Below are 64,513 nucleotides of genomic sequence, written 5' to 3'. Positions count from 1 at the left end.
TGTATAAAAAATACAGTCTACAGTTATAGACTTTGTTAACAAATTTTGTACATGTGGTTCAGTGGAGAACAGGCCAAAAGTATATGACCAAAGTTAATAAATTTGCGAGATTATCGTTCTTTGGAGAGGACTGTTAAAAACAATAGGAGGGAATCCCTTAATAATATTATTGTTAAATACAATGAGCAAAGGAATGTTCAGACTTCTAAAAGAACACTTCAGTGCCATCTAAGCCAACATGAGATGGACAATAAATAATTGGAAGCGAGTGATTTTCTCAGATAAAAGCAATATAGTTATTGGACAAGACTACAGGGTTTTTATATGTAATCTAATGATCATGCTTCAATAATACTCTATAATTAATATTAAAGATTTTTCTTAAGAATATATCAACACCTACCACTTCTCTCTTCAGTTCTTCCAGCTTTACTTTTGTCAATGAGATATCCTGTAAGAAAGATCAGTAAAGCTAAAGTCTATTGTTAATGCCTCGATCCAGACAATTTATTCTCTAAGTAGACCACACAATTATTAGAATAGTTGAACTAGCTTCAAACTTAATAATTCATGGAAAACAAGATAAGTAAAACTAAATCTAGGGAGAAGATCTATATAGGTAATGCTTGTTATCTGATCCCATTGTCTTTTGTCAAGAAAGTACCGGTATGTTTGAAATTGTAAAACTAAATTTGTTTCTTAATGCCTCCAGACAAGCTTCAAACTAAATGGAAAACAAGATTTGTGAAGCGATTATAAGCTTAAGTTTTGTCTTTGAGAACACTGAACAAAAATTTGTCACTTGTAATTTAATATTATTGTTAACTTGTAATTAGTTCCTCTTAGCAATATTAAAGTGAATAGTCAGGTAAAGGAAGGCTAAAGTCGGTAAAAATGCTGTGAAGGTATCCAGTATAATTTCTTATAAAATAGAAAAATAAAATCTCCCTTCAAAATCACTCTCCATGCGAAAAAATCAATATAAATTATATGAATCCTAAAACAACCATTCCGGCTAGCTATGTCCATGTTTACATTTTCACGCAGCCTCACTTTCAAAGAGTTAGGCAAATTTCATCGTTTTGATTTGTAAGGACTTTTGGAAGGCCAATGAACGCATTTTGACTGGTTTTTTTTTGCTAAACTATTCACTTTAATGATACTTTACATACTGGGGGTAGGCTATGGTAAGTCTGTAACTTTCCCTTGAGTGGGGCCATCTGCTCCTTCAGCTTCTGTAGTTCCTAGAAATCACAAGGTAGAAATCTGTAATATATACTGCAGTTTGAAAATACAAAATATACATATCCGGTACTGTATATCAAATTGATATATTTTTTTTATCAGCAAAGTTTGAAAGAAAGAAATATAAGTTTGCCATGAAATTTTATGTTTAGGAATATTTTTGTTATAAAAGGAACTGAAATTTGTGGAGATATTTACCTCTGACTTTTGAACAAGTTCTCTATGATATATGGACGAATCAACTCCAGTACTGGATAAAACTTTCTGTACAAAAAAGAAATTTATATGTTCAAAACACAAATCACTTTTATTTCAAACAATTAAAAGTAAACACAGAAATGAGATTAAAAAAAAAAGAATGATAATTCTCCTCAAAATGTAATTTGTTAGATTTAAACAATAGATTTAACTCCTTAAGTATTCAGGATGTCATAACTAACAGACATACTCAAACAAGAATTACGCGTAATTATAAGTATTGACCGCATTGTTGATTTATAAATGGAATATTTAAAAACATCTGAAAGTAAAACAAAATCAAGAAAAAGAGAAATGCAGCATAAATGTGTCATACAACCAGCATCTGAATCCCACACCCTGAAATGAATCCTGCAACAATAAGGTCAGTTGAGGAGATAATGATGGCCTTCAGCTATATTCAAAGATTTGTTAGGATAAGACTTACGCTTTTTGAGAAAAAGAGCTAAGTATAGTTTAGCATCACTGCATCCTGCAACAATTAGGTGTGTTGAGGTGATAATGATGGCCTTTAGCTATGTTTAAAATTTGGTTAGAATTGGAATTATAGTTTATTTACAGTTTTTGAGAAACAGACGCAAAACTTTAAAGTCAAGTCTTATGAATAGTTTAGCATCCCTAAGTTTCACAGCGACTGAGCCTCTACATCCCACGGCCTCCGTAATGAATCCTGCAATAATTAGGTGTGTTGAGGTGATAAGCTATGTTTAAAGTTTGGTTAGGATTCAACTTAAACTTTTTGAGAAACAAAGCTTAACACAAAACTGTAAAGTGAAATGTTGACGACAACGCCGCCACTGGAAAAGTATCACCATAGTATCGCCTTCGCGATCTATCATCACAGGCGATACAAAAACATCTTTAAAAAGGTGCATTCATTCATGCAAAAAGAGATTTCTAAAATTCAGATTTTTTTCTTATAGAGGCCCAAGTTCCATCAGACCAAGCATGGGTTTGCTCTACAATTTTGCCGTGCACATTACTGAGAAAGCTAAAATATAGTTCACAGAAATTACCTGAAGTTGAGCAATTTTTTCTTTGTATTCCTTGGCTTTTTCTCGTGTGAACTTTGTTTCTTTGGCCTTGCCTTCCATCTCTGGATGCTGAGTCTTGGCTTGCTGTTGTAGCATCGTTAGACTTCTGCTCAGAGAAAGAAAAAGAGTCATCTAGAAGCTTAAGTTTCATACCAAATCAAGGTGGCATTCATCTCAATGAAATTAAAACAGAATATAGCCAAGTTGGGCCTCTTGTTACCAGACTCTTTTGCTCTCAGTGCACTATATGTGGTCAGTTTCATTCTAATGAGCACTTTCTTTCCCCATCAAATTGACCTTTTTTCTGTGCACCAAGATCCCTAGGGGTACGTAGGATTGCCTTCCTGTTTCGTTCTTAACAGTACCCAACCTTAGTAGTTCGTGGCATGGAATTCTACAGGATTATCTAATTCAATTATCAAAATCCAATCAAATAGTTCAATTAAAATTAAGATCATATTTAAGAAATGTACCTTTTAATGGTGTTATATTTCAACAGAGCATTTTTAGATTTATCCCTGAGATTCTGCAGAGTTGTCTGTTCTTGGTGATAACTCTCCTCTGCTTGGTACAGTTCGTCCTGCAGGGCTTGTAATGCTAACATGTAACTGAAATAATACATTACACATCCATTTCAGTATTTCAGATGTCAGAGCATGTTTTAAAAAATCTGTTTCTCATCTATGTCCCAGATACTTTAAAAGATACCACCTCATATAACATTTACAAAATTTGAAACTAAATCTTTTACCTCATGTATCAACAAAACCAATAACAAATTTTAAATGCCCACATTCCTACAAACAGAACATAAATATTTCAATTGTAATTACTTAATCATAAAATTCATATTCAACAAATTTAATAGAGATAAGTTAGTTAAACAAGCAGATGGCAGATGGTAATTTCCAATATCTAAAATTCAATATTATGCTCTAATTTTTTCTATCTTTTTTTCTGTATTTTTATAATAGGATTAAATTGGGAAAAAGTTGCACTTACAGGAATGGGGCCTATATTCAGCCTAAAAAGACCACAGATATAAAGAATAAAAGAAGAAATCAGTCACATATCCATGTACACTGCGAACTACTGGGTATGCGCCATACATTAACCAGATGTGCACTAATGGGACTAATTTATGTACCATGTGATACCCGAAAACGTTTGTGTGGGACTAGAATCTCAAGTGGTGATTGAGCGCATGTATTTGTAATCTTCCTTTTGAAACAGTGTATATCATCTTTTGATGTCATTCCATCACCAATAGAAACAATAATCCCGCAAAAATCTTACCGGTATCGCATGGTACGTGAATTAATCCCATTGGTCTACCTGGTCATGATCATCAGCAATCAACCTGATCCAGACCCAGTACAGAATACCTCAGTATTTCATGCTTTTATTCCCTTATTGACCATCCTCTTACTTGGTATCTGATACATCCTTGATCTGTAGTAGTAAGGCAACGTTAGCCAGACTTCTCAGACTCATTACACCCGACTGTGATAACACTGCCGATGTCAGGCCGACTCCTCTCAGCACCTGCTCTAACCTTCCAGCTGGAAACAGAAACAACAAAACCTCTACCCTGTATTACTATTAATGTACTACTCAAATCTGAAATGCTTTAAAATTTTAATAATCCAGTATTTAATAGTATAGAAAATTCAAAATTGAATATTAAAGTTATAAGTAGTGTAAATAGCTACATATGTAACTGAACACAACTTCCCCAAGTACAGGAATATATTTTACTTCTGGATTAAATATCTCATTATGGACAGTGGTATGTCATGCCTGAATAATTTCAACTCAAGCAAGAACTTTCTGACATATATGTTTTATCATCTAAGAGTATTAGAGAATTCAGATTCAATGGTTTAGCCGTACACCTTCCACCAGAGCTCAACACGATTTGCGCTCTACTAATAACAGAAGTCTTCTCAGAAGATCTTCCACCTCATAGATAGAAGAGCTTCCAGAAGCAGAAGAGCTACAAATCAAATGAACAGAAGTAGAAGAGGTTAATCGAGTTATAATTAGGATAAGTACTGACAGAGAGAAACAAAGGGAAGTAACTCTGATAGATCAGAATTGCCTACTGTTTTTTTCAAACTTGCCAAGTGTAGATTTGCCAATCTGGTGTCAAGATCGTATATTTGTGACTTGTGCTTTTATTGAATTATCCACTGGTAATAATTTCTAGATACAAAAAAAATGTAGGTGATGTTTGATTTTTCTTCAACAGGGCTAACTTTATTAATTCCTGTACATATTATTATTTAGACATAATTTTTGTGATATTTAGGCCATTTTGCCAGTACTCTTCCAAAATGCCCTTAAGTTTTTGAAGTCAGTCTGAAACACTGAATGTCACATGTACAATCACAGACTAGTACATGGTAAATCATACTTAAAGATGCTCCCCCGCTGACAAATAGTTTTATTTTACTATCAAAAACAGGAGCAGATGATTTAGTATTTTTCTTCAGTTACAAAAGTTACTTACTTTACACCATTACATTGAAAAAATTCAGCTTCAAATTTTACTTCAAGTTAAAGATATGAAAAATAACTATTTGCATCCCGAAAAAATTCCATGACACTATATCTTATACGGAATGAAGTACAGATTGCGCCTGCACCAAAGGCAAAATAATCTTTTTTAATTTTATTTTATTTTTGTGTTAATTAGACATATATATACACACGAATAAACACCAATTATTGTTCAAATGATGAATATCTGTCGGCGGTGGAGCACCTTTAAGTTCACAGATATTGTTTTGGTATCTTGAAACCCACATATAGGAAATTAAACCCTATTTTTCAAGAAATTATCAAGGTAACCTTCAGCATTGTACTCTGTGTTTTCTGACGTAAGTCTGCTATAATAAGTTGTTTATCCTCATCAATAGACCGATTCTTCCTCATCAAGTCATACAGCACACTAATTGTTGTTTTGTTCAGTTCGTATGACGGTACTGGTTCTCCTCCGAAAACATTCTCCAGCCAAACTTGAATCTATAAAAAAAAGTGTAAAAACAGACCAATGATTTATATGCTATTGTCAATCACATATCAATAAAACTAGTATTTAAAACTAGAAAACATTCCTGTCCAATCAAAGACATTCAAACCATCTTCCGAGGATTAATTATATTAGTATTATTTGTCACGAGTCAAAATTTTCACAATTTTAACTAAAGACATGAAAATTTCAGCTGGTTTAAATTTTCTATATTTCCATATACAGATACGTTTCAACCATGTCATATTTAGGGGATCAGAATTTTGCAATCATAGCAATGTCCTGCAAAAATACCATTATGCAAAAGTAACTAGCTACATGGTAATCTGGAACCAGAAACATATATACATAGAGATTGGCAACTCCGCCATTTTTATGATTGGCAGATGTACCTCTGTAAGTCCCTAGGGGTTTTTAGATAAACTCTTAAATAGTTAAAACAGCAGAATAACTTTGATTTGTTATAAAAGTTCAGTAATTTTCAGATGGTTTGAGTACGATTTTGGAAAGAAAAAATGATATTTTAACTTATATCTTAACAAAACAAAATGCACTTCCGGTTTTGAATGTCTGATTTTCAAAAAACCAGGTAAAATTGCTTATTTTCATGCTTTCAAAAATCATATTAAATAACATCAATTTATAAAACTGATCTCATTAAACCTTAATATAATGTTTAAACTTTGTATTGATACACAAATATCATGTTTAAAAGAATCAATACACTTAACAGTAGTTAGTCAAGGGAACATGCCTATAAACCGGAGGTCCCTCTGCCTGTCAACAAAGACAAAGAAGGAGTTTCCAATCTCTACGTATATATGTTTCTGCTAGAACCATGCAATTCCAATTACTGTTTTAAATGTTGAGAACAGAGAAAATACTTTCTAGTCGACTGCACCCACCAGTAATCGAATGTGGGTGCTGACACCATGTTTATCATAAACCCTAGATTCTGTGGAGAAGCCAAGGCTCCATCCATCAGGAGTTATGTACATATACAGTGGCTGTGCCTATACTTATACTTAACACTATAACAAAATTATTAATATATGTACAAGCCAGAGAAGCTACATGTTCCTTAGGGCGAATTTGTTTCTCTAAATTATCCATCAATTAAAACTACATGTGGGCCTAAACATTTTCTCTAAATTATCCATTAATTAAAACAAGGAGTATATATTATCCATTAATTAAAATTACATTTAAACATGTACAGTTTATAGTTTCAAACCCATTTTGAAAACTTTCCATTTGTTACACAAATCAGTTTTAAACTAAAACTCATTAACTGGTTTAATTTGCTGAACTCATTCAGCCCTGAAGACTTATTTAAGGCTCTTTGAAATCAAAGACTGTCTAGCTATACTGAATGTAGTACATTATGAAATTTCAGGGATGAATGAGTTACTAACCAATTCATGGCTTCAGTTTGAAGGTTTTTTGTATAGCTAAAAGGGACTTTGAGGTGCAACTCTGTTGGGCCTTCTCATGATTGGATAACCCTTAGAAGACATAGTGGAGTTGTAATTCAGATTGTAACTTTATACGATCTAGATTGGACCTAAAAGTAATTTTGAGTCGGGAGGGGGGTTATAATGACAAGTTATGTGGTTATAATAATCCACAGGATTTCAACGTCAATATTTTGTATCTGCTTTGTCTATAGCAAAGATCATAAGCTAAGCTATATGGGCGCGACTGAACGTCTACCGTAGGCCTAGGTCTAACAGGTATACTACTGTAGCACTTGGCATTTTTTGTATTGTATGAGGGCGAACTGACGTCACCTAGATAGTTGTGCTGTTTACGTTTGAATAATGGAATGCGTGCGTTCACCCTAAGCAATAATAATATCAAAAGGAGCACCTAGCATAGAATTGAACAAACACTATCGATATTCCAGATAATTTACCTCTTGATGTCGTTCGTTAACTTTACTGGAACGACTTGACATCTCTTGTTTTCAAGTTCGAGCTAGCCACCATTGAGATTCCCGCGGAAAAGTGTTTTCGGAACAAAAGAGATGTTCCGAAGGAAGGATGCCCTAAAAAAGAAGTCAAATTTTGTCCGGATTTGAAGTGGATTTAGTATCAAATTATTATCAACATTTTAATTTCACTAAATAAATCCTTGCTATATGATATAATAAAAAAGCTCATTAATGAATAAATTTTGATTAATTGGTTAATTAAAATATTGCTATAATATTTCAGTACAAGCTAAGGATTGTAGATCTAGATTATATACTATTTTTATAAAATAGATAATTTCTTTATGAATCAAATACGATTTAATACACAGATACATCGGTTTTTTTAATGTCGCCTTATCAAAATGTTGTGTAGATATTTTTTCAGGATTTTAAATAAGTTGATTTGGTCCTCTGTTTTCCCTTGGTGTTCTTAATGAGGGTTTGATATCTGTAAACGTTCCGATGGGGTACGTTTTAAAAGTTTTTTCAAGAGTTTCTAAAATGAAAACTTATTCAGTTAAAAGAAAAAACACCCGTCACGCAACTTTTAGTTGAAATAGCATGAACTCCATCTGATTTGAAATAGCATGAACTCCATCCTGATACTGCATGGGTTACTATATAACTGACGTTATATCCACCCCATCTCATGCATATATATATAATAGCCTCTGGAGTATCGAGGATGTCAGCTTCGCTAGCCAAGGGTATTCAATCCCATACTCTACTACTGTACCCTTGGCAAGCGAGTTGCGAGGATGTATGGACGCGGGGATTTATTTAGTAAACTTCAGGTCCTTTTACAAAATAGCAATTAAACCAAGTGTTTATTCTTTTGCAAGAATTTATAAGCGATACCCTATAAAGGCGTTTCACCAATGGACAGCATCGGTTTTCATACATTTTTTTTAAATTTTGTAACCATTATAAAAGAGTGTCAGAGAACACATCAACATCATGTATATGTTAACATACAGAGTGTATTGTAGGTAGCTGAGCTAAATGGGTAAAACCCCAGACGATCACGATAATAAGGTTATCAAAAGGGATGTAAATCACTACTATACTGGTATTTGTTTACACATTCATGATGTAATTTATGTTATAAAAACGCCCACAAAGGAACTTGATTTGGGCAGTGACTATATAGTTTCCGGTGAATTATATCATGTAAGTATACGTACGCGTATATGTTTATCTTGTCTTCATACACAAAGTAACTGATTTACATGTATACATTATATAGTGTCATCGATTGTTTGTTATCAGCTGTTACCCGAGTTATCGCGTGGTTGCCTCCCTTGGAACGTTATTTTGACGAGACACCAACTTGACAGTACAGGTATGCTATTTATGTTCTTTCTGCTTTGATCTTAATTACTAAACCAAATCACAATTTCTGAATTAAGGCTGTATATAAACCTCAATGCAACTTTAATGGTAGATGGCAACGTTAACATGGCCTCCTTGACTAATACCCACAGTATAGCTAGCAACGAGACAGAGACGAAATCGTCTAACAAACCGAAGCCAGGTAGAGACTAGGCCTATATTTTATTCTTGCAGTTGCAGGCAAATTGACAACCTTGAGCGACTTCAATCGGGTGTTGGTAATTACCATGTCTATAACGTATTATATATCTTGGTCCTACTGCTTCCCTGGTGTCATATTTCTCACGAAAATCATTGCATTTTCGCTGTAACTCGTTGCATCGTCTATCACCGAGTTACGTCCCCTAGAGACCATTCCTCAAGGCAACGTTGAACGATTTATTCCCCTTTGAACACAAATTGAACAAAATAGGCATACTTTATTTCAGTTTCCTGTATTAATTCAATTCAATTCAACTTTATTGCTCCTTATATCCATACGAAAGGAATCGATAGCAAAACATACATATACATAACACACAGTAGATCAAAACAACAACTTTAAAAACATTTATCAAGCCAGCTTTCCTCAGTTCAAATGACTTTCTAACAAAGAGTCCTAAATCCTGTAGAAGTTTTAATCAACATATATATGTATATATTTCTGTTAAAACACTAGAGTGGTATCAAATTTTCAAAATCTTTTAGATGTTACATCTTTATGACTATTAAAGAAATTGTTCTCACTGTTGAGTTAACGGAACACTAAAAATGAAGTGGGTTTCATCCTCAATTTCATTACAAAATTTGCATAACCGCAAAAAAGCTTGGCCTTCAGGACACTAGATCAGATATGACATTGCACTAAAATCATTTTCATTGGTATACTGCCAAGATTTGGTTATCGGGACGACTTCTATGAAAGAAAATGACAGGTTATACTACATATGCGAGTAACACAATTACACATTCATTTACCGTTAAGTTAGCAGCCAGAATTTTAATCAAAAATAAATATTTTCAGTCTTCGACACATCAAGCTTTTCGAAGCAGTGTGTGCTTATGTTTTTTTTTTTTTTTTTTGTTGAAAATGAATTTTAATACACTATAAAACAGCACTCCCGGCTTGTGTTGAAGATATCACTGTTTTCAAATGTGGTGGTATTATGCCTAGTTAATAATGCCTCACAGACCTTCAATGTTCTTTGGTGCAAAAAAACTTTTTTAAATGGTTGTTTTTGGTTGCACTGCATCAACAGCTACACACTGTCACTGTAGTAATCAGCATATATCTACTTATGATATTGAAGATGATGTCGAAAATTGTGCATGTCTGTACGCCGTGTTTGTTTGTTTTATTGATTAATCCATCTTATTACCAGTCAAGATTATGTAAGTACGGCCTCTCATATATGCGTTGTGACGCGTGTATGACGTGCGTGCTATTGGAGACTGCAGTATATTCGTGTTGTGTCTTCTTGTATAGTGAAACTCTTTGCCCTTCTTGCCCTTTCATTGTGCTGTATCACTCATGCTGCCGAAGACCCATGCAACATAATCCACCCGGTCACATTATACTAACAACTGGTGAACCAGTCGTCTCACTCCCTGAATGCTGAGCGCGGGAGGCTTAGATAAGCGCCAAAGACATTGGTCATTTAATCTTAAAATATGCAAAACAGTCGTTTCACATCTTTGATTTAAATGTGAACGCTAAGCGTTCCTTACACAGATACGAGGCCAGTCAGGAGAGAAGTTAGTAAGAAGAGAAAATTAATATCCCTAATTTAGTCGCCCTTTTCAGTCATGAATATTACAGATATAAAAGGATTATTTAGGAGAGTCACTTATAAGGAATTTAGTACGAGAAAGGACGTGAGTGTAACTGTTGGGTCAGGTACTTTTATTTTCTTATTGCTACTGTGACAAGCCTGTTAAAATTAGTAAATCTAAAGATCCGATGAACTCCTTTTTTTCGATACGAGACTTTATTATATTACGGTTTGATCTTTTTCGTTGTCGTCGGCGGCATGGCATGGTGCTTCGGTGAGAAAGCACTCTAAAATAAAAAAAGAGAGTTCCACTATTACAAAGAAACAAAACGTGTATGTGTCACAGTCTCTCGTGACATATAGACATTCACCCACGCAACACATTCCATGCACATGGAGCATGTGCAGTGGGAAGCGTAAAATAAAGGTCTTACACAGTATCTGTCACCTATTCATGTCACGATAATTGGAAAATATAAATGAAAAATTTGATTTTCCATTTTCGATATTTCACAGCATTTTATAGTAGTCACAATGAGCCAATCTTACCTAGTAAACGTGGACTGGTTGAATGAAAGAATCACCAAGGGAGACCTGGACAAGGTGGTCATCTTGGACGTTTCCTGGTCAAGCAGTAAAGACATGAAAGAACACTACAACACGTAAGTAGTTCTTCTTCACTCCATGTATAGTTGTCATCAGCCCACCAAGTCCATCACGTGGACTATCACCCATCCTTCCATCTCTTGCTAGTTTTCCTTACTAAATGCTTCGATCCGTGGAGTTTGTATGCCACTAACTGTTGATACTGAAAAATATCTCAATCCGAGTTGTATTACGTCTCCATGTGTAAGATTAATATGATCTTTTCCCTAGTAACCACGGGAGTATGGGAGAAAATATACCCACTCATTTCTTTATTAAAATTCAAGCATGGATGCTACAATTAAGTCTATTACACGATGTCATTATCCAATTTCATCAACAACTCTAAAGAATCCTGTATTAACTTGAAATTGTCCATATGGAAAGACATTACATAAGTTAAGGGGGAAAAATAAGGTAAGAAAGGTTCCTTACCTTCTTTAAGTCTTTTCTTCTCCCGTCCTAAACATACAGCAGACGCTCCCTTTTTGCTTTTCAGGGAACATGTTCCCGGGGCGTCATACCTCAGTGTAATGGAAGGGAAACACACGGACATGTTTCCCCGTAACATCCCGGATGTGGAAGCCTTTCAGGAAAGCGTCAGAGCTGCTGGAGTGGACAGTGACACTCACGTCATCATATACAGCGACTCGGACGCATGTGGATTCTTCCTCTCGGGTCGTGCTTGGTGGACATTTAAGGTGCTATACACAGTCCGTGTCTATTGTTGTTATGAATAGTCCCACTCTTGATTATTGTATCTAGTCTTCTAGAGGAGATGTCGTTCTTTTTCTTTGGGCTATACTTTTGAGTGGCGCATGACATCTGCAAAGCACTGGAGCATAGAAAGATGTCGTAATTGTTTCAATGTTAACTTGTGTACATTTAATTATTGATTATTGAAGATCAAAGAAGCAATCGAACAATTAGACATTATGCCGATATGTTTTATTTTTCAGCTTTTCGGCCATAAAGACGTGTCCATCCTGAACGGTGGTTGGCAGAAATGGAAGTCTTCAGGCTACCCTGTATCTACTGAAATACCTACCCCGAAGGTAGGTTAGCGGAAATGGAAGTTAATATTCCACCGTAGAACACTCTGTTGTGAAATAATTTCATTAATAAGTCTGCAGCCATTCTGATTTAATAAATGTGAGTACATATGTAAAGCAAAGGTAGGTTTTGAAAAATGGAATTCTGCAGCTCATGCTGTGTCTAGTTAGAAGGATTTCTCTTGTCAAATACATGTCTTATTCAGTGACACCAATGAAGGTTGTACCAGAAATAAAAGTAAGTCAACCTTGTCTTAGTTGATATGTAAGACTCCATATGGCATTGCATCTAGTGTAAAAACATGTGTCTTAGAGATACAACCTTTTAAACAACCCTATATGAGATTATATTTGGGTTTATTATTTTGTTTGGCTGCCTGACAAGAATATTGAAGTGAACATCAAAATCAGTCGGTTTATTACCGAAGCATCGCCCTGTGAAGCGCTCGGTTTTTACATGTACTTCAACTGTTAGTCAGTTAATAATACTTTCTTCATTCATTGTCTCACATTACATTGCCTTTTCATACTTTATATTGATAATCGTTATGGGTACACTTTAAGTAATTACACATAGGGTAGGTTGATAGAAACAGAAATCTATGTACTTCATTTTGCCCAGTGACCTTACTTCCCCGAAAGAAAAGTCTGCAGCCATGAATCTGATGTGGAATTGCAAGTAAGGTTTCAGTCTTTGTTGACAAAATACCATAGATAGTAGTGCTTACAAAACTAAAGAATAAAAGCACAACTGTAATGTATATTTTATACGTTTTCAATGTCAACTTTAACTAATCTGTGTGTAAAACCGTTGACTATGTTTGTAATGGAGTGAAAAGGGGAAATAAAATGTGTGTGAGGAAATGCATTACTGAGAACATGAGTTTATCACATTGCTTTATTTTCAGAAAGGAGACTTCACCTGTAAATCTGATGATAATATACGACTGACCTTTGACACGATGGTCAATAATTTGACATCATCAGACCGTCAAGTGTGTGACAGTAGACCGTCCTCTAAATACTCCGGGCCAGGTATGTGTTCCTGTTAACCACATGTAGGTGACCATATCTGCAGTGCCCTGTGGCTTCCTATGTACGGTGTTACCATAACCTTCCATGACCACTATGCTGTCCAGAGGTCAGGGAAGCCCTGTCAAATGATATTCATTTGAGGTTTCTGACGACAACTACGGCCACTATGTAATCATATGTGTATATACCTGACACATCTTAGCGTCTGATTAGTCTTTCTTGATTTAATACCCATAAAGCTTGTTTTCCAATTTAAAGATAACATTGAATAATTCAGTCGTTAAATCTTATTTTCCAATTTTAAAATTTCAACTTTTCATTAATGACCAGCTTCATGTTGCAGAATTATCACATAATAGAGTGATTTTGCTGCATCATTGATTAAACAGGCCCCAGGATCATGAAACACTGTTAGACTTAAGTTAGCCAATCAAAAAAATCACATTTTGTAACATCATCTGTGATTGGCTAATAGGTATAAACTTAGCTGTTTTCGAATTCAGACCATTTCATGATCTTGGGCCATGGTCTTAAGTAATACTGTTCATTATTAGCTGTAACTAGCATAATACAATACATTGTAGAATGGTTGACTAGTGTTTGTCGTAGGGGTACTCGCCATCATCAAAATCGTGTGAATGTTATGTTTATTTTTGATATTAATTAAACTTTATTTCAGTAATAAATTGGAATATCATTGCTCTTAATTTTCGTTTATTTATTCTATGTGAACCAGAACAAATCTACTTGTGTTATAACATTCAGTTCTGACTCTTAATAATGTTCACAAAAGTCTCAGTAAAATTATGCTTTCATTTACTACATATACACATGTACCTATAAGAATGGATATTACAGAAAAATCATTTGAAATACCTCTATCATATTTAGAATTCGTTCTTCAGCAAAAATCAGTTCTCATTATTAACTGCTTCGCGCGTGTTTTGTGTTAAGAACCATCTATTCGGTCAGATCCTTCAATATGTAACAAAGATATAAAAACAACAAAAAAAGAAACAACGAAACCGCTAACTAGGATGGAAGTCATTATATGAAGCTATCTCCCGGTAGTTTGATCTCTTAACGCTGAGTATGACGAAGGTATTATTATTAAGGTATTATATCACATTTACTTATTTAACAATTTTTATTGTTCAGACATTCTTAACGATCATAAAGTATTGCAATCAATGTTTGTAAGAAATGATTTTATTTGAAATTTATTTTTTGCAGAAAGCGCTGGGCACATAAAAGGAGCAAAGAATCTACCGATGTCTGCCTTACTTAATACTCAAAATGGGACACTGAAAGATTTAGACGGTCTTAAAAAAGGTATTCACGTGGTGTTATGACGACTTCAAGTTATAATTTCATTTTAATACCATGCTTTAGGCGTTGATGAATCAAGGATACTTGTAATATGCTACTTATTGGGAAACAAGATTTGAAAAATGGGGAATTAAGGTCAACGTTAAATTGGTTCTTAATCCAGTACACGTTAAATTGGTTCTTAATATTACCTGTAACCTATCGTCGAGGTCTTTTTATCGGTTTTCAACGCTCTGTTTCATCACAGTATTCGTTTCCGGGTTCCGATGGGTTTAGGTACATAGAGTAGCTAGCTATATAGGCTACCATACTGTCATGAGATCTATGAAACACTAGCTATATTTCTTCTAGATAGATTATTATCATAGACAAAAATTATACAAACTCATAGATGTTGACTAATTATAAATGAATCAGCATTGCATTGATAGCCAATGTGAATTAGCACTAAATTCATGACATTTTTGTAAAGTGTTGAAGGTGCTCTTTGAATGTTTGTTTTAATTGTCTGCAGAATTTAGCACGGCTGGCGTAGACCTGTCTAAACCCATAGCCTGTTATTGTAACAGTGGCATGTCATCGTGTACTTTGGCCTTCACAGCAGCTCTTTGTGGTAATGACAATGTTTCTGTTTACCACGTAAGTATTTATACATGTGGTATTTATCGAGTGCTTTGACATTCAGACTGACTCTTTGTGGCAATAACAATATTTCGGTTTACTATATATGCAAGTATTTATACATGTTTTATTTATCGAGTACTTTGACCTTCAGACTGACTCATTTTGACAATGACAGTGATTTGGTATTAATCGAGTACTTGGACCTTATCCATTACCTTTTCAGTATCTATAACCGTGATATTCATTCAAGTACTGCAATATGAACTAGCCAATGTCGCCTCACAATCTCTAGACATTTAGTGACTAACATGTATGTACACTATTGACATGAATTGCAGTATATTTTTAATTTTTCTTTGTGTCCATTAAGTATACTTATGGTTTCTGGTTCTAATAGAGGCTTCATATATTTTTTTGTCTTCACGAACGATAACACTATCGAGATAAGAGATTCTGTCATATTGTCCAGATTCATAATGGTGTTCTTGATGGATAGGCAGCTTCTCAAATTCGATGTCGGTGTTCATTTTCCCTTTCATATACATGTACTTGTAATCCATCTATCTAATCTCCAATTAAAGTCAAAGTACTATGTTGGTAATGTGAAACATCTTACTGTTCTGTGTAAGAAAACCGATAGATGTCCACATTCTATTTATGCAATCGCAGCACCTCGGATATGGTGCAGTTTTCTTTTTATGCTGTATGAAAAGAGTCTATTGGTAACTGAACTCGACAACAGAAACTTTTTTACCGAATCTCGTCAGGACCAAGCATCACTAATATCAGCTATTAGATATTACGTACAATGTAGCTTTGAGTTGGAATGAATGAATTTTGGTTGATAAATTGGTGACATAGGTTGTCATTAGAAGCAGAAAACATGGCTATCATTTCACTGTGATTTCCATTCGCGTGTTATTGATTTCTGATTTGAATTGGCTTGGTGCAGACGGAAAATCACTCAGTTAAGTCAAATGAAGTTCTGCAGGATGAACATTGACAGACGAATTCAGTGCCGCTTCCGTCAGCTGCTCAAAACACTTATGTGTCGGTTGTACTCTATACAGACAAAGAAGAGTAGAGTTTCTAAGATTTCACTAAACCAACTCCATTTCACTATTGAATTTGCATGATCAATGAGAATGGAGTTGGATGAATGATTTAACACCCATTCCCTATGATTTAACACTTATTCCCTATAATATCACTATCGAATCCTGGTTCAATATTCAATGTACGTATTCATATAATGTGATGAAGAATTTACACAAAAATATCTACTTCACAGTACCATTCGGAATAATACAGGAATACAAATAATTGCTGCATGTATTTCAAACATGGATGCAACAATAGGGCTTACTGAAGAAAGCTACATTAATTCTGATCATATAGAACATTTTTCAATGCGTAAGGGGTTAGAATTGGATTCTACAAAGGGGTTTAAAATGAAAGAAATCCTGGATTACAGAGAAGAAAGAGAATACGAGCGCTTCAACGTCTGCTTCATCCGCCATTGACGCATTTGTCATTTAGACTGTACGGCTGTACGAATGTTGTGGTATTGGTTGACCGCGGTCGAGTTTCATTGTGAGCTGGTAGACAGACGTAGCACTGCTCTGTTAACTCGAGATATTCTCTATACTACAACACACAGACACAGACATCTACACACTCCCCTACAGCACACGAAGTGTTAAATGTGGTAATAGCCGCTTTCTGTTTCCGAAGACAGTGTTGGGGAGAAAGCTAATGGGAGAAATCTTATACAAGCGTCTATTGCTTTTGATACGCCGTACCAATAATACCAGTTGAAAAGAGTCTTCTACAATAACCTCTGTCATTATACTTGATTATTCTGTTTATTAAATACAATAAAGCCTACCTTAGCGACAATCTCTGTGTAAAAAAACCATCTGCTTAACAGAAGGGGGGGGGGGAAAATGGGTGTAAAAAAACATCTGCTTAACAGAACAACTTTGTTGGAGTCAAAATTTCCAATTATAATGCAAGTTGACCTACATTTACTGGACTACAAGACTCATTTCTTTGTCCCATGGGTTCTTTCTAGACAGGTTGACTTATCATGTGGATGATTATTAAAATAAACTTGGAAATTCGTTGGATTATTTATCTCATTCATGCCTAGTGCTTCCCTTGAATTATTTCTTCTTGTTTTAATATTATAGTTTATCAACAAATTAGCTAGGCTTCACATGTTCTGAATAGCATTGCGATTTTTGATACATGCTTATATCGTTAGTCATACAATTCAAATATGTTATTTAACTAAAATCTGTTATTTAAAGATGCTCCACCGACAACAGAGCATAATTGATACTCATCATTCGAACAATAATTGGTGTTTAATCGTGTATACGTATGTCTAATTGACACAAAAATGATATAAAATATAAAATAATTAATATTCCTTTTGGTGCATGCGCAATAAGTACTTCATAATTGGATATAGTGTCACGGATTTTTTTTCGGGATGCAATCAAAGTAAAATTGAAGCTCAAACTTTTTAATGGTGGTAATAGTGTAAAGTAGGTAACTTTTGTAATTGAAGAAAAATACTAAATCTTCTGCTCCTGTTTTTGATAGTGAAAAAATAACATTTGTCAGCGGTGGAGCATCTTTAACTAAAATCTGTTATTTTAATTACAGGGAGGATTTACAGAGTGGGGGAAGAGATCAAAGGAGGATCAGATCGAGAAGTAGACAATGATTTACTTCCGAATGTCGACTCGCATGGTTAACAACTCACCTCAACACATCTAATCCAGCAAAATCATACTGCTCTGTGATTCTCATTGTCACGTCCAAAATATATTTCACATAAGTCAAAGTAACCAACGAACACAAAATGATATTTTTTTAAATCCAGTACTCCTTAAAATAATATTCTCATCAATACAAGTTTAGTTAATGTTTACTGAACTCGTATCTCCGAAATTAATTTCTTTTAGATACATATTTTCAAAATGCATTTGCGATTGATTTCAATTGTGAATGCTTTAAGTAATCACTACTTCATCTGAGCTTTAATAAACATGTAATACCTTCAATAAAGTAACTATTGTAAGGCTGTTGATAACATCTACGCGTGATTATTAAAAAGGGAATATTAGGTTTTACAGGGATTCTATTTCGTATAAATCTTTACGTGTATTGAATTGAGGGAAATGTTACAGATTGTAGAGATATCATGTGTTGCTGGTATTTTATAGAATTTGTATTTGACTATGCTTTAGTAGGTTATTGATCATTTTGCCGGTGAAATATCAAAATTAATTCAAGTGATGGAGAGAAGATGAAGACTTTTCAAGTGCTGGTATAGAATTTTTCAGTGATGTACTGTACAACCCATCTTTATTTTTGATCAATCAGTATAATCTTGTTTATTTCAGTGACGATAATAGTTCGGAGATGGTTTAAATAGGCCATGCATGATCAAGGCTAAATTCTTGTGGCTTTCGCAAAATAATTTGTTGAAACGAAAATGAACGATCATAATGCTTTATACATGTATTTGCAAATACAATCCAATGAATATAACAATCTTTACACTCTACAATGTGCATCCAATTTGGCGTTTGTTGCTTTAAGGTTGATACGACGATTGATTTAATCATAACGTTTTCTTTGTTTTAATTGGTTGCGGCTTTTGAATGCTTCTGCGAAGGTCATTATAAGCAAAATGTATAAATTATGTAGAATCATGGTTTTTTTTTATTCGAGATTTGAATTAACGATGATGATGCCAAGAACAGAAACAATGATTTTGTAATACACATGTCAAATAATATTTACTTATAACTAAACAGAACAAAGATTTATGAATATTTTATTGAAATGATGTAGCAGACCTACTTATCAACCAATCACTGTAAACTGACTTATTTTCAAGCGCAATTGAAATTCGTGTATGCGCCGGCGATTAGAGATCGCGAAAAGCACAATGTCGCAAAACTCTTTCAACGTAGATTGAGTAGAACCAAATGACTCGAAATCGCAAAAAAGGTCGACTGGAAATCCATTAGCATTGGAAGACGCGAAAAGTCGCTTGGAAAGCCATTAGCATTGGAAGACGCAAAAAGTTGCTTAGAACAGCCACCGGCATTGGAAGACGCAAAAGTTTCTTGGAAAGCCATTTGCATTGGAAGACGCGAAATTCGCTTGGGAAGCTATTAGCATTGGAAGACGCGAAAAGTCGCTTGGAAAACCATTAGCATTGGAAGAAGCGAAAAGTCGCTTGGAAAACCATCAGCATTGGAAGACGCGAAAAATCGCTCGGAAAAGCCATAAGCATGAGAGACGCGAAAAAGTCGCTTGGAAAACTTTTAGCATTGGGAGACGCGAAAAGTCGCTTGGAAAACCATTAGCATTGGGAGACGCGAAAAGTGGCTTGGAAAACTATTAGCATTGAGAGACGCGAAAAGTCGCTACGAAAACAAGTTGGTTTACATCATATATAATTACACGATTTGTTAACAACTATAGTGCCATAACCTAATCACGTAATGGAACGGGTAATTATGTTTAATATGTTTGTTAATTATTATTTTTTGATTGATTGAAATATATATTGGTAATACATGTAGATGAGTTTGTTTTAAATTTTGACTTATGTATACCATCATTTTATATTCCCTGCAGAGGAAGCAGTCAAATGGATGAATATGGAAATATATTATAATGAATTAGTCTTGTGTACCATTCGTTTTAAATGTTGTCGGAGCACCCTGTGGAATTCTTTGATTTTCATCCACTGATTCTGTGTGAATGTTTTTAATGGACAAATTCTTACACTATAAACAATGGCCAAGATAGATATCAGTAATATACTGTATACGTGGAAATTAACGCGAAGAGGAATTTTCGCTAATTACTTACGCGAAGAGCGTTAATTTCAGGGTGAAACAATCTCCCACACGTAACCGGGTATATAAATCTGTGTTACAAAAAGTTAGCAGGTGTATTTATCACAAAACATAATATCGCGAAACGTTTATTTGAGCAAATTGCGAAATTAAACCCTCGCGCAACTATCCACTTTTACAGTAGGTAAAGGATACTTCATATTCATATATATAATGCCCTGGATATGGATTTTTGAACCAGTTCCAAGTTCTGTTTTCCGTCGGATTAGCTGGTCAAAAGGTCTTATTAAATACTGATTTAAACCATGCATTTCCATCTGCGTTAAAATCTTCACCAAGCATTTACAGTGTATGTACCATTGACACAGCACGGGCCCGGCCGTCTGGCAGTAGTGCTGCTGATTTCCGCGACATCTGTGGATCCTTACCGGCATGATTAAGCAGTTTGGCCTCAGGAGATTACCGCGAATCTACGCTAGTTAACTGTGGCCTGACAAGACGAACGATGGCTGCAAGTACTCGTCACTGTGACTGTCTAGAGCAGATCGAATGCTGATAAAGAGCTCCGCTCTTTTAAACTAGCATCACAACAGAACAAAAAATCCTGCTTCGTCCATCTCGTTCTGCTAGCTAAAGAATTTTGCTTATAAATCATTTCCCAGCAGTTTTTATTATACCCCCTACACACATGTGTTCCATTTCGGAGACATAGTGAATTGTTTAGTTTATCATACAATCTGACACATCATGCTGTACTTCACTGCCGTTACTAAACATGTATGTGTGTAGCTACTACTCGATACATGCACCACACATGCCATATGTTACAGACTGAAGTAGAACTTCTCACCGTCTTATCCGGATGTTTTAGCGTTCAGTTAAAGACCAGACTGTCTCCGGTGCTTCACAATTTCGTTTCGCCCGATTGACATGGCCTGTTTTGCCTATGCTCGAAAACACTGCATGATCTGGACCAGTTTCCTTATTATTTCTTCACGTGTGTAACTTTTAAATGTTAACTAACTTAAGAATTATACGGAATTTCAATGATACTTTACGATGGAAAATTTCCTAAAATTAAGCAACATTTGTGAAACTTGGGTCTCAACAAATTGTGAAAAAGAAACATTTGGTATCGTATTAAAATGAAATTTAATAGTAATAAAGAAGATTTGCATTTCTTATGGCCAATTTTATGAAAAGATATGACCAAAATGGTCACGTCTGAAGATAATTTGAGACCTAGGACATCACGTACTGTGAAATCCATAACGCCGACATTGAACCATATCAGTCAGGAAGACATTTTTAGTGTAACCATGGAGGATTGCAAAGTCAACTTACATAATTCGCCAAGGTTAACTAAAACTGATAAAATGTCTGGTTATACCAATATCCGGTTGTTGTAGTATGTATAATTTATATGATAAAAGTGTTAATAATGAAAGAAGATAACAAATCGCTTGCTGTTAAGTCAACGTAAGTATGAAGCCCTTTGAAACATTGAGTTGCGGAACAATTTCTTTACAAAATATATTTTTGTGGCTGATCATGTATGTCAATGACCCTTTAAAAATTTACAGCATATTTACCGACCTCCGTGTCGGTACATTGATACTGAAATAAAATAGACTTGGCGTATTGTAATAAATAATTTAAAATATCGACGACTAGCTCCCTCGTTAGATTTTCTGTATATACAATGTGAGAACTGATTTCTAATCAACATCTTTTTTTCTCAAAAAATTGCATTTTTGCCTACCAAAGAAAGAAACATTCTGTCAGGTGTTTGTGATGCTTACAATAAGGAAGGGTTTCTAACAATGGTATTGGCCATGTTCTGTACCAAACATACAGTAACACATGGGCTCGGGCTATTTTGCGGCGGATTTTCACAGTAAGACGACCTTATAAACATCGCTCTCCTACATAAGGCGAACTATCGGTTGACAAGCATACAACAATCATACGAGTATATATATTGCCCGTCAACCCATAGATAACCCCTATCTAATGGACACCCATGAAATTGATTACATTACAATTAATGTAAATGTAGTCAAATTCAGAACGTAATAGTATTACAGATTCATTTTAGGGTAGTACTTGTTAGGTTTCTTCTGTTTTCCTTATTATTATTATATTTACATTGCCATTACACATTTATAAACCCTACGTATGGACAGTGCCTATTATCTAGCCTAGTTTGGTGCATCCTTAAGATCTCTTGAAACTACACCAGCTTTTTAATTGGTCAATTGTTTGTGGGTTGTTGGGGGTTTTTTTTGGTGTGTTTTTTTTTGGGAGGGGGGATGGGAGGAGGCGGTTCCCAATAAACGATTGTGTTATTTGTGCCGTTTAGAAGATATATATTTCAAATTAGTTCGCGTTAGAAAAGTTGTAAGCATATTTTTCTGTTTGAACGACGAGGGACAAAAGACGATTCATTACGTCACTAGAATCTCGGTTAAACCAAACAACAAGCCATCGTCAACATTAACAATTTAATAACATTTGTACAAAAAAAAAAGAAAAATAATGACTTCAGTTTTCCAACAACAAATTAATTGTGTCCATGATTTCAAACGGTCGTTCTGTAAGTTTTGGCCATGTACATATATGCTTTCAAAGTATAGAGAATTGTTTATACAAATGCATGCAAGAGAAACATGATCTGAAGAGATTCAATCTAGTAGAACATTTTAAATTTATCCATCCTATCCTCAGAAGTAAAAGCAAATATAATAGCATGCTGGTTTCATTCATGTCTTTTATAAGCTATCTAATCTAGTATTCATAGGATTTAATGCATTTCAGAACATCCAATCCGATTAAAGCAAAGTTTCCGTGTTGCGTAGCCAGAAGGACGCTTAGATAAAGTAGATAATTGTTATCAGATTACAGAATAAATATTTCCCAATGCATTCAACGTAGTCATCGTCTGATTTACAAGAGCTGTTGGAGAACAGCAAAGCTCGCCTATTCAGAAGAAGTTAAGCTTAAACAATTGACGAAACAGAAACTTGCTCAAAAACTTTAACGTGAAATGGGACGCCAACGCTGACGCCGACGCCGGGGTGCCAACATTAGCTCCCCCTATTCTTCGAATAGGCGAGCTAAAAATGTTGAAATGACCCCTGGTTATTTTAGATACCGTTAGATTTGCATTGTCTTGGAAGGTTATGTTTCTGCATGAGACTGGAATACAACCGGATGCTAATCGCATAATTATAACCAGTCCCTTGAGAACGTATTACCTTCATAGACTGATGGCTAATTCGTACCCCCTTCAAATCATCTTGCTAAAATAAAAAGACCTCACCCAACAGACAAAAGAGTTTTGACTTCCTTTAAAATTCATTAAAATATATCATGGTTTTCGCTTTCTGGAGAAAATCTAAACAATTTGTAGAGAAATTATTTAGCATTGGAAAATAGCACCATTCATAAAAATACGCCCTTATACTGCGAAAAAAGCAAAACAGAGCTGACTGTTCGAGTAAATGAAAAACAAAATAAAATATCAATTTTTACCAGAAATCACACAAATAATTCCTTGTTTTTAACGACATTACGCAAACGCAGCGCTACTACGTAAAAATATTTAACATTAGCATACTAGTATACAATGTGTAAGATTTTGGTACAGATACTTCAAATATTTGGATAAGTTTTGGTCGTTGCTGAAGTAGACAAGGGCACTACTTCTGTTTACCAGATACACAGGCAATTGGACAAACTAAAGCACTATGCGTAACAATGGACTGAAAAATATTTCATATGAAATTAGTGAGATATATACTGTCATGATAATTCTTTTTGTTGGCTAAAATAATCTCCAGAGAAAATCCAAAGAAAACACATTTGAAACTGACACAACCTCATGATCTGCTACAGAAGTGGTAGTTTAATAAAAGTACTAAGCTGAATAGCTCCTTCATAAAATTAGCTATGAATAAAATGCCTATAATTCATTCTTATCACATAGATCACATGAATATAACGAAAAGGCAGCAGCTGATAGGATTATTGTTCGTTACATCCAACATCCTATTTCGTCAATATCTGGACATTCTAGATATTTTTAAACAGTTTTGTTTTCACGTCCCGATGCAGCACTATTTACATGTAACAATTGTAATACAAGCGCAAGTATATCTTATGAACACTTCAATACTTTACCCTACATGTATTAAATGTATGATTCCGTCACCATCCTCGGAAGTCCTTTGTTCGCCGGTTCCACATAACACATCCCGCCAGTATATTGGTGTAATGCATTGCTTATGGACTCGCACAACGCGTACGAAAACATCATTCACAAAAAAAATAGATGCCCAATAACTCTTGTTCATTTGATTTTGACTTAAACTGGCCTAGAGTAAACAGGATAGATATGAAGTAATCTCACATAAATTATTACATACTGACGCTCGAGTATACACATGTTTGAAATGTAAATGATTTTCTCAATGATTGACTATTGAAACAGAATGTCACTGATGTCACAGTTCATTAATAATTAATCTAATAATAATATGATCTCTATTCAAAATCATTCTATTGTGAAAGCTATGGCGATAGAGGAATCAAATTATTTCTTTGTGTATGAACTTTCGTGTCAAACACCGATAAACGTACACAATGGAAATTGTTCGCGAGATTTAAATTTGTCTTGATAGACTTGATAATGCTGCAGTTATTGCTACGATATGTTAAAAAGCGACGTATTTACACACATATCCATCCATATCCTCGCAGCAGTCTGCTGTTGATTATCTGATGCATACAAATGCACTGCGCGTATCTGTACTCCGATATCCACACATAGTAAATATCATATTGAGTCCGCCATTTGTATTTCATTACCATATTGCTAATTTTAAACGAAGTTCTCCCTATTTACAATACTGAAGACACCGTGAGACGTAATGAACATCCTTTTAAATCATCCTAATATAAATGCTACACTTCATCGATAACTTCAAAGCCTTGGGATTCCCATGCTGGCTCACTGTAAGAAGCTCGCGAGGTATCGAGGTCACCTCCTTCTTCCGCGGTATCCATTTCCTCTTCTGTTTTCTCTGACGATTGTCTCGCTGGTACCTCTGATTCGTCATCGTCTTCCTCCATCGCTGAAGCGTATTGTACAGTAGCTTCCTCCTCTGTGTCTAATGCCGATTCGAGCGTGATGTTCTCATTAGCATTCGAGTCTGGTAGTGACTTGGCGTCTGCTGATTCCTGGCTCACACTTTCAAAGTCCATGTCTATCAAACTCTCATCGGCAGTTTCTACCTCTTCCGATTCATCGCCTTGTGATAAGGGGACATCACTGACATCACTTAAATCATTTGCATGATCTACTTTATTGGATTCTGAAGTTTCTTGCTGGTAATTCTGTTCCAATTCTTCTCGCACATTATCCTGGTTATCATCAACAGTGGCCTCAGCATTACTCGAGATATTTTGATCGTTATTATCAGTGTCTGTGGAGGTTACCATTGTACTTATATCCATTTCCTCACCTGTTGTTTCTTCCTGTGTTTGCTTATCTTCTTCAAGTTGTTCTTTTTTTACGACATAATCATCATATTGGTCGCCATACTCATTATTCTTGTTCTCTTCCTTCACTTCATACTGGTCATCCAAGGCTATACCAAGATTGCTTGCCACAACAGAAAACCGATCGTCAGGAATGTTATCCAGGTCTACCACCGATATGTTAGATTCAATCAACAATTTCTCATAATCTGCCGGACCAAGTGTTAAGAAGTCAACGAGCTTCACCCTGGGATCCAACTGTACGAGTGTCACAGAATCTAATTGTAAAGTGTCATCGATCAAACAACTACTGCCAGATTCCCTGGACACTTCCACTGGCTTATCCGGATGAGCATAGGCAACATGGGTTTTCACTTTCCCCTGTGTGTACTGTGAGAAGTCACAGTATGGACAACTAAACGGTCTTGTCGCAAGGTGTTTCTCCATGTGAGCGTTGAAGTCCTTGTCACCAGCGGCTAGGTATGAGCAATAGCCACACTTCAGACGAGATTCAAGCTGGGTTCCCGCGCTTAACCATTTGAAGCCACCATGGACTGCCAGATGCTGACGATAATGATACAGACTCTGGCTTGAGTAGCTGCATATGTGGCAAGAATATTGGACGATTCCCGTCTCTTCCTTTATGCTTCCTGTAAGATTAAAATCATACTAATTTAATCAAAGAGTATTACCGTTTTTTAAATATTGCATGAATCAATATTTCACAATCTCAAGCATATGGTTAAGTACTTCATGGTACATATTTAAATGATCTCCGGCAATATTAAAAAGACCATATACCACCTTCTCTCCATGCACAAATGATCATAGAATCAAAACTAAGAACATAAACTTCAAAACGAAGATCAGTGATAGTAACAATAGCGGTAAATGGAAAACCACTCAGCCTACTGAACTCAAAATCGCGTGACAAAAGAGACAACATTTCGTAACTTGTTCTGTTTTTCTATATTACAGAGTTACCTCCCTTGTGAATAAAAAGCCATTGTGAAATAATTATTTTGAGAGCGAATATCACTTTGTTTTCCCTGAAATGTATGATGTTACGCTCGCAAGCACATGACGCCACAATGAATACCTACCCGTAAGGGCAGATAACTCTTGCAATATGCAACTAGAGAAGACTTCCTATCGACAGAATAATTCATAAACACAATTACCCCAAAACATTATACAACATACCTGTGATGCTTCCTGAATTTGACTCAACTTCAAACTCGTTGTCACTAGACTGATCTATCTTCCTTCGTTTTTCTGCAGGCTCGGATGAATCGGATGTAGCTGTGGATGTAGGTAACCCTTTACTTTGCCTCTCGTCTATCACATACACTGGTCTGCCTGGGTGTTGCTTCCTGATATGGGTCGTCACCTTGCTCCTGTAATATTGAGGTTTTGATTACTTTTACATCTAAAATATCAAAATAATATTCATCTGTATAAAACAAAACCCAATGTAAATAGTCTTTTGCAGGCTATCTGACCCACGAACACTAGTATTGCGAACTCCACTTTTTGTGAAGTCAAATATATTTTCATTTTTTCACTAAGAAATGAAAGCTTATTTCTATTTCTTGTGAATATCGGTCATATAAATGACATCCACCAGAAATTATAATACTTAAATTGTATAGCTCTACCAATTCATTCAGTATGAAAGTATCCGACGGATCAGAAGTACTCGTTAATAATCCTAACTTATACTTTCTCATATTGTAATTTCTACGAACACTTTGAACAGTGCGGACAAACAAACAGAGCGGGCAATTCGCAAGAAATTGACACTATAGAATAAAAACATACCTTGGGTAGCCATGTGTAGAACAGTAGGGGCACCTGTAGATCGAGTTCATATGATGATAAACATGGGAAATCATTGTATTCTGCATGAGCGTATTGTATGGACAGAGAAGACAAGTGAATCCAGACTTTCCGGCCTTATTATTGTAGAAAGCCTTGTACATCTTGCTAGGAATAAAATCTTCAATTGCAGAATTTTTCATGTTCGCCATTGTTGGGTAATTCTTCTTGAATGTTTGAGACGGTGCTGCAGCTGAAGCTGGGCTTAATTTGACGGGCGATGATGAAAATGGAAAGTCTTTTGCCAGTCTTGCTGCTTGTGACTTCTGTATGGAAAGTTTTACAGGCGAATGAGAATCCAATAGCATTTCGATTTCCTGTTCTTGTGCAGCGTTTCTCTTGAACAAAACCTTAATAGGTTTACCAATGTGCTGCTTTTCAATATGTCGCTTCACGCCGTCGTTTTTCTTTGTTTGATATCCACAATATCCACATTTATATGGCTTATAATCAAAATGACAGTACAGATGTTGTCGGACAGATGATCGCTTTCCAATGTAATCACATTTGGCACACGTGTACCTTTCAGATGGTCTTTTCTCACCATCTGGCACGCCTTTTTTGGTCCTTAAGTAAAATTTCAACGGCATATCTAGATGACTATCCCACGTGTGCTGCTGTATTTTTGACACGTAGGCTGTTCGAAAGATTGTACAATGTTTGCAAACCATAAGCATCCCCGCGTGTTCCGATTCCATGTGATTTTGGAATATTTTTGCGTTGGACGCTTTCAAATTGCAAGTTGAACAAAAGACAACCTGGGATTTCTCACCGTTCTGTTTAGGAACGTCTTCAGTGTCCTGAGGGGGGGTCTTCGTGGTACTCTTTGGAATACTTGTTGTACTGGTGCTGGTATCATCATCAAGCTGAGACAACTCCTCCTTTGACATTTGGACATAACCTCCTACTTTGATCGGGATGTGGTATTTCCTTATCTTGGCGGAGTTGGGACATATTGTAATCTGAACGTTCTTATTGAGATGTTTTTCTGTCAGGTGAAACTCAACAGCTTTTTTGTCGGTGTTTTTTAATTTACATCCGGAACATCCATATAAGGTTTTTGTACAAGTTCCTTTTTTCAAATGCCTGTAGGCGTTTGAAACGGAATTACTCTTATTGCCACATTCCAGACATTTCCAGAAGTATCTTATTTCTACACGAGATTTCCCCTTTGCGGAATTCTCCGAATTCAAACTGCTTCCTCCTTCTGAAACATTATCTTCTCCGTCTTTAGAATCCGCCGGTGAATCTAGTGTCGAAGTCGGTGAAGCTATTGCTGGCTTGCGAACACTCGGAATCGGGGAATGCCATTGAGCAGGTTCTAACCTTCGCACAATCACCGGTTTTCCAATATGTCGTCTTCTCATATGTCTTTTCGTATTGCATTCATTATTTGAGCGATATTCACAGTACGTACACCCGAACGGACGGGCATTACTATGCTTCTTTACGTGTCGCAAAAGAGCTCGCTTTATAGGATTACTGAATCCGCATTCCCTACACATGTAGCGGTTTCCTATTCGTTTTATCAAAATCGAAAGGCTGGTACTTGTCGACATGGGCGATTTTAATTTTGAAATTTGGCTTTCGTTGTTTGGCGTAAGATTTGCCTTTGGAGGCAAGTCATGATCTTGGTCAGCTGCATCCGATTTCACACTTTTCCCACCAGTGCTTCCGACACTTTCTTTAGAATCTTGCTTTTTAAACGTTGGGATAGTATACTTCCTCATTTTGGCTTCCCTTTTCAATGTCACAATTCTAGATGTTTCACTTCCCGGGTGTTTTGTTTCTATATGTAGCTTAACAGCTCCTGGTTCCAAATCTTTAAACTTGCAGGTGGAGCAACCCAGCATCGGCTGCGAACATTCTTTGGAGAAGTGTTTCTGTATCGACCAAATGCTTTTGAATTTGGTATCACAGACAAGACATTTGAAGACATGTCTATATTCTGGAGTATCTGCGTTTGCTGTGTCTTCGGCTGACGGTTGGCTCACTGTCGCTGAAGGTTGTTTTGCCTGCGGTGATGGCTTGGGAACTTTCGGAACCTTTAGTGCTACCGGGCTCGTAGAATGTTTATCTGGTTTTAGGGTCAGTTGAGGGTCAATATTATCCGGAGGATCATCTGTTGTTGGCTGACCATGTTTTCCTGGGTGATGAGTTCGGATATGTTTTAGGCAGTCGTGTCTCCAGTGAGATCGATATGGACAAAATGGACATCCAAACCTTCGGAATCCTGAATGAATCGTTAAATGGTTCAGCACTGTAGCCCGTGATGTGCTTGTGTAACTGCAGATTTTACACTTGTAAATATCTCCCATCTTTTGAATGTTTGGGTTATCTTCTACAGGTGATTTATTATACACCGGCGATTTTTGCAGATGCTTGCTCACAAAACTAGGTTTAGGTTTGCTTGTTGTCGACTTTTTAGCAGTTGAAGATGATTTCTTCTTCACGATATCATATGATGGCGATGTTTTGATGGTCAAAGGAGGTACTTTGGCTTTAAATGGGGAGCGGTAATTAGTTTCAGAGGGCTGAAAATCATCTCCACTATCACAATCTCTACCATCTGTGTTGGCATGACAACTATCGCTATCTTGCATCCTGGTGAAATATTCTTCCTCCTTTATGCTATGAATAGCTTTGTTGATTTTACTTTCTAGGTCCGTGACGTCCATCTGAACGTGTTGTATGGGTTTCCGATGTATCTTCTGTATGTGGACAACCATCGACGGAGACTCCAATGTACCATGACTGCAGTAGGCGCATTTGTAAAAAGAAACATCCATGTGTTGAAGTATGTGCTTGTGCAGGACATATCGACCAGAAAATGTGTCTTGACACAGCTTGCATGTAAATTCAGAATTTGTTTCCTCTTGAATAAAACAAGGTCTCAATTTCAAATGAAGCAGATCTCCTCCAAGAAAGTATAACGGTGTTTTCTCTTTTGGCTTTTGCACTTCCTCTTGTATCAAACTACCATCTTCTGCTAATAATGGTTTCCTGTCTTCCATCTGAGGACTGGGTGTGCAATCACTTTCCCCGTCCGGGGACGGTGAATGTGAATGTGACTCATTAGACTGTGATGAAGATGTTTTCTTTCCTATCGCAACTTTCAATAGCTGTCGTTGCTCCTTCGGTTGCGCTTCATAGCATGGAGACAGATTAGGGTGTGTTTTGATATGTCTAAGTAGGTCTATTCTTCTTATTGTGGTAAATGCGCACTCGGTACAATCTACTGGCGGTTTAAATACATTCCCAGAAGGAACAACGAATGGTTTCTTTGGTCCTTGGTAAGAATGTTGGGAGTTCTTATGACGAAGCAATTCTGCTGCATCATCACAACTGTATGAGCAGATATCACAATGATGGGAACAGATTGACATGTCATTAATTTCAATGTCCTCATTCTCCTCCATATCCTCTGGAGACTCTGGCCATTCCTGTCCATGGGGTGGAAGATAAACCCCAGACGCAGAAATGATATCAACCCTGCGTTTAACGCGAATGATTTTCCCGGGGTGCTTTTCCTCACTATGCCTACTCACGAATGCTTTGTATGTTGATGAATACGCACAGTAGTGACATTTATATACCAGGATATCCAGGTCTTTATCAACTACATGCGATGCCATGTGCCCTTTCAGTGCTGGTAGACGAGAGCAGTATTTACCACAAAGCTTACAGCAGAACCTCTTTTTCGAGCCGGGGTTAACTGAAGCTAAGTCTTTTTCATTTAGATTTTCACCGAATGTACTTCTAACTGTCTGTGGTTTCTTTGTATGGGGTTTTGGAACAGAACTTGAAGGAAATGGTTGATCTCTTACTGTAGCTGCATCATCATTATCATCATTATGCCCAAGTTGATGTTGCTTGAATAATTCCTGGTCACGTGTTCCAAACAGACATTTGTCACAAAAGTAAGCAGAGACAGATACTTTCAGTACTTTAGTAATGTAGTTAATCCCTTTATTGGTCTCACTGTTGTGGGTTTTGCTCATGTGATGACCGAGAAATTCTGTCACGTTTGTTTTGAATGTACATAAAGTACAGAAGAAAACCTTCACCTTGTGCTGTCCTTCATGTAGATTCATATGACATGATAACTTGCTGAGTTTGTCCATAGCTGCTGGACAACAAGGACAAGAGAAACGTCGTTTCCGTTCATATTGACCCCTTTTGTGAAGAAGCTGGTGCTTACGCAGTAGTCCCCTTCCTGAAGCAAGATAAGAACACTCAGAACAGCGAATTATTTCGGCACTAAGGGACTTCAGCTTTGATTTGTTTATTGCCATGACTTTAACTGCATCACGCATATCACCTTCTGCAGCAAGTTTCGTGAGAGAACCTTTTGCTTTTGCCATTTCTGACAGTCGAGCAAGATGAACAGGTTCTTCTTCATCTGCCTCTGTGTCGTCACAAGAGTTATTTTGACCAACAGAATCTGCATATCCATCATCTTCATCATTTGCGTCGTCCATATACACAGATGGCCATGGCGTAACATCAGCGGGTTTTTCCGGAATCCCGGGAGCTGGCACAGCAAATTCGTTATGGTCTCTCTCTTGACATACCAGCTGGCTCGCAACAGTAATTTGTCGTGGTTTTCCTGGATGTGCCTCAATAATGTGTGCAATAATCGTCTTCCTGTTGCTATCTTTTGCTGTACAGTGCGGACATGCAACAAATTTCAGAATATTTGCCTGTATGTGAGTAATGAGATCCTCGGCGGTGGGAAACAACATCTGACATGATCGACATTTGAATTTGCTTGTATTTGGGTGAAACTTGTTCCAGTGCTCCCGAAATAAATCTACTACGTTAGTTCCGTAGAGGCATGCTGGGTAACTGCACGTGTACAGAATGAATGAAGATGCTTTTGAGTGAGTTAGCATATGTCGCAAATGGCAATCCTCCGTCAGACTACCATGTCCACAGTGTGCACATTTATATTCATCAGCATCAGAGTGCCAACACATCAAGTGCTCCCTATATTCCCCAGATGTAATGCATGCGAATCGGCAGTCAGTAAAGCCACATACATAGAAACTTCCATTGGAAGGAAATTTCGACGTTATATTTTGAACAGCTGTTGCCTTGGTTGGATTTTCTGAAGAAGTATTTTCTTTGTTGAATTGTGTGGCTGTTATCACTTCCTTTGGACTTGCCGATCTTCTAGAACCAGTCATCACTTCCATTGGACTTGCCGATCTTCTAGAACTAGTCATTAATTCCTTTGGACTTGCCGATCTTCTAGAACTAGTCATTAATTCCTTTGGACTTGCCGATCTTCTAGAACTAGTCATTAATTCCTTTGGACTTGCCGATCTTCTAGAGCTAGTCATCACTGCCTTTGGACTTGCCGATCTACTAGAACCAGTCACAGCTGTGGGTGATATGCAGCTATTTAAAATGCTGGAAGAAGGTTCTTCATTTTTTTTCAGTGTTACGGTTGGGTTATATTTACTGATTTCATTACCATCGTACGTTTTGTCAACAACATCATTAATGGATCCTTGTAATTTCTCAAAAATGTTTCCAGAGTCTTTAATTTTCATCGTTGGAGGTGAATTTCTTTCTTCCTTTGCTTCATCAGCTGACACAGTTGGATCGGTGTCCTTCTCTGTCGTCGGTTTTGGTGACTCACTAAGACTATATGTCGATGCTATCTTTATTTGCATACAGCTATCTTCCTCGCTGTTTGGATTTTCTTTCATTTGAACATCAGTGTCCTTGGTAAGTTGTTGAGCTTCAGCAGGGTCGTCATCAGAATCAACTTCAATGACATTGGTTGATTTTTTATCTTCAACTTCACTGATTGCTAACTTTTTCATGACTTCAGTAACCAAAGCACACTTTGCAAAGTCTCCAGACGAATAGCTGTTTGGACACTTTTTACAAATCGGAGGCAGTCCATGAAAATGCCTCCAAATGTGTCTACTAAAACCATCTTCCGTCTCATTTTTCACCTTGCAGTATTTACAAACATAAGACGATCCTTCCTTGCGAAAGGAAATACGGCAGCTCTTTTTTGAAATTCCCTCTGTCAAGTCAATGACTGAGCCCAATTTCTCATTTGCGTTCGATTGTTTTGATTCTTCGCTTTGGGTAGAGGTGATCATCTTTCCTGCCTGAACATTTTGTATTGTCGCACTACTGTTAGCAGCAGAGTTCAATGGTAATGGCCGAGTTTGGGAGCAAATTGTACTAGAAACAACAACTTGTTGTTGAGCTGCCAGGCTTTGTTGCACTGTCGTAGGTGTTGGAATAAGACTTTTCAAAATACTCTGAGGATGAATTACCGGAGATGATGGTGTACTGGTAGACGCCGGAAGAACAATAATCTGTTGCTGTGGGGTTTTCTGTGGTACAACATTATGTTGGTTCATCACAATCATTGGTTGTTGAGGTCTATTAATAGGCGGGGTGTAGTTTCCTAAAATTGAAACTAATGGTTTAGCAGGTTGGATGGCAGGAGGAGGGGGCTTTGGTGCCATCGTCACTGGAACAAGGATGAATGAGGAAACGTTCACTGTAGAATTAGGAACATTGGAGAGTTGAAGTGAAGAAGTAACGGTACAGCTCAATTTAGGACTACCATGGATTTGGATTTTTTCCGGGGCAGGTTTTTCCGTCTTGTCTACTGGTTCTAATACAAGTGGATCTTTCTTCGACGGACTGGATTTCATAAAGTTTTTCTGTTGAATAATTGAAGGTCTTTCAAGTTTCTTCTGAGGAGATGTGCTTTGACCGTTTCCAGAGTTTCCTTTTGAATTTTGATCTTTTGCTGAAGATGCCATCGACATGTTCCAAATCTTCTTATCAAGCAATCTTCCCGTCAAGGAATACTTGGAATCTTTGTGTAGCGTTTCAATTATGTGATTGATTTTTTTCGATCCCCGTAAGCCACATTTCACTTTTTTATCACCATTATGTAGACTACTGACATGAGCTTCTATTGAAGACTTGCTTTCAAAAGTTGCAACACATTTCAAACATATATAAGGTTGCGCTAGCAAGTGGAAAGCAATATGCTCCTCGAAGTTCCGTGCACTCTTTGTTGTATAAAGACATGCTTCACATCCATAGCGATCTGACTTGTATTTGAAATTAATTTCTCCTTTCATAACTTTCACAACTTTACGTTTACTGCAAATGACTTCGTGGGAGTTCAACATAGCTTCCTGATCAGTTGTAAATGAACATTTTGAACAACGCATCATCCCTATATTTGACCACATTTCAGTAGCGTTCCTCTCAGGTTTGTTGTTGGGCTTTTTATCCACTTTATCTATGTTACTACTCTGCGTTTCCAGATCATGAGATACAACACTAGTTGTATTTTCAACGTTATTCTCTCCTGTCTCTGTGGCCTCTCTGGATCCCAGATCTTTGGAATTTAAACTGTCCACTACTTCCGACGATAAGTTGTTTTCATCTGAATTCGGAGCTGTAATGGGTGGTTCCTCAGTATTCTGTAATCCATTCTGCACCGAGAGACTTTCATTTGTTGTATTAGGTTGGTTGTCCGTTGATAAATGGTCAGTTGATTCTGATGAATTGCCAGAATTAGACATTTGCTTCTCTAACTCACGCAAACTGTTTTCAAGTCTTTCAAAATAATCCAAACCAATATCTTTACTTGCAACTTCAACGATTGGTTCGGACTTCGACTCATCTTTTACTTGTTCATTTTCACAGGTATCCATATCTTCTTCAATACGTTCTTCAGCATCCATCATTTCAAATTGTTCCTCACTTTCAGTTTCTTGAATTCCATTCTTTTCTTGATCATCGTTTTCTATCTTCTCTGCATCATCTACTGACAGATTGGTGTCATTAATGTCAATGACAAGGACTCTCTCACTATCCTCACTCTCTACTAAACTTCTTGTTTCAGATATCAAAATGCCTTCATTTAGTTTTGACGCATTACTATTTTCTTCATTACTTTCGTCTGGATGATGTATCGTTGCTACCGACAACTGTTCAGGTGGAGCATCACCCTTCTCTGTTATCAATTGTGATTGGTCTGTCACAGTGCTTACATGTTGCAATACCTCATCTGTCATGTGTGATACAGGTGACCCATCTACTTCATCCAGCTTTAGATCCATATCCACATCTGACTTGGCAGACTCATCAGTTAAACCAGGAGGATCATGCGTTTCCATTCCACAGCCCCTGCAAAATATAAAACAAGAATCAAATTGAAGTTGGCTTACTGTAAATTATAAATATGTTGCATGCCATTTACTATCAGGAGTTTTGGGATAAAAGTAAATCCAAGACTACTTTTCAGTACTGTACATTTCAGATGCTTAAGTATAGCTGCAGTACAACCTATTATAATATTTTACAAATCTTTGCAATAATGATCTTGACTAATGACAACAAAACCAACTAGAACTGTAAGCCAATTGTTAAGTAACATTCCAACTGCCCCTCATCTGGGAAATATAGGACTACGTCTGCTCACCAATGATCCAAATACAATTTTTGTTTGTTCATTCTGAAGTTTCAATGATAATCATGGCAACCAAATGATTTCCTGATGACTATAACCATTATATTTGTCTTCCTTTCAAATCCCTATAGAGCATTTTTCAGTTTTGATTGGATAATATCTAAAGTTTGACTTTAGTGTTGTCTCCATGGTATCCATTATTAAACTTCATTGCAAGGGCTTCATAAAGTAAACACATAATAGCTGTATAAGGATTGTTGCCACCATTGAAATCCCTCCAGTAGTTTAAGAGGTGTAGCAATTTAAAACTAAAATGTAATTTTTGAACAAATTGATAATTTTGTAGAGTTCTAAAAGTGATTAGCTTACTGCTAATACTACACTTATCATAACTTCCTATTTTTTTAGATTCCAAATTTAAATAGATGAATTAAATATCAATTTTCATAATGCAGGTCATCTTATGTTTCTGTCATCTTACACAGTATTGCCAACTCACCCGATTTCCCCGGGTTGACCCGTTTTTTCACCCGATTTCCCCGGGTTGACCCGTTTTTTAGACATTTTATAATGCATAACCCGATTGACCCAGCGGGTCATCAAATAACCCGATTTTCAGCACTTGGATCAAAGTGTCAAAAAGCTCACAAAAATTACATCAGATCAAGCCATTAGTGCAATTTTAATTACATCTCAGGGCTTAAGACTCATATCAGGCCCTTGTATAATGCAGGTAGCTATGTTTTTGTTTACACAAACTTTGATAAATGTGTGAAATTGTAGCAATTAATCTGTTCAGTCATGCATCACAATGTCTATCTCTATCTGTCTATGATCGTTTTAAGCCAGAGCCATGGGCAAAATTAGACATGGCCAATTAATACAGTTCAAAATCAGAAATAATCTCTTCAAAATCCTTCAAAAGCACAAACATTTGTGATTTCAAACAAAGATTTACTCACAAGAATAAAACATAGTCAACGTGAACGGTATCCTAGGTAGGCAAGCCAATCATAATGGTCGCCATTTTGTTTACGGTCAAAGATGATAATGAAACCGGACACATATAGGACAAAAAATCCGGATTTTATTAAATATTATTTTCAAGATTTAATACAATATTCTTATTAATTATCAGATATTAATTATATTATTATATAAAAACATCATAAACATTATTGAATAACAATATGAAAATAATAAATTTATGCATATTAAGGTTTTTTAAAAAGTGTTAAAAATTACACTAAAATGTTTCGCATATGACCCTCATTTTGACCCTTTCACCCGCTTTTTCAAGGGTGATCACCCGATTTGACCTCATCAGAGTTTGGCAATACTGCTTACAAGTAATTGCCCCGCAATAGCTGATCATCACTACACCACATGGCTAAACAGTGAATGAACCATATTGTTAACATAGATTTACACAGGCAATCTTGGATTTATTTGGCATCATAACTTCCTCATAGGCCATTATATCGAAGAAGTTAATATTACATGTGTTATTGATTTCATTTTTGTTTCAGAAATGTAGTGGGCCTTTAATGATTTTGTAACAAAGGGGCATAGCTCTGAAAATGGTGGTTGTATCTTCCAATACAGATTATACTATATACTGTAATAAGGATTATTGCTTCTAAGTTTCGTTGAAATACCTCCAGCAAATAAGAGAGCTTAGAGCTTACAGTAGTCAGTCAATCATTGTGTCTACAGAAGGCAGTTATGACATTCGTGTGAGCTCGGACTAGAAAACCTCTGTCCCTCTGAGAAGATTCCACTGATATGATCCTTTACAGCAATGATGTCAATTATTACCACTTTAAAACTATAACAAGATGTTCGGTGTTCCAAGGATCAAGTACACTAATTTTCATTGAAGGGACCATGGCAGCCATTTTGTATTTCTCAGGAAAATTCAAAATCTCTATAGGACATCTATAGTGCATCAGCTTTTACTTTATGAAATTCCAAAGCATAGTTTCTGCAGAAAATCTTTATTAAAGGAAAGTATGCCTCTGCCTTAACAGAGCAGGATGTGTACTCTGAGAAAACTACTATCGATTGTTATCGACTTTTTTAAATTGTCATCAATTGATTAAGTTGATTGGCATACAATTACGATATATGGATAGTCTGATGTATTGTTAAACCACTACATATTAATACACTGTCATATCAGCTGCAATGTATTTTATATACTATACATCTGATTTTCATCGACATATTTTAACAAGTCATCTGAGACTCTAACATGAAACAAGAGGTCCATGGGCCTTACAGTCACCTTATTTCGAATGTATAATGAAACAATTTAAAGACATAGAAACACTACATGCTGGGCCTTGAAGTTAGTCAGTGATTTTATAAATTTGACGTTTTAATCTATGAAGAGTAGTTGCTTCCATGAAATAATTCTAATCTAGTTTGACTCATTTCCTATGAAAATTGAGCAAATAATGTTCATAAATATCTTTTTTCCTATATTAACTTAAGTAAACTTGACCCCCTCCCTAAGAGGAAACAAGAGACCCCAGGGTCATATAATTCACAATTTTTATAAAACATCTTAAAACCCTTCCATCTATAAAGAGTATTTGATTCTACCATTTTCAGAATTTTAGAAGAAGCCTATTGAAGTTTTAGCCCATTTTGACACTTTTTGGCCTCGTTCCTCTAGCCCCTGGAAGTTGGCCAGGACAATATGGTTATGATGTTAAAATGCTATCTCAGGCTAATATTTCTAACCAAGTTTGACTTATTTCCTATGAGAATTGGGCAAATAATGTTCATAAATGTGTTTTCCATATATAAACTATAGTAAAATTGACCGCATCCCCCGGGGAAAATGTGAGACCACAGGGTCATATAATTTACATTTTCTGTAAAAGCCATTTGGACCTTTCCATCTATGAAGAGTATTTGATTCTACAATTTCGCGAATTTCAGAAGAATTTTTTTGAAGTTTTCACCTATTTGACCCCTTTGGCCCCACCCCTCTGGCCCCTGGGGGTCAGTCATGGAATATTTGATAATAAGATTCAATGGCCATCTCATACTGATAATTCTGACAACATTTGACTTATTTCCTATGACAAATGCCCAAATAATGCTCAAAAATGTGTTTTCCGTATATGAAGCTATAGTAAACTTGATCCTCTCCCAAGGAGGAAACGGGAGACCCTAGGGTCATATAATTTTGTAAAGGACCTTAAAACAGTTACATCTATGAAAGGTTTTTGATTCTACCATTTCGAGAATTTTAGAAGATTTTTTAATCTATAGTCTATTTGACCCCTTTTGGCCCCACCTCTCAGGCCCCTAGAGGGCAGAGACCATATAATTTACAATTTTGATTGACCTTTGGCCATGGAAGGTTTGTGCAATATTTCTTTAAATTTGGTTTATTGGTTCTGGATAAGACGACAAAAATGTAAATTGTTTATAGTTGTACTGCACCCATGTCTCTTGAGACTTCGTCATAATCATGGTGACATCACAATTGTCATGCCAGTGATCACAGTTTGGTTTGATTAGTTTAACATCCTATTAACAGCCAGGGTCATTTAAGGACGTGCCAGGTTTGTTGGTGGAGGAAAGCCGGAGTACCCGGAGAAAAACCACCGACCAGCGGCCAGTACCTGGCAACTGCCCCACATGGGATTCGAACTCGTGACCCAGAGGAGGAGGGCATGTGGTAATATGTCGGTACATCTTAACCACTCGGCCACCACGGCCCCAGTGAGCACACAGAAGAAAAAGGCCGTTCAAATGGCTCTTTTATTGTTATCATTCAAATACAACAATAAGCATTGAACTGCAATTAGTTGGCACCTATGGAAGCACAAATTCCAACTGGACAGCAGCAAATCCAACATAAAAGCTTCATTAAACCTACTTGCAGTTCAGTGCTTAAGGTGGTTTGATACAGTTAGACCCAAAAATTTCCCCTCTTTTAATTTTCTTTAAAAATTTTTCACTGAAAGATTGGTTGATAAACTGTTTATTAAGGCTTTTATTTGAAATTTGACCGTGCGGTTTTGGAAATATTGTACTCTCAATAACCCTACTTTACCGTCTGTTTTTCTCAAAATACAATTTTACACACATATTTTCAAAGCTTGGTAATTGACTGAAATATTACAAACAACAACATTTTTTATCTTTAATACGTAAGTTTATATGGCTATCAATGACCTCAATATCGTTCCCACTCTTAAAAATTCAATAATTGTGAATTTTTCACGCGAATGCGTGTAAATGAGGCCTAAAAAGGGCCAATTTTTGCATTTGAATTTCAACTTAAATACCTAATTTCAAAAAATTGTGTCGTTTAATTTTCTTTATTTTTTGTCCACATAATAAGACAGTTGTTTTGGTTATGATGAAAGAATATAAAAAAAATTGACCGCGGAATTTTTGAGTAATTAGCCTTTCTATACCCCTACCCCCTAAAAAATGACTTTTTTCACAATTATATTATTAGACCGAAATCGAGCGGTAATATTTTTATAAAGAACATCTTATATATTGAAAATTATAAAGTGTAATAGTCTAAATCGTTATACCTGTTAATTTTATGTCACGATGCCACCGATTTGATGATATACAAAGCTAAGAAATGGCACAAATAAGCCATTATTTTGCCTGGATATCATATCTGAAAAATGAATATGGAAAATTCCGTGTAAAGATTCTACTTCAATTACCCTTTAGACAATCCATGATTTTATATTGTTTTAGCAGAAAAATATTTATCAAAATCTATCTTTCCATCGTCAAGATATCTTAGCTTCAATAGTCGTTTGAGGCAGATATTCAAGCATAAATTTGAATTTGGCGCCAAAATTGTAACGATGAAAAGCGTCTACGTGACAACGATCGAAGTTGATAACTTCAACTTGATCACAACAATGTCGATAAAATCGATGTCATCATACACAACTGTATGTCTTTGTATGTTTTTTGAGGAGATATCTGCATATATCTAATACATGTAGATATATATTTATTATCCAAAGTAAACTAAAACGGATTTTTGGATCCTCAATATAACCTGTACGGCAAGTAGCCCAAGAAAAAAATCTCTTATTCTGAATCCTCGATCTACGTTCAGCTGATTACTGTAGACAGGAACATAATTAGTCTATGGCTACATGTACATGTTTAGTTTCTATATCACAGATATAATACTGATGTTGACACTAGCTTACATGTGCTTTTTCGTAAGATAGTATTTGATCAACTGAATCAGAGTACTTCCATGCAACGGGAAATACAATGTACATGCATCATCTAATTACAGTAGTTAGGCCTATGTCTTATCATACATGTATACAGTAAATAAAATCTTGTTTCCCGAACGTGTTAGTGCTTATTGAGATCATATTAGCTAAACATGATACATGTAGACATCTACATACGCAATATTCATGAAATATACTAGCTTGTACAAATTGAACGAAAAGCAGGGGTGGGGCGATGGATAGATGAAAATATTTCTGTATTATACTAAAGGATTACCTGGCAAAAGTGGAATATCTTGATTTAATCATGCATCTCCCTTAAAACACATGTATATCGGAGTTGAACAGAAAATGTTTTAATCACTTTACTTTTATAAAATCTCATTTTATTCAATACAAGATCGAGACCGTATCGGCATATATATCAGTCCGTTTGTATGAGTTATGTTATGTGCTTCTCAAAAGATACATGTAGCTTCATGTTATATTTGCCTAGCAAAATTCAAAGATCTGACAACATGATTTTTTTTCTAGAAAGTTTGTCGAAACTAGGTCCTACATCTACCGTACAAACTTTGATTTTCATCCGGTATCAAGCTTTCGGCAAACCGAACTAAGTACAATATCGACAAATACGCCGTTTATCGACTATACTATCCTGATTTTAACGTTCAAAGGTAAGATATCGGTAGACGGATAACATATAGATTGCCATTTTTCATAATCTTAGTCACAAAAGAGTTTTCATGTGCAGTTCCGAATGCACTCATTGACCCGAGGAGGTCCGAACGACGCATTCGATCACTGTTCGGAACGTCCTTAAGTACTAAAATACATCAAGACTAAGGCATATCAACCCAGACCAACAAGCATGATTGCTAAACCGTATTCGCCGTAATTAGTGCCCCTCCCCCTATAAGTGCCCCACTTTCATCCTATGGATTTAGGTACTGACAAATTACAACAAGTGTTAGTATCGGCTATGACCTATCACCTAATGTCGCAGCTCAGTAGCTACTGTGATAGGTGAGAGAGCCGATACAGCAATCAGACAATTGAAGTTTGTAATCTCGGCTATGATTGGTTGGGATAGCTCCGTAGGCGTGGCTACAATACGTAGAACAATCTATAGCAACAAAATAAACCACTGCCACATCTTTTTAATTGGTATTATCAAACATATATCACCTCTATATAAGTCTCAACACAACAGTCTTCTCCATAGTAAATAAATTTACACATATCCACAATTTTCCAACAGATTACGAAAAATTTTCTGTAATCCGTGTCTCATGAGTAGAAATATATCTTCCGCTTCATTAAATCCGGAGACTGATATTTATACAACGAACTAACACCTGACTGCAACAACGTAGCTCTGAACGACGGACAGTCGAGAATTTCTGACAGATCTTTAAGTCGTCGTCAGAGCTTAGCTAGTAGTGTTGCAAAACATCCAGCATTGAAAATGATACAATTCATGTGTGTCATGTAAATTTCCAATTCAATTCAACAATATCTAACATTTATAAAATAAACTGATTATGCTTTTACCCACCTTCATATCTAAATTATGTTTCTAAGATCATTTCGACTCGCATCTGCGACACGGTTCACTTGGCCGCCATGATGCTTCTCATTACTTACCATATTTGGAATAACCAACAAACAATTTTTTACTACGAAAGATGATTTCACAGTTTTTTTTACTCAAGCTTGAAAAATTATTTTGGGTAAAATCCAAATGATACTGGTATTTATTAAGTTTCACAATGTTTATTCCGAGTTTGTTGACTTTTTTAAAACTTCAAAACATTTTACCTGTTGACTATTTCATTTCGTCACGGTTTCTGGTAAATCAAACATGGCGGTGTATTTGAACAGAATTATGTGCGTGTTGTATTTTGCCACTTACTCTAATTGACGAAATATTATAATCCGCAGATTTATTATTTGAAAATTGATTATATTTGTTAGTATAATACATTTACAAACGGTTATTATCCGAGAAATGTATTTGTATCAGCCTTAATGTGGATCACATCGCGCGAATTGGGGCTTGCAGCACTAACCAGACTAAGGTAAACTGCAGAGCAAGGTAACATATGCCCCGCCTTTCATTCGCATCGATAGCCAATGAGATACCCTGTTACTTATGGCGCTAGGTACCTCACAGCTTCATACACCTGCTGTGTTACCTACTGAGCCAGTGAGTGATCGATTACATCAGTGACATCCTCAACACCTGTGGTATTTTGACAGTAACAATGCTTATAACATTGGTATTGTATTTTGCACACAACTTACATTTTTGTTACCTAATAAGCGCCCCTTTTATATAATTTTTTAAGCTTCCTGGGCCTTAATTACGGCAAATATGGTAAGTTTATAGTTTAATTATTTTTACAGGATGTCACCTAGCGGAGGTCCAAATTAACCGTTTTATAACATACTTTTGGTCAAATGTCATCCTCTTATACGTCTCTGGGCTACTAAGATATGAAATTGTGTCGATATTTGAATTATAACATCTTTACCACCTTAAAATATCAGTTATTTATAAGAACAAACTTTCTTGTTGTAATATTGTATAACATTTTAACCTTTTTAACCTTAACTTTCAAATTTTACAATAATTAACTTTAATTATGCAATATTCTTCATAATTCATATACAGGAATCATATGTATGCATGTACAATGCTATAATAGAGGAAAAGTTTCAAATTAATTTCTATAAATATGACATGCAAATTTTGGAGTTATTGTTATTTTTTTTTTCTGCAGAGTCATTAAGTATTAAAATTTTAATTTGTTTTAGCTATGTGTCATGATATTCTATCTTTTCACATTACTGTCTACACTTGTCGGTAGATATTGATTGTGACATCATTATTTGGTATGCAACTCGCCAAAAGTCTGGAGTCATTTTCTCTTAATTACATAATGTCAAACTTGAAAACATGATATCGAAATGAATTCTTACCGGCATGCGCAGATAACTCTGTAATATGAATTAAGAAGATAAACACTAGAAATTATGTTAAATTCTACTTACAATTGCCTTCAGGCTTTTTGGGAAGTCAGTCACAGAGGATTAGCGGCAACAATCTTCATCTGTAAAATATTAAACATCAAATCAGTTTATCTAGATATGTAACAAAATTACATGACCTTATGCATTAGGCAGGGCTACACAAAATTTATCCTTATCAAAGGCGAACTTTTTTTCTATTATGTTTCCACTTTTTCCATAATCTATGTAAATATTCTTGTACTTTTACCTAGATCAAACATTGGTGCTTAGTAAACTGATAAGTCAAAGAACCACAAGGAATAATATTTTAATATACCGTATAAAACCAAATAAGCACCCTAATCCCTATAGGCGCCCCTCCCCCTTTTTTCAGCTTCCATTTCACTTACTTCAAATTAAATGCAGACTGAAAATAAGAAAACAGTGTTGGTGTCCTTACTGATATCTTTTGCAAATTGACTTATGGCTTACTTTGCAGAATAATTTCATGAAAGGCTAGTCCAAATTTGTTACTATTAAGTGCCCCATTATTTGACACAATTTTTAAGCACCCTGGGAAAAATTTGAAACCCCTCCTCTATAAGTGGATATTAGATCTGTATTACCAGCAAGCTAAGCTGACCTATATATTTACATGGATCAACCAAAAAACATTGGACAATTATGACGCTTCCATTTTTCAATTAAGGTAACCAATTAAATTCATCATAACTGAACAATATCAGGAAATAATTAAAGTTACACTAATTCCAATTTATCATAATTTGTCAACTAGGTACTATAAGCAATAAATTTATCATAATTTGATAAATCTAAATGAGGCAATCTTACAGTTAAGGTGAGCAATAAAGTTATCATATTAAATTTCACAATTAGGTAAGCAATTTTCCAAATTAATATCAATATTGTTTTGGACTTAACTGTCATACCCTTGGGGTTGAAGCAGATAAACTCTCAACTAAAGTTGTCAAATACGAGGCTTGCTGAATGACAGCTTAAAAACTTATCAAGGGTTGAGATCTTCTGTCTCATTTAGATGACAGTAGAGAATTATTTTTATTTTTCACCAGCCACACATTGTATGTAATGTCAGATGCAGAAATAAAAGCCGATTGTAGTAATATAACCAAACTTGTCATCACCATAGTTGTCATGTTATATTTTTATGACAAGTCACATCACAGCATTGTTTTCAACTATTAAGGCACTCCGGTAAGTTTTGAGAGACTCCGGTAAGTTTTGAGAGATGTAGGTTGTGACCCTTCAGTTTTTGGCGGTAACTCTTTCCGCCGGGAGCTGCCACTTGGGGTAGTATTGCTGGCCTCTCTGGGGCTGATATTACATGTAAACTCCTGGGTTACTGGGCCAGTGATTGTTTTCTATGTTATTTCGATTCGGACCTTCCCAAGCGTCTAGAAGCTTTACGTTTGTTTACCGTTACCTTACCACGTTTGTATCTTCCCAAAACACATGTCCCTAGTTTGACGCTTTATAAAAAAGGTTTTGATAGAGGGAGGAATTTGATCTATATACCATTAGAAAGGTAGTGATCTGCTCTGTACAACGATATATAACAACCTGGACAAATATCTTTTTGTTAATACTTACATTGAAAATCGAGAGAAAGTCATATTTCGCTAATTTTGCGATTTGTTCAGAAAATCAATAACTTTCAGTTAAAGAAAAGGCGCGAGGTGTCCGCCCTTCTTTTCGATGACATGAGGAATTCTGTCCCTGAAATTCCTCACTATCTCACAATTCTGTAAATCTGCTTCCTGGAGATGAACAACATACTTGGGTGACATTTTCATAACATTTCATTTACTAAAGTAGGGGATTTTCCGACCGCATTGTAGATTTTAATAACTTCAGCCTGAATCTTCATGGTGCTAGAAAGTCATCAAAATGTGACATCATCGATGATGTCATCATTTCTATTATGATGTCATCACACATAATGACAATGTAATCTGTACATTTTTACCCAATTAAGTTAAATTTGGATACTCCTGCTTTCCAAATTATTTTGAATTTTCAAAAAAAGTTTAGTATTCCAAAATTTATTACCCGTCAAAGTCGGGACGTGTTTTTTAGGACACCCTGTATATCAACCCCCCTTTCTCTGACCAATTTTTATCTCATTCCCCTCTTAACTTTTGGGTTTGGGTCTGTATTTGTGCTTAAATTTCAGGGGGTTCTGAGTTATTGTTGTGGGTTCGACTTTGAGGTGTCCTACCTCAAGGTCAATAAATTTGCCAATTTTGAACTATTGTCTTGCTGTTATTTTTTACTACTGTTCTGGGACGAGGTAATTGATAATATTTTTGTGTAAATAAAATGAAGTTTTAGCGAAGTCAAGATTATGCCATAATTTATAACCGTGCATCTTTAACTTTCTGTTAAAGCGTCTCGGTGCCTTAGATCAGAGCCTCGCACATGCGCTCTCTTTTCAAGTTTGCTAGCAGGCAAATTGCAGCTTTGCTGGAGCTGGGGGATTTTTCTTAAATCCTCCCAACCTCCCAGTAGTATTACTGAGGAAATTCCTCTAGGTATTTTTACCTCACTTTCCAATGTGTGAAAACACTTGTTCTTTTTATCATTCTAGTCAAATTGTACTAAACCCTACATTATATGCTATTACCTGTATTCCTTTATGATTTTGTGTTGGGGCCTGTATTTGTACTTAAATTTGGGGGAGGGGTGTTCTGCGTTTATTGTTGTGGGTTCGACTTTGGGGTGCCTTACCTCAAGGTCAATAAATTTGCCAATTTTGAACTATTGTTTTGCTGTTATTTTTTAAAACTGTTCTGGGACGAGGTTAATGTTCCATTATAAATTACAAACATCTTCACAGAATAAGACAGATTATTGCCACTTAGTTTCATTGAAATCCCTCAAATGATAAAGGAGGAGTAGTCATTTGTTTTGTAACAAAGGGACATAACTCTGAAAAAATAGAGGTATTTTGTTACGATGTAATTTAGGCACATCTTCAAAGTATAAGAATTATTGCAACAAATTTTAATTGAAATTCTTCCAGTAGTTCTGGTAAAGTAGCAGTTTATCGGTAATTGTTTTGATAAAATTGACTGATCGCTAGGTGTAATATAGCCACGCCTCATGCCCGCAAATGCATGTGTACCTATTCAATGTCGGAGCAAACATCGTAGAATATACAATATGCGTGCGGTCACCTGTGGTTTGATTGACAGTCGATCCGTCAATTAAAGAATAGCAAAGAGAAGATGTTACTTTCAGTGGCAGACTATCACAATAAGGACAATTAATCTATATCTATTTTTATTGAAAATTAACACAAAAACAGTACAAAATTAAAATGAATTGATGTAAAAAGAAAGTTCAATGTGAAATGAACGAAATGCAATGTACCAAAGACTTCATTACGTAGCAGGCTTATTCTTAATTGACAGAGAATCACCCTGAGGAATAAAAGAGTACTGGTATCTGTTGAACACCCTGGTTTATAAAAGACCAACTTGATAGCTAAGGATCGAGGCACTCCAGCACAGCAGATCCTGATCAATTCCACACTTAGTAAAATTCTTCCAACATTTAGACAAGGAAAATCAATATCTGACAATTTCTTCCTTGTAATGCAACACAACACAGCGGCTTCACAAAACAGTCGCCAGATCTACTGTTTCTAGATCTGTGTATAAAGCAATCAGGAAATGTCAAAATATTGTGGACCACCAAAAGCTCAGTTTTATTTGTTTCCTCATCAATGTCGTTTAGATAGCGCCAGCTTGAGGAGTTTGAAAACAGAAATTTGACGTCTAGGAAATAATTCTAATAAGGCAAATACTATTTTCCTCAATGTCGTTTAGATAGCGCCAGCTTGAGGAGTTTGAAAACAGAAATTTGACGTCTAGGAAATAATTCTAATAAGGCAAATACTATGGCCAATAGCTGACAATGCATGACAACCCAGTACTGTCAAAAACCCAGCTTAGGGATCAAAAGCTAGTGGCAAAAGGCTGGACACCTTAACCATTTGAACAACAAAGTCTCCCATATCATATCGTATGTCAATAGTATTTATACAAGTACTACAACTATTCTAATTTCTACATAATACATATTCTGTCTTTGCATATTACAGAGTTAGCTCCCTTGTCAAGTTGCAGGTAGGTATCGATTGTTACATCATTATTTTTTTGTGTTGTTTTCTCCGAAAGCGTATGACGTTAGGCTCACAAACAGATGATTTAGCTATCTATTCCTAACCGCAAAGGCAGATAACTCTGTAATATGCAAATACAGCATGCATAATTGATGATGTTAACTACGTTCTTGTGGTGTGATGAAAAATCAACAGAAATCTCATCATTTTTCTACTAAGTATGGGAGAAAAATAATCAAACATCTTCACCTTCATGCTGACTCGCCAAAATATTTCTCTTGGTTTGAGAAAATTCTTCACCTAATATAACTTATTAATACAGATTTTCTCTTTTTACTTCCTACCTGTACCGACACATTTTCAAACTGGTAGGTTTGTCAATCTTAGCAGAGAATCATACTTAAGGATGACCTTACTTGTAAACTACACCAGTGTAAACAGTTATAAATCATAGATTGTGATCTTTAACTGTAGAAGAAGATTTTTATTTTTAAAGCAAAATATCAATAAAGAGCCATGAGAATCCCCATAAGACCTTGGTGCACACTTTAGCTATGGTGAATTAAGACTGGCATTTATGTAATCATGCAAAAGAGGGAGCCTTATATGTCTAATTGTGTCCTCTTTTGAATGCTCAGGAATTTCTGTACATTTTAACCATCCCTTCATCTCATACCCTCAAGATACTACATAGTCATTTACACCTGAAGTTTCATAATCTACTCTTCCAGTTTTTAATTCAGAAGAGTTAAAACAAGTCTTTAGGGCTGAATGGGTTAAATGATGACTATAAAGCATATCTACATTTCATACTCACTGCACAACCAAACCAGAGTATAAAGGTTTTAATTAATTTAATTAATTAAAACAGACTTCTAAGGTAACCGTCATATTTCTTTAAACAATTTTAAATCAAGGCCAAAAAAAATTCTCTTACAAATTATAAGGTATGAGAATGTTAAAGAATTACCATTGTAGCTGTTTTCTGTTACAAGTTGATAGAAGGGAAAGATTATCTATCGGACAACAGTTCAAAAAAACCGTATGCATGCAACTGAAGTGTGAAAATAATTAGCTGCTTTCTTCAGAACATCTCAAAAGATTCTATTCCTAAACAGTTAAAGCACGACTTTATCGTCAATGACAGAATAGCCATTTCAATAGCCAAGGGCATACACGTCAGATCATTGTCATGACAGTTGTGACATCACAATTAAATGATGTCATTATCATATTCCATCTTTGCATATAACAGTTACCTCCTTATGGGTAGGTCTCCATTGTGAAGTAATTCTCATTACTTTGTGAGCAAACTTCACATCCTTTTCTCTGAAAAGTATTACATCATGCTCGCAAACACATGACGTCACAATCAATACCTACCCGCAAGGGTAGATAACTCTGTAATTTGTAAATACAGAATAACAAGTGACAGGAAGGTATGCACCAGAGACTTCCATGTTTGGTAAGGGCAGGATTACATAATAGGGCAGCAAAGGAAATGTAAATATTCAATGAAAATAAATTCAACCATCATTGTACATGCTAACTTCAGTAAATAATGTGTACATGTTGCATGCAAAGGAAAGTAATTTAATACAATCAGTCTGGATCAGTTATCAGAAAGATAAAAGGATGATTTTGTTTCAATGCATGTGCAACGGGAATAATTCACGTACCACGTGATACCCGATAACGTTTGTGCAGGACTATTATTTCTATTGGTGATAGAATGACTTCAAAAGATGACATCCTGCGCTAACGTCATTTCAGCTGTTAGATTACAAAGAGTTACGTTCCATCACCACTCGAGATACTAGTGCTGCACAAATGTTATCAGGTATCATGTGGTACGTGAATTAGTCCCATTAAAATATTGTTAGTATCTCTTGTTGGTATCTCTTTCCCCTACCAACCCTTTAAAATCTTAAACTTGTCTTCCCGTGTTCAAAATATTTTTTTCGTGTGTCTCCAAGTTTTATCCCCTATGTAATTAACAAACATATTCGATCTTTAACATTAAGTGTGCTGCATTCCACAGGCTATACCTAGATACAATATTCTCCCATACTTCACAGGGATATCCCGCGGTTGCTAGAGAAAAGATATCTCTATCTTACACAGGGGGGTGTAAGACAGCTCACACGGGCTAGACAATAATGTGACGTTATCAATTCATGTTGCGTAACTGCTTCCAGCATTGTAGATGACGTCATCAATTTTGACGCATAACAACTTTCCTGCGATAATGGCGTTATGAAAAAGCTGGAAACCAAGTGGAATTTCGTCATTTTACTACTAAGTATGGGAGAAAAAGAATCAAATATGGGTCTGTGAAGTGGACAGGGATATCTTAACCCTTGTGAAAGATTTAGGTCGTCAACCCTCGGCAAGCCTCAGGTTGACCGGCCAAAATCTTTCACTCGGGTTGAGATATCCCTGTCTACTTCACAGACCCATGTAAGATTCTATTAATCTATATTGATGTTAAAGACAAGATTTTTTAAAAGTTAAAACTTCTAATACGAGTGAAATTATCAAAACTACTAAAAGACTGACAAAATTAACATATATACCCTATTTCTGTGCATATAGTGCCCACACATGTATATAAATTTTCAGTTAATTTTTACATTTTTTAAATCCTTTTTTTTTTATTTTGCATAGTCATCTGAACACTCAGTATATAAGACAGAAATGCACCAAAATGTGTTTCAAAACTAACTGTAGAGATTTTAATTTTTTTTATAACTGCATTAAGAAATATTTTATTTATATCTTATTCTTTATCCGCACATAACAGAGTTATATTCTCTTGATTGGAGGTATGGATGGTCACGTTATGAGATTCTGAGTGTAATGTCATTTTTTCTTAATACAACAATTTTATTTTTCTAGAAAAAAAATGTCACAATCAAACATGAAATTTTAATATTAATAAAATTAATGAGATTATATATTGTCATTAATTAAAAAAAACATTTTTTGCATCAATTAGCCAATGGAATTTTTGTAGCAGCTAATGGAATTTCCCATTACAATATTAGATATTCACAAGAATTTTTTTTTTTTTCAAATAAATAAAAAAAAAATCATAAATCACAAGTTATCTTATTTAATCATACTTTGTAATGAACAAAGTGTTATTAAAAGAATTTTAAGTATCAGCCTCTTTCTGGAATTAGTCCTATGACACAGCTGGATTTGATTGGATAATGAGTTGACCAATGAGAGTCCAGACTCATAAAATCAGGTAGTACTTAGCAGGTCTGGGTATGCCCTGTGTGTTTTGAAGTCTTTTTATTAAAAGAACCTCCATGCTAGAGTATATTAATTATATATACAGGACGATAACCACTTTTCTTGAAAATGACACCCCTCTCTTCAATAGAAATATCGGTCAATCCTAAACTACCATAACAGTATGAGTGCCGACCTAGAGCTCTTCAACCAACGAGCCAGAATGACGGCAGGCAGCTCTATAAAGAGTATTGATGTGTAGTATGATTATCCCATGCGGCTGGCGAACAGAAAACCACGCTACAAGCAGACGACAACAGGCCAAGCCACTGCGTATACCGTACATCGCTGCCAGAGCCTAGCCTACAACAGTGTAATGGCGATAGCGGCCTCGCTGACCAGATATCCGTTCGTAGAGTGTTTACAAGTTTCCAGAGGAATAAACATGCTGTCTGCTACAATATCACTCGACACATTGACAAGACGTTACTTACGACACATTTCCTTACCTTAGACAGGAAAGTTAACGCCGTGGGACGCCAAATTTAGATGACATTCACGAGATCACTCACAGCACATTACATCGACCATGTGCTCACAGCGAACAAAGAAGCAACTCGACCCGCTTTCGGGGTTTATATATCCGTGCCACAACCACGTGACCGAAGGTTTCCGACACCACGCGTTCCTTCTGCACGGAAGACCTAGCTATGTCAGTCAGGTATTTGATATTCAAGGCGCGGATAAAACATGAGATATGTTTAAATGAAGATATTCTCTCGACTTCAATCATTTAGCATCTACCCGTTGGACCGTGATATAAACTTTGCATAGGATAATTACTTGACTGGATGTGGATTAAGCAATCGTTGCCATTTAATCAGGTCACTTTGTAGTGGCACAAAAGAGGTTAGGGAAGTCGCCAATCTGGTGAAGTAAAGCTTCGTCTGCTTAAAATAATTAGGAAATTACTATCTGACGCAATTGGTAAGTGTTTGAATATTGTTAAAGTTCTTAACTGCATTTGTGAAATTTCAATAAAGTAGACAATTAAAACCCTTAAAAATTATATATCAATGTCTTTGTTGTGTTAAAGTCCACTCAATTTGGCACTCACAATATTCTTGATAGATTTGTTTTGAAGACCATGCGCAGATTAAGAGGGTGCGGCCCTTCTCGGTCTTACCCATGTCCCCCTTTAGGGAAATTGAATAAAAGGGCCTCGTGATTTTGTTGTATTTATTGGTGAGAAACGAGAGAATGAAATTATTTGCGACCATTTGTACTGGATTCGCCCTCAGATGAAGCATGTACATTGTCATGCATGAACATCAAGACAAAGCACATCCGGTAAATTCTAGATTTAGCCTACTTCCGTTTAGGTTCTCAAACCGGATGTAAATAAAATAAATTTATATCTCAATAAAAAAAGTTACTCTTATCTTAAGTGGAGCGTTGTAAGCAATATAAACACAATATCCTATATACTCGTACAATGAATATAGATTACCAAGCAGGAAAACGAAACGAGCGATAGCAATATAAACTTCCGGAATACAGTGGAATATTTCCATCTTTTGGTAGATCGAATGGATGTTTTTGATACCGTACGTTGTTATGCCATACTTGCACAGCTGATAATGCTGTTTCGTGAGGCAATCTTATGATGGTGTAAGGTATTTTTTTATTGATTGTACATAACTAGTGTTTCATGCTCAGTACTACTAGATAGATCTAGATCTACACCGTGTGTGTAATGGAATTAATGCCTCTTGTCGTCGGGAGAGCTGCCACGTCATCGAGACATAAATAAATCAGGCTGACAGAATCTTACCTGGCAGGTCAAAAGGAACACTACAGAGTCGTAAGTGACAATTTTGCTTACCTGTTGTTACTAGACGGAAGGGAGCTATACGTTCTATTTAAATTTTAGGTGGTGTGTGTTGTATCGACATTGACATAGCACACACAGATGGTCGGGGCCTCGCCTTCCCCGCTTAACATCACTCAATGGGATATGTACGTAGATACATATATAAAAGGAAACAAATGGTCGTGCTCCTATAGCTGTAGCTTCGAGGTGTCATGGTTCGTGGTGTGTTCGTTATTTCAATATCTGGCATATATATATATATATATTACCGTATATAGATCTAATGAAATATTCCAAAGACAAGAAACGAAGAAAATTATTCTAGTCTTCTAACGACCATAACAACATAAGTGCTTGATGTGATAAAAGTTTTTTGTCTCTCATTAAGTACGTCCATACATTTTGTACCAGTCATTCACATGGTGAGCATTATTTTCTTACTGACAAACATTGTTTACCATCATGTGATACCTAAATTGATGACACCAACAAAAACAGTATGCGATGTTTATCATATTGAAATTCAGGTAGCAAACAACTTGGGATGGAGACACTTCCGGTTCGCTATGGCCGCACTGGATCTCTGATTATGTTCTCACTTGTTATCTCTACCGTCGCTAGGGATCGTTTAGACTAGGTATTTTAACGGTTGTGAGACCGATATTGGTATATAAGGGTATCGAAGCATCATCAATAGATTGCTCGAACTCAAGAGGATACAATTTTGCATAAGTTAGTTGCTTCTCGCAAATCGTGCAGCGGAGCGCATTTCGTGACGAAGAAGAGAACTTTCCGATGGCCTTAGTTCCTATTGAATCTATTGAATCTGCCAGTGTGGACTTGATTGATTTAATATTGGTCTTAAACGGCTACGTTGAATTGAATTGACTTGAACCTTGAAAATGCTATCGGGAATGGAATGTCTCGGTGTATACGATTTTCTAATCGATACACCATATACGAGGTATGCTATACCAAGCCATTTTGCATGCGTGTTTTATATCACACAAAACAATCGTCCCATGTAGATTGTATTTGCTCACTAAGCCTATTAAAAAGGTTATTGAACTGTTATATGTCTCCATGATAAAGCTGAGGCATTAAATTCCTTGATTATTTTGCTTTTCGGGATAATAGTGTTCAACTGAGATCTGAAGTCTTATATGCTTTGGCTGAAGGCTATTTCGGTACCGATTCTAGTTCACACTTTTGTAATCAAAACAATCATGACAGATTTTAATATTTTCTGAGATCCATTAACCATGAAAGAAGAAACTTGTTTATTGTCGCCATATCAGGCTCTCGTATATCAATGGGATTGGACGAATTCCTGCTAATCACAAACCATGTACTTATCAGAATCCAGTTGAGGGAGTTATCGCCTACTGCTGGAGCATCCTCTATACATACAGCAATCTAATTTTAGACCCACAACGGATAACATTGATATCCATTACGAGAGGCTGATAAGCAAAGACACTTGGAAATAGGAATGGCGAATGTGAACTCATAATTTGAATTTCTGGATATTGTCAAGACTAGTTGTTCAGACAATATGGCAGTATGTAACACGCGTATTTCTATCACAAAAAAGTTATAATTTTGATTCTAATACGGCGTTTCCCCAAAGAATAGTTGCTTGCGATTGGTTTCAGTACCTTCAGACCATTCAACAAAAACCCATCAAGCATTTATTATAGTAGTAATACCACGAAATCAAAATATACATGTATATCGACTTTTCCCAGCTACGATGTATTTGAGCAAGACTATCGTCTTGAAGAAAAAGCTTAGGTGCACTTAGAAAATCGATACTGCTTAAGAGCATCGCCGTAGCATTCTTACCTCTAGGATGAATACATACAAGTCGGTATTACTAATCTTGTGGCTCTGCTTTTAACGAAATGTCACAGTTGTGAGTTATGGTTGACCTATGCCGCAGTGTTTACTTTGATTTTTCAAAACACTACTGTATCTTACTGCTATTTTGTCAGAAGACTATGAATATATCCAGAACAAAGCCACCTGTAACCAACAGCACATCTCCATGGACACGACGTGCCACAAATTAATTGATTTGGTTTGGTTTTACATTGCCTTAATGCCCTAACAACTTTATGTCACTATGGAACGCTCCCAGTGCGGGATTGTGGAGACTGTAGTATGTAGGTTTACCTTGTTTTAACATTTGCCACGCCAAATAACTGGAGCATTCTGCCAAAGACACTGAACAGTACACCCCGCCAGGTCACATTTTACTAACTAAGCAGGACTAGTCGTCCCGTTCCCTTTGTGTTGGGCGCTCAACAGAAGAATCTACTATTATTAAGACCATATTGTGTCTCGGCCCGGGAACAAAAACCCAGATCCTTCTTCGTTAGGTGGAACCATTAAATCAGAAGTGAGGCGGTCTCAATAGAGAATAGAAAACTGTTCCAAAGTCGTCTTTTATTATCATGCAATGACAGAAGCTGGAACAGTTCTAATGTCATGCTAGAGCAATGTGTTCGTGTACCCACTACAAGTCGTAAAGAGACAATCACATACCCCAGAATACTAGCAGACCTGCTCACATGTTTCAGGGAGGCATAGAGGAACCCTAAAATAAAACCTACTGTGTCCCACCTATTGCTCTTATATGGGATATGGCACATGATTCTACCCCGATGTCGTTAGAAGACATTGGAGAGTCTCCCCGAAAAGGTCCAATATATCCCACCGTATTTTCTTGTTTTAAAATTTGATAACAAAAGATTAAGGCCAGCGATATTCCACTTTTTATCGATAGAGGTCTCAGAATGTCAAACTTGAGCTCGCCGTATCCTATTTTATCTCGTTAGGAACTTGAGAGCTCCAGAATAAGGGACTGTTAATTTTTACCTATTCGCCTTACCTCCGTTGTCCTTCCGTACAAAACTATTGTTAGTGCTATTTCTCAGAAAGTACCAAAGAGAGTTCAAATTTCATAACATGTTCCCCAAGGATTCTAGATGTGTCAACAAGATGAACCAGAGGCAGTCATCTTGGATTTTGATAATTGATATTTTCTCAGAATGTACTGAGACGGTCGGTCTCAAATTTTATATATAAGCTCCTCTTGGGCTCTAGTAATGCATATTGCATTCTGCAAACGATTCGTCAACAAGATGGCCGATAGGTTTGGTATTTTGGTAGTTGATTGGGGTTTTTTTTATAAAAAAAATAATACTAAAGGGTCCTTCGTTGTGGTTATAGTATTTTGGAATCGTTTGGATAACAAGATGGCCGGCAGACAGCCATGGGTGCAATTTAGATTTTGAAATTGAAGATTGTTACCACTACTGTTCAAAAAAACTAAATGGATCTGTCTCATACTCGCTCGGGCCCTATAGCTATAGTTATGCTTATTGAATATTGGGGTCGATCGAAGATAAAGATGGTCAACAGGCAGCCATCTTGAATTTTGACATTTCAAGTTTGTTATCACTATTTCTCAAACAGTTTTGAAGGGAACTCTCTTAAATTTCATATGTAGGTTCATCGTCTGCTTGGTCCTGAGTTCTACATATGAAACCAATTTTGGAACAAATTCAAACACAGGATGACTGATAATTGCCACATGCACATTGAATTTGACAGTTAAGGTTTAGTTGTTAACCTATCTGTACTCAAAAAATTCAAAGGAACAGTGAAAAAAGATGGGAAAAGCAGGGTAAATATCCATGTTTTGATTGACAGATATTGATCATTCTATGGTGGGCGCCAAAATCCCAGAGAAGACCTTTCTGGGATCTCTTGTTGCTATTGTTGCTTTCAATTATCTACATGTGTATTGTGGGATCTCCTGTTAAGACAGACACAACATGAATATACTGCAGTCTCCTAAAACACGCACCTCGCACAACATACACGCAATACACCGCATACATGGAAGGCCGTCCTTACATGACCATAGCTGTTGATAGGACTTTAATTAATCAAACAAACAAACAAATCCTGTTGCTTTGAATCCTAATAATACACACCTAATATCACATGCTTCATAATCATATGAGGTGACTAAAGTACACCGTTGAAGATGAAGTGGACACTAGAAGACACTATTATTAGATCTGCAATCCTTATAGCCGCGTAACATTTTATTTTTGACTCCGTTTTCCCCCAAAGAATTTGGTTTAATAACCATCTGCATTAAAATCTCACGACCCAGCAAAACATACAAAGCGACCTTTTAACGAAAACTAGGACCATATAAGCAAACCAGTGACTGTTATGAAAACGCCACTAATATAACGGTGGCAGGCTATTAAATACGAACTCCACTTGTAACATGTCACTTCCGGTTGTTATAAAAATTATCACTAAGGTACTTCCTGTCTCCACATTGTGCTTGACTCTGTTGATAATGTTTGCTGTAACAACTTTAACAAAAGGGGTTATTATCAAGTACGCTAGAGATAACAACACGTGATGGCCTCGTGATCGTTTGTATTCAGTATTTGGAAAGGTATATAACCGATGATGTTCATATATATATACACCATGCATTGCTGACAACACTAATACATAAGTACAAATCTATATACATAGTGTGTCTGCAGCTGCTGCAGAGTTAGAATAGAAGTTAGCAGAATAAATCTACTACAACAAGCAAATATCCATGCGTTGGCCATGAACATGTGAACGGGCGATGTAACAGGAAAGCAAAGCCAGCGATGTTGATGACTTGATGGGAAGGGCTCGGTAAATGTTGAATGTTCGCTCGAGGAATGTTTCGCTCGGCGGATTTGGCAGCATTTACACATTGTTACTAAATACTAGTGAAGCAGGGTCGTTATATATCGAAGACAAAAGAACAGGCAATGATAATAGTAAAACAAATTTTATGTTTATTGTGGTCACACACTCATCGGTTTTACTACACTGATTCTCCTGGAAGTCGAACCCTGGACATGTGGTGTTTTTGTATTATATGTTATTTCCCACAACTTTTCGTATTATATGACGCTTGTGTCGACAGTCACAGTGTACCAACAGTTTATAGAATATTGTTTCGCATATCGAACTGTTAACATGGTTTGGGATTCGAAAGGCCACAATGGCGAAGCAAGGTAATTTGATCACCACCTGCCCTATGTATATGCATATGGTGAAGCTGCATGGCAAAGGTTGCTGGTTTTTCTTCGAGAACTCAAGACTCCCCTTACCGTCAAAACATGTAACAAGACATGATTGACAGTTCACACATTTCAACAAACTTCCAGAGGTCACCCGATCAATAATACAATATGGAACATTTGAATGCATTGTATTATACATCCATTGCAATTTTGTATTATTTCGTAAGGTACTTTCTTGATGTCAGATGATCATGACTTCACAATAGAGTTCGTCACGTGGTCAATGTGAATTAACAAGTAAACTTAGTCATCAACAACCTTCCAGATACACAAAATCGAAACTTGAGAAGTACAGCAAGATTCTACATACATAAAGAATTGTAAACACTCCGTAATCATCTTCAAATAACATTGATATAATACTATTTTATTATAAAAAGTAAGTCTCGCCAGTACATATATACCTGTTTCAATGCAATTAACTGTTTGACACCAGACAAATGAGATCCACTGCATTGAAGTATGATCAATTCTCCAGTAAGAAGCAAGTAGGTCATTTGTAAAAGAGTATCTTATACCACAAGCTGGTGAACATATGACCAATTCCATTATATAAATAGAAACTAGTAAAATACTTACAGAATTGATAAGTTACTTCTACTATTGAGGTAATCAAAACAGAGTTAATTTGATTCTTTTAGAGGAATCGAACTTAGAGCACATAACGTGTAGCATGTATGACACTTTACTGGCCGATGGCGCTAGAAGGTAGATTTATCAACATACACAGGTTTGGAACGTACAGTAGTAAAGTCAATAAAAAGGACAGTATTTCACAACAGATCGTCACGAATAGATAAGATTCAAAGTTTAAACAGACCAGTTTAGAAGGTTTTTATACCACTTAGTGTTGCTGCCCGAGACATTCCAGGTTGAAGTTTTTGGAAGATAATATGTATAAAGTTGCCGTTAGGAGATCAAAAGAATAGATGCTTTGTTACCCAAGGGATCATGGTGGTTTGCATTGCTCCAATGAACATTTCTTTCGTTTTTACAGAACACCATATCATGTCTATAGCAGACCATCCCAAAAATACGTTACTCAAGTACAGCGGGCTAGTTTTAATCTGTTCGGTATGCTGGGACCAACACACACTCGATACGCCTGGCTAGGTTCTCAAACACTAAAGCCGACGATCACGTGACTGACAGTCTTGTCTGTACACGCCCGCTTGGTGGTCTGATCGCCTGCGTTCTGTCGTCTGCTAAACCGACCTGGCAAAGACAGCTTGCTCGATATGACTATTTCTCCTTGTGGCAAACATTCTTGTTTGATCTGTACTGGCAAAGCTAACTATTGATCTAGGTGAATAAGCGTCTCATAATAACACAGGGACAGCTAAATATAACGGATTTCTCTAAGCGGTATGCTTCTTGTGTTGTATACATTTTAATCGTATCCTTCAAATTTTGTATTTCATATACTCGATTTCTACAAAAGGATATCAAATAGAATCTATTTTCACTGCACTATCGGCTAGTGACGGCTACTACTTCTATTCAAACAGCAGATATATTACTGACATTCATGAGATATATCTATGAAGCGTTGATCCTGTGAGAGTTAATCTTGACATTGAACATGGAAGTGTGGCTTCGATGAACCTTTCTGTGTATCGTAAGCCTGGTTAGACAAGGATGACGTATCCGAAAAGCGAAGGGCGTAGTTCGATTTTCGCTGAGTGGGAAGCAAGCAATTGTTCTTGATCAAAACTGGATGTTGAAATGCAATTTATGCCCCGATAATAGTAGTTTGCTTGAACCAATATTGATATAATTGAATATGATAGCTGATTACGATTCGCATTGGCGCATCAGGTTATTACGCTTGAAAAATGCATTACAAGAAGCCTCTAACACACCAATATTTACATTTTCACTGCAGTCCCACTAAGTAATCTTACCAAACGCAGTTGGCAGTCATACAGACAATGAACTTCAAGCGCTTATTATGACATCATTATCATTGTGACGTCACAATTGTCGTGCCAGCGATCAAGGAAGACGACTGTTCAAATGACTGTTCCATCCATGACGATAACGAATTATTACTTCATTATAGATACAAAATTCCTTGGGATTTTATCATAAAATTGTAACCAAATGTTAATTAAGCATTGAACGTCATTCATAGCCAATATAAATGCCAATTGGACAGAGTGAATGCTAACTGAAAGACGTTCAATGCTTAACTAACCAGCTACCTCAACGATCACACCATATCATAGGCCAAGCGAGGCATGGTGCAAAGGAGACATTAACCGGGTAGGGTGCTATGTGGTCGTAAAAGGCGACTAAATCAGGGTTTCAATCATTTATTTTCTTCCTTAATGACATTTCATTCCTTACGTCCACTTTGACCCCACCTCTACCCATCTGCCCATGTATTGAGTGCTCGCGTATGTGAGGAATCTCCTGATCGAGACACACCACAATATATAGAGTATTAATTACTGGTCAGCATAATGTGAGTAAAATTAGTTGCCGTTGTCAGTATAATATGAGTGGGTGGTGTGAACTTTTTCTGTGTTTCTGACACCATGTTTTAATAAGATAACAATAAAGACCAGGTCACAATAAACTGACAACGGTCAAACCAGTCGCCCTACTCCGTTTATGCTGAGTGCTAGACAGGAGCAGAAACTATCACTTTTATATGGTGTGTCTCGACCAGGGGACATAACCTAGAGCCTTCCTTACAAGGGTGAGGTCAAAGTGAGGCGGTGTCAAGGGAAGATCCTAAATTTAGTCGCGTTTTACGATATCATGCAAAAGGGACAGCAAGTACAATTGCAGGGCTACACAACTTCATCAATCGGCTACCGCAGAACACACAAACAACCAGGTCAAGGTCAAATGAAGCTGGATTATAACGAGACACCTACATTAAATATGCGAAATAGTTTTCGAATCCTAAACTATCTACTTTGATATGTAGAAGTAACTATATTGTACTTTTCAGCAAAACGAAAACCGCCAGTCTAACATAGAGAAGTGAGAACAGGAAGTGAAAAAGGTCATTAGGGGTATTGAGCGAAAAAGGAAAAAAAAACACCAAAGCATATAAATTATTCTCACGAACGCCCCTTCAATTCAAGGTCCAGATATGAAATACTATGAATTTGACCAGATGTAAGTGGAGATGAATTTTACCAAAAGTCAATGGGGATGATTGTGACCAGATGTAAATTGAGAAGAATTTGACCAGATGTAAGTGGGGATGAATTTGACCAGATGTCGTCAATGGAGATGTATTTGACCAGATGTCAATGGAGATGAATTTGACCAGCTGTTAATGGAGATGAAATTGACCAGATGTCAATGGAGAAGAATTTGACCAGATGCCAATGGAGATGGATTTGACCAGATGTCAATGGAGAAGAATTTGACCAGATGTCAATGGAGAAGAATTTGACCAGATGTCCATTGTGATGAATTTGACCAGATGTCAATGGAGATGAATTTGACAAGAGGTCAATGGAGATGAATTTGACCAGATGTAAGTGGAGATGGATTTTACAAGATGTAAATGGAGAAGAATTTGACAAGATGTCAATGGAGAGGAATTTGACCAGATGTTAATGGAGATGAATTTGACCAGATGTCAATGGAGATGAATTTGACAAGATGTCAATGGAGAGGAATTTGACCAGATGTTAATGGAGATGAATTTGACCAGATGTCAATGGAGATGAATTTGACAAGATGTTAATGGAGATGAATTTGACCAGATGTCAATGGAGATGAATTTGACAAGATGTCAGTGGAGAGGAATTTGACCAGAAGACAATGGGGATGGATTTGACCGGAATACAATGGAGGTGAATTTGACCAGATGTCAATGGAGATGAATATAAATGGAGATTTTTTCTGTAGAAATTCACAATTTTGTAGGTTGTTCGTCCTTTACAACATGAATAAAGATATCAGAAATTCCTCCTGTATATTGTAGAGATTTAAATGTGCCAGATGAACACATTTGTCAATCCTTTTTGTTTAATTCTTATTAGCAAACGTATATGATACTATGGTATTAACCAGATTACGGCAATTACATCAATATGTTCATATCCATGGACACCTGCTGCTCATTTTTTCACAATTAATTAAATATAGATATGAAGTAAATTCACCGCTGCCTCCTAAATCTACACTTTTGGATTGTCTGTTTTATGCTTACAGTTTCTTGGAAGTCGAAACAGCTACATGGTACAAGCAATATACATTTTGTCACTGCGTTATCTGCCTCCCCATTAGTATATCGATTGACGGCCTCTTTCCACTGTGTCTTTTTTTCTCTTTGCAAATGATTGGCAATCAATTTAGATATTTTGATACAACGAAATGTACCGGACAGGTAATTAAGTGTTCCATATTGTATTTCCAATTTTAGATTCCCATTGGCATGAAATATTCATGCCCATGTCTATCCATGCAGTTTAGTGTTTCATGATGAACACTATATACAAAGGGCTTACGGCGAGTATAGAACCCATGTGGATTCATAATGTTTGGTGCTTAGGCAACGATCAAAGGACAAAAACATGCATCCATGTCCTGTCACCGTTATATGTGCATACGGTGACTAGAAGCTCCCCAAACTAAACCGATCTGGGCCCAGAAAGTTTCTTAATTTACCTTCAGTAACAAGAAGATGGTGCAGTTCACTTGTGAGTGCTAATTATCAAGGTTTCAATGAGAAAAAAGATGCCGTCATTCGATACTTATGGCGAGTGAGACAACGAACAGGCAACTTATGTATTGGCTGTACCACGAAACCAATCATTCTCTAACTTACTATTACCCATAAGAAAGCATAACAAAAGATTTTTTTAAGAATTTTTGTAATATTTTTTTTTTCTTTGGAAATTTTTATCTAGGTTACTCGTGAAACTGGGGGCTGGCGTGACGCCGAACAAATCTACCCGGGGCATCATATACCTTTGGGCAATGAGTAAAAATATGATAATACGGAGAACTTTGGCGTAGAGGAGCGTGGAATCACTTCAAAACCAAATGATATCAAGTATCACGAATATTAGCAAACAACACTCAATGCCAATTAAATAAAGGCAAATAAAAACAAAATAACAAAGCAATATCAAAACAGAAATGAAAATTTAGGATCAACATAATTTGAATAAAAATATTAAAGACCAAACACGAAACAATATTATTTCTTATAAAATATGACAATATACCGCCATAAGAAAGTAATAAAATAACAATAGCCTAAATCTTTAGCAGTTCAGTTTGGTTAGCCTCATGTCAATAGCTATAAGGCAACTTAAAGAGGTCTCCCCTGTTGCGAGTGCTTAATGCGCTTGTGGTTCGGGAGACTGTAGTATATACATTAGTACTATGGTTCATCTTTTTCGTGGAAAATGTGTCAAGCACATACTGAAATTTCTTAAAGCAGAGCATGGTATGAATGTCACACATTTTCTTCTATAAGCATTGTTCACTTATATGACTTTCATCGTTAAAATCTGCTTCATTCCCGGTCTGGCGTTATACACCTGTGTATCTAGGTTACTCTGACATGCACTTCAACACGATCCCCCTTGTGAATCTTGCGAGCATGGCAGATCGCAGTGGTTACATTCGAACGCTAGTGGCAAATTAGTGCGGGAAGGTGCTGGTAGGAACACTGCATTAACCAATCA

At 36.3% G+C, this 64,513-nt stretch overlaps 3 protein-coding genes across 5 annotated transcripts in view; 1 reads left to right on the top strand and 2 right to left on the bottom strand.

The window, feature by feature from the left end:
* Positions 1-9,298, bottom strand: part of LOC138332024 (HAUS augmin-like complex subunit 1) — an 11,263-nt gene extending 1,965 nt beyond the window's left edge. The window contains 10 exon segments of the mRNA XM_069279952.1: positions 404-451; positions 1,173-1,244; positions 1,444-1,509; positions 2,520-2,643; positions 3,011-3,145; positions 3,967-4,099; positions 5,391-5,408; positions 5,411-5,564; positions 7,487-7,618; positions 9,165-9,298. Of these exon segments, the coding sequence (XP_069136053.1) occupies positions 404-451; positions 1,173-1,244; positions 1,444-1,509; positions 2,520-2,643; positions 3,011-3,145; positions 3,967-4,099; positions 5,391-5,408; positions 5,411-5,564; positions 7,487-7,528 (792 nt within the window). The 5' untranslated portion in view covers positions 7,529-7,618; positions 9,165-9,298.
* On the top strand, positions 8,569-19,979 carry LOC138332025 (thiosulfate sulfurtransferase-like). 3 transcript variants are annotated; one of them, XR_011209757.1, is made up of 10 exons: positions 8,569-8,716; positions 8,816-8,888; positions 11,206-11,351; positions 11,834-12,035; positions 12,294-12,389; positions 13,295-13,421; positions 14,655-14,753; positions 15,265-15,389; positions 18,048-19,707; positions 19,747-19,979. XR_011209757.1 is itself a non-coding variant. In XM_069279953.1 (9 exons), exons 3-9 carry the CDS (start codon positions 11,224-11,226, stop codon positions 18,099-18,101), a joined length of 831 nt encoding a protein of 276 aa, XP_069136054.1. In that variant the 5' UTR covers positions 8,569-8,716; positions 8,816-8,888; positions 11,206-11,223; the 3' UTR covers positions 18,102-19,979. The 3 variants fall into 3 exon arrangements, 2 of the variants coding, with proteins under 2 accessions (XP_069136054.1, XP_069136055.1); XM_069279953.1 differs by having other exon boundaries at positions 18,048-19,979; XM_069279954.1 differs by having other exon boundaries at positions 8,598-8,716; positions 8,793-8,888; positions 18,048-19,979.
* Positions 19,980-22,753: 2,774 nt separating this feature from the next.
* LOC138332023 (uncharacterized) lies at positions 22,754-52,430 on the bottom strand. Its single transcript, XM_069279951.1, has 5 exons — positions 52,325-52,430; positions 44,453-44,511; positions 27,626-35,866; positions 27,008-27,201; positions 22,754-26,454 (listed from the first exon to the last, which is right to left on the bottom strand). The coding sequence occupies exons 3-5, from the start codon at positions 35,854-35,856 to the stop codon at positions 25,229-25,231; spliced, it is 9,651 nt and encodes a 3,216-aa protein (XP_069136052.1). The 5' UTR covers positions 35,857-35,866; positions 44,453-44,511; positions 52,325-52,430; the 3' UTR covers positions 22,754-25,228.
* Positions 52,431-64,513: the final 12,083 nt, after the last annotated feature.

Source organism: Argopecten irradians, chromosome 9 (genome assembly GCF_041381155.1).
Source record: "Argopecten irradians isolate NY chromosome 9, Ai_NY, whole genome shotgun sequence".
Taxonomy (NCBI): domain Eukaryota; kingdom Metazoa; phylum Mollusca; class Bivalvia; order Pectinida; family Pectinidae; genus Argopecten; species Argopecten irradians.
The sequence above is the reverse complement of the archived record's forward strand: the minus strand, read 5'-3'. Positions and strand labels throughout refer to the sequence as shown.

What these genes read in the sequence shown, in the direction of transcription:
- LOC138332025 (XM_069279953.1), top strand. Translation starts at nt 11,224, where the DNA reads ATGAGCCAATCTTACCTAGTAAACGTGGACTGGTTGAATGAAAGAATC. An exon ending in GTGCTTGGTGGACATTTAAG is followed by an intron (nt 12,036 to 12,293) that starts GTGCTATACACA and finishes TTTATTTTTCAG; the next exon opens with CTTTTCGGCCATAAAGACGT. An exon ending in TTTAGACGGTCTTAAAAAAG is followed by an intron (nt 14,754 to 15,264) that starts GTATTCACGTGG and finishes AATTGTCTGCAG; the next exon opens with AATTTAGCACGGCTGGCGTA.
- LOC138332023 (XM_069279951.1), bottom strand. Translation starts at nt 35,856, where the DNA reads ATGGAAACGCATGATCCTCCTGGTTTAACTGATGAGTCTGCCAAGTCA. An exon ending in TCTACACATGGCTACCCAAG is followed by an intron (nt 27,202 to 27,625) that starts GTATGTTTTTAT and finishes TCAATATTACAG; the next exon opens with GAGCAAGGTGACGACCCATA. An exon ending in AAATTCAGGAAGCATCACAG is followed by an intron (nt 26,455 to 27,007) that starts GTATGTTGTATA and finishes TTAATCTTACAG; the next exon opens with GAAGCATAAAGGAAGAGACG.